This window comes from Pseudochaenichthys georgianus, chromosome 18 (genome assembly GCF_902827115.2).
Source record: "Pseudochaenichthys georgianus chromosome 18, fPseGeo1.2, whole genome shotgun sequence".
Classification (NCBI taxonomy): domain Eukaryota; kingdom Metazoa; phylum Chordata; class Actinopteri; order Perciformes; family Channichthyidae; genus Pseudochaenichthys; species Pseudochaenichthys georgianus.
Genome location: NC_047520.1, coordinates 14,895,329 through 14,956,276, shown reverse-complemented (window position 1 = coordinate 14,956,276; position 60,948 = coordinate 14,895,329). Strand labels below are relative to the sequence as shown.

The 60,948-nt window shown below is 40.6% G+C and overlaps 2 protein-coding genes across 17 annotated transcripts; both read right to left on the bottom strand.

The window, feature by feature from the left end:
* Positions 1 to 2,271: 2,271 nt before the first annotated feature.
* On the bottom strand, positions 2,272 to 47,504 carry mark2b (MAP/microtubule affinity-regulating kinase 2b). 16 transcript variants are annotated; one of them, XM_034106179.2, is made up of 21 exons: positions 46,231 to 47,504; positions 30,335 to 30,502; positions 28,601 to 28,654; positions 27,122 to 27,170; positions 26,867 to 26,932; positions 26,346 to 26,416; positions 25,711 to 25,767; positions 24,025 to 24,261; positions 22,941 to 23,060; positions 21,908 to 22,037; positions 21,675 to 21,787; positions 20,907 to 20,981; positions 20,493 to 20,550; positions 19,518 to 19,669; positions 17,702 to 17,796; positions 14,372 to 14,512; positions 10,272 to 10,538; positions 9,098 to 9,196; positions 5,551 to 5,586; positions 4,842 to 4,948; positions 2,272 to 4,126 (listed from the first exon to the last, which is right to left on the bottom strand). In XM_034106179.2, the coding sequence occupies exons 1-21, from the start codon at positions 46,279 to 46,281 to the stop codon at positions 3,777 to 3,779; spliced, it is 2,496 nt and encodes an 831-aa protein (XP_033962070.1). In that variant the 5' UTR covers positions 46,282 to 47,504; the 3' UTR covers positions 2,272 to 3,776. The 16 variants fall into 16 exon arrangements, with proteins under 16 accessions (XP_033962070.1, XP_033962075.1, XP_033962074.1 ...); XM_034106184.2 differs by lacking the exon at positions 9,098 to 9,196 and adding an exon at positions 8,291 to 8,317; XM_034106183.2 differs by having other exon boundaries at positions 20,943 to 20,981.
* Positions 47,505 to 50,585: 3,081 nt separating this feature from the next.
* Positions 50,586 to 56,204, bottom strand: krcp (kelch repeat-containing protein). The gene is made up of 13 exons (XM_034106234.2): positions 55,913 to 56,204; positions 55,471 to 55,632; positions 55,239 to 55,320; positions 54,961 to 55,017; positions 54,295 to 54,523; positions 53,887 to 53,979; positions 53,133 to 53,264; positions 52,837 to 53,024; positions 52,561 to 52,757; positions 52,376 to 52,470; positions 51,762 to 51,816; positions 51,504 to 51,601; positions 50,586 to 51,314 (listed from the first exon to the last, which is right to left on the bottom strand). Exons 1-13 carry the CDS (start codon positions 55,972 to 55,974, stop codon positions 51,085 to 51,087), a joined length of 1,680 nt encoding a protein of 559 aa, XP_033962125.1. The 5' UTR covers positions 55,975 to 56,204; the 3' UTR covers positions 50,586 to 51,084.
* Positions 56,205 to 60,948: the final 4,744 nt, after the last annotated feature.

The window sequence follows — 60,948 nt, the reverse complement described above, 5'->3', positions numbered from 1 at the left end:
TTCCAAGTATGCTGGAGATTGGAACAGTCCTTCGGCGGCACTCGATGACGTAGCATCCTTGAAATATTGGCTTGGAAGCCAGAATCCTCGAGATTGAGAAACGGCCCCGGTCTCAACGATGAACTGTTTACAATTTGGCGGTCAAAGGTTACTATGACCCATCAAAACAAGTGTTTGGCCATCATTTAGGAACTTCGTCTAATTCACAAATAAAATGTTAGTGATGGCGGTGTAGAAAGACATGATGTAAACTAACATGAAGGCAGAGGCTCACATATTCTTGGTGGACGATCTGATTATGTCTTATTGCGAGTAAAACTAAGTTTCTTAACGAGGAATAATTAATAAGCACCACTTTAAATCTTTGTTTTAAAAAAAAAAGAATTAATCATAAAAAATTGCCTTACGACTACAATTACCAATTAGTGGACTAAAAGGAGCAGCCTTCAATATTGATACTCCATGCAGGATGCCTTTTAATATAGCATCAGGACTCGATAGATCTCATTTCATTTGATATACTGTTGGGTGATATAACTTACTGTGATAGCATACTCAGGGTTTTAAATAATCATCTGTAAAGTATCCATATAAGTCATTAATGTGGTGCAGTAAGTACAATATTCACCTCGAGGAAAACAGGTGGAAGGGGGCATAAAATAGAATGGAAGTAACTTTAAATGTACTTAGTTACATTTGACCCAGTGCCAATGCAACAGTAGCGGTATGTTTAATTCCTCACACCTCATCTAGTTAAATACAACAACAAATAAAGATATATTGATTATGTAATTTCACACAGGAACTGCCAACTGTAACGTAACATTACAAGTTTGAAAAAATAAATATATACTTACGTGTATAAATATAACTGGTGCAATGTTTCTCTGAAGCTGAGGAACACCTCCTGCACAGCTGAAAGTGACCCAGTTCACACACACACTGATGTGGCGCATCTCACAGATACAAACAGGATCTAAACTAGCAGAACATATTCCTCTTGTTTATCAAGATGAAACTTAAATACAATTCATTTATTAAACGGGCTCCTGATATCAAATACTGTCTTAAATGCTACCCACCAAACAGTAACAAATAATAAGCAGCAAAGACTATTAATGGAATATTTCATCCCCAAAATGGCCCTTTTTACATGAATGACTCACCAGTTTGTTTTGTTGCACATATGGTCATTTTGTTGGTGAAGTATTCTTTTAAACAGCAATTCCAGGTTTTTCATATTGGTTTTGTCGGGTTAGAGCTGAATTACCTCAAAAAGGGAGTTTACATTTTAAACTAAACGGAATATATATTCATATCATGAGCCTGTGAAAAAAAACCTTGATTTGTTCGGACTCTTTTGCTCAAATGGGGAAACTTTAGGACACCTTTAGTCATGTGCTCAGAACAATTAAAATGTTACCAATCATTATGTAGCGAAACATAATCTGACATGACTGAAAGAAGAGGTTTTTTTGTCTGAAACAAATGTGTCTTGCTTTCGGCATAATGGATTCCAGAGGCAGACTATCATTATATCATTGTTTTTATTACTATCATTGTAATTTTTCATCATTTTGTCTTTGCACAACAAAAAAAAACAAAATAATACATTTTTCAGGAGTTGATCACCCCTCCCAACCCCAAACCCACCACTACAGTTACAGTTTGCTCAAAACACATTTAAAATCAATGTCAATTACAGCAATGTAAAACGAAATAATGTAAAATAAAATCAACCCTGAAAGAGATAATATAACAGCAACAGCCAGAATAATAATTAGAATCCAATACCCAGCACCTTAATACAATGATCAACTGTGAAAGAAAAAAAAATCTGACGTATTAAAAACTGAAAACTAAAATAATAAAACGACAGTGTGTCATTGTGAGAAAGAAAGAAATAAAGTTACCAGGAGACGAGACCAGGCATTGTCCCCCTCGCCCCCCCCTTCTCTATCCCCTCTTCTTGGGAGAAAGGAAGTGACGTCATCTGGTTTGAACGTGTGCTGTGATACGAGAACGTTTGGCGAACAAGTCTCTCTGCTTCCATAAGGCCTTAAAAATGAACAGATGAACGAAAAAAAAAAAAGGCCGAGCAGTAGTCGTCACCACCGCCATCTTTAAATACATCCATCTGCACTTGAGGGGGGGTTGTGTTTAATCCGATAAACTATGAGCTGTGTGTTAAAGGTGCATTACACAGAAAAAAAGGCAGCAATGATATGATCCGACGCGACCCTTCACACACCCCCCCCCCCCCACCCGAGAAATCCAAATCTGTACAAACCCCCCCCCGAAATTTCCAACGACACAAAAATATATTATCAAATCAAAAGTAGAAGAAGAAAATAATTCACCATTCGTCGTTGTCGATTCTTTTTTCTTTTTTTTGTCTTCCAGTGATCTTTTATAATACACACACACACACACACACACACACACACACACACACACACACACACACACACACACACACTGTTTGTTACATACTCCAAAAGGTGTGTGTTTGGGAGTAGCAGAAAGCGGATGTGGGGGGGTAGAAATGCGTCAGTTCAGGGTTGACATTCTGGATATGAAGGCATGATGCCAACCGAAGTGATACGAACAATTAAAAAAAAAAAAAAAAATACAAATAAATCATTCGAGCATGTATGTGCTGACAACAAGAACAAACCCTTACATTTCAATTCTACAAAGAAAGGCAACGTAAAATCAACAACCCCGTCCACGAACTCTCCGCCCCTCCCTCGTTCACCCGGATGCCCCTCTTTTCCAGTGCACAACTCTTTTTTAAAAGCCATAAAAGAAGAAGAAATTAACAAAACAAACTAAAGAAAGACTTGAAGAACAATCGATGAGAGAAATTAATGAGTGAGGAAGACAAAGGGAGTGAAGAGGCGAAAACATGGATGTGTTTGTGCCGAGTTTGAAATTAGAGGGTTGAAGAGTGTGTGTGTGTGTGTGTGTGTGTGTGTGTGTGCGTGTGTGAGGAGGATGGTTCAGTTGGATTTTTAAAGTTCATTTTTAAACAGGAGGGTGAAGAGGGTCCTTTAACCAACAACAGCATAGTCTTTCCATCCAAAGTCCATTTGTGTGTGCGTGTTTGTGTGCATGTGTGAGAGGGGGGGGGGTTTCAGCAACCAAAGTCCCGGCTCAGTTGGAGTCCATTCAGAGTCGGAGGAGAATCAGCAAAATAAGTCTCCACACTTTCCATCAATCCTCACTTGTTAGAGATTCAAAGAGAACGTTGGCTTTTTTTTATCAGCAATTCCTCCACTCACTTTGTCCTCCATCTTAACCCCCCCCTCCGATTTTTACCCGGTTGTCTTTCCTACACAAAGAGCTGGCAGCAGAACCGTGCAGAACTAACTGAATAAATAGCAGGAAGAAGTGACAGGAGTGGTCAAAGTGATCAAAGTGAGACGACTAAATAAACAGAGAGCAGAGCGGACATGCAGAAGAGTGGAACGTCTAAGTAGAACGTGACGAAAGAAAAGCCCAGCGGGGGAGAGAAGACCCTCGGTCTATAAGTACTTCACGACTCAGAGGACACGGACTCAGAGTTTCTAATGGCCTCGTGAACTTCTAGAAAACAACGCTTTTCTAGTCTCAGAGGAACCGATAGCCCTACTTCAGACCTTTGTCCACATAACAATCGGCTTTCTTTTTAAAGTGATCCCACCCTGTAGCTTACCTCCTGACCTCCACTTACAGCATCCTCCTCCCTACCTCCCCCCTTCACCCTCCCACCTCTGAACCTCTCTCCTCCACACTCACAGTTTGAGCTCGTTGGCAATCTTTGAGGCAATGTTCTTGAAGGCGATGGAGGTGCCGGAGATGCGTTTGAAGCGCACGCCGTTGAGGGAGAGCCGCGGCAGCTTGCACACCTCCATCTCCCATTGGACGAAGTCGTCTCGCGCGGGGTTTCCCGACACGCACAGCAGCATGTAGCGCTCGCGCAGCTCGTACTCGCAGCTGTTGGAGTCCAGCACCTTGCGGATCTCGCGCATCATCTCCGCCGGCTCCATGGACGACGTGGTCTTCATGGACCAGGTGAAGCGCAGCGAGCGAGGTTTCACCGACTCCTTCTGGAGGCCGATGGCCGGGGGGGTGCCGGTCCCACCTGAGGGGGCAGGAGAGGGGAGATGAGGTAAGAGTAATAATCAGACAAGAGGCAAAAACTACAGATTATGTTTTTCTTTATTTTCAGTTTTGTTCTTTTCAAATTAGTATCATTACATTTTATTATTGTATTTCACTTTTTTATGAAATGGGAATGTCATCTTCTTGTTGCTGTGTCTTTGTTTGTGTTTCCTGCTTGTTCTCATTAAGTAATAATAAATAAAGATTTAGATGATGAGAGATGGTTGCATGACAAGAAAGAAGGGATGATACAAATAATGGGTAAAAGAGGCAAAGTGAAAAGAGGAAAAAGAACTAAGAGGACGTGAAAAAAAAACAAGTGCAATGCTAAAATGTTAGCATAGCACTGATTGAACAGAACTCCATTCAGAAAACAAGCATTTTAAAAGTGTCATGCTTGTTCTCTTGCGGACTGACCTGACTAAGCATTAATGTAGACTTTCAACACATCTGCATTATAATGGAGTTATTTCGGCATAATATTTATACACTTTGCAAAATCTGTTTACCTTGGGTTTAAATGCTGCAGTAAACCACATTAATTCAGCCCAACGAAGCAATGTGATAAAAGGTCCTTTTAAGGTGTTATAATTGGAAAACTTTTGGACATAATCATTGAAAGAATGCTACCAAAATACCACTGTGTTGGTTCTACTATTGCCATCATTAGAGCAGAGTTCCTAAAGCAAACCTACCGGTGTTACCAGACCCTGGGGAGGAGTTGTTCTCATCGTTGTTGGAAGAGGAGAGGACCCCGCCGGACGTCTTCTCCGACTTGTCCACTGTGCTGCTCAGCATAGACCTGGGTGAGGGGTGGGAGAGAGGAAGAAGAAGAGAGGTGGAGGAAGACCAGAGGAGAAGAAGAGAAGGGAGGGTCAGGAAGAAAGGAGCAAAGAGAAAAAAAAAGTGAGAATCGAGAGAAATATTTAAAAAGTAGAGACAAAAATAGGTGGGGAGGAGGAGGAGGGAGAAATGATTGAGAGGAAGAGGGAGATGATGAGGTTGCGGAAATGAAAACAAAAACAACATGTCTTTGAGTTCCCCTGTGTGTGTTTGTGTGTGTGCGTCATCTCTAGAAATATGGATTAACACCTGAAATTTAAATCTGCTCGCACACAAACACACATGTGGGTCCTTTAAATGTGATTTCCCCGCACACACACATGCAGGTCCACACCAGCACACACTCTCAGGGATGCTACCATTCACCGCTAATCTCCCGCCCCCTGATTGGTCAAGCCATTATCACCACCACCAACCAATTTAATCCCAGTTTGCAACCCCCCCCCATTCACAACAAGCTCAGAGATCATCTACTGATAGGCTCCAGTCTACTGATTGGCAGGCGGGTTTGGTAGAGTCTGGGGGGTTTGTAGGGGGTTTTCGGGCTGCTCTGTTTCTCACCTGCTCCCCTCATCCCGACCCTCTCCCTCATACGGACTCCTCGAGAAAAATTAACAAAAGTTTAGTCTTTTTCAGGGCTAAGGGCAACATCTGGACTCTTACACAGATAGTCAGTCAGTCGCTGCTCGCCATGCCAGACTGAACGTTCCAACTCAAACACATCGAGCACCAAAATATCTAGTTTCCACTCCAACTGTTCAGATTTAATTCAACTGCACGGCACGCAGATCCCAGTGCCAGTCCACTCTGCCCTCAAGAGGAGGAGGGTGTCATGGGCTGGGTTGCACCAGCCATCAAACGTTTATGTGTTAAGTCTGTCCCAAGTTATTAAACATTTAAAAAGTGTAAATACTGCTGTGTATCATGCAGTGTTGTAATGTTGATGGACTTATATTCATTTTGAGTTGCATTATTGTTGTGTATTGTAGCGTGTGTTTTGTCCTATATGCCATTTGCAAATCTAATGAACAAAAGTTGTCTGAGTCTAAATATAACTGCCAATTGTTTGGGGAAATGTGGGCAAGGAAATGAGAAGAAGCTGGTGCAACCAGGTGGGTGACGGAATAGAATGGTGTGAATAGAAATTCAACTGAATGAAAAGTTTGAAAAAATGTCAACGTTTCTGCATGTTGGATCAGAGTGGAAAGACAGGGAATGGAATGGGTTCCAACAGAATACAATGTTTGGTGACAATGTAACATGGAGCCATTTGGTACGGAATGGAACAGTTCCAAAAAATTGAATGTTGGTAAAACAATCTAACATGGAACAATTTGACACGGAATGGAACCAGCAGAATGGAATGTTGGTAACACAATGTTATGGAGAAATTTGGAACAAAATGAAATGTGGGTATTACAATGTAACATGGAGCGATGTGGAACGGAATGGAATGGTTTGGAACAGAACAGTCGGCACGGTGAGGGCGAGTCGTTAGAACTAAAGGAGGTTAGGAGCATTGTTGATCCCAGCACTGCATTAAAACCTGTATTAGTAACATTTGACCTACACATAGGCTGTTTAAAAATCCTATATTATAACACATATGTAACACACACGCACAAGGTCTCTCTCATACCATCAGACTGAAAACACATGAGACAAACACAACAGAGAAAAGCAGACAACAACGAAAGACGGAAGACAGCTAAACACGTGCAGACAATGGGAGGAAAGTGACACGAACATGACAAATTCAACCGTTTTTGGTCTTAAATTCATTCTGGAGTGGGAAAAGACATCATTCCTCTTTTGCCCCATTAAAATAAAACATGTAAAATACCCGCTGCAACAGAAACATGGTTAAATCATATTAAACATGGGAAATCACAAGTGGGAGGAGTGGAGAAATGTTACACAAGGGTTTTTCTTAAATAATATAATTGGTGAATAATGTAAAAGTAGGTCATTTGTGCCATTTTGCATGCTCTGTATGATTTCGCTAGATATGATGGGATGCAAAACAGCTCACAGGGGAAGGCTGATAGCGTATCACTACTCTGATAATAATAACATAGTACAACTTCTAACCACCAGGTGGAGCAATGGTCCATATTAGAGGAACATTGACCAACCTGCTGGTAAAAAGCACTCAAAAGCAAGTGAGACAAATGTGGTTGTGAAATGTGTTCAGTATGTACATATATCAATGCGTCATGTTTTAGTGCAAGCATCTATATGAGCATTGAGGCAAAATGTGTGTTTATGTCTGTGTGTGCATCATGTGTCATCTGTGTGAGTTGACAGCATGAAAGGGTCCAGCCAGAGTAGGTTAAAGCCATCCAGTTCTGCTGCTGCTGCTAGAGAGCCAGTGCCAGAGTGAGAACAGAGCCATGGAAGAGAAAAGGAAGTGTGCAGCCTCCAGAAAAGAGTGCAGCCTGAGAAACACTGCGACCTCGTCCCTCCCGGGTCCTCTCCTCCTCTCTACCTCAGCCATTATATATCTTATCACATATGTCCTCCCCTGTGGGATCCTCACAAACGTACACCAATGACTAAAAAGTAGCTTTTAATGGAAAGTCTAGTGACCAACTGATGAAAGCAGAGGTGAGATGGGTGGTAGTTTGGTATGTGGCGTTAGCTTTGATGATGGTTAGCAACAATCCTAGGAAGACACAAGACTAAGATGACAAAACGCCACATAATATTTAGGATATTACATCATTACTTTTAGGATTTGGAAACAAAGATCTCCATTAAGCTCAAATTAGGACACTGTTACCTGCATCTGACGCTAAGAAATAGAGAATAAAAAAGGGAGTAGTGTGATCTATTACACCATTAAGACTTGACCTAAATCCGGGACGCTATAGGGGGAAACAAGCTCACACACTATCTAGTAAATACATGGGAAAAGAGGGGTATGAGGATGAGGAGGTGGATGGGAGGGACGAAGAGGAAGAGGGGTGAGGTGTTATTGTGCCGCGTGATGGAGTGAGTGAGTTAAGTATGGCTGAGTGAAGGGAAGTTAGTCAAAAAAAAAAGAATACATCAAAAAAATGGGCCAAAACACACAAAACCAGAAGGCTCAAAAAAAAAAAAAAAAAAAGGGGGCCAACCACAGAAAAAATAAGAAGGAGAAAAGATAAAAGCTCAAGGCAAAAAAGGAAGATTTCAACAAAAAGCTGCACGAAACACCAAAAGGGGAGGAAATATATATATATATGTAAAATATATATGAAGAAGAGAGTATACGGGTATATATCAAGGGGTTATATTTAACGTTGGGGGTGTTGCCTACCTTCTTGGAAACCTGAACGAGAGATTTCTACAAAAACAAAAGAGGGATAAAGAAAGAAAGAGAAACAAACGTATATATAAAAACGTTTAGAATTAGAGAGACAAGCTGCCCTTTTGAGTAGCAAACTGACCAACAGTCATTTGGGGTTGAAGCAACAAGCAACATTAAATAACGGAAAATAAAAACAAAAATGATTGTCCATGACGTCGACTTTCAATCCGTAAATATGGGACGTGTGGTGTGAACAGACATTATTAATCGCACACAAAAACACCTAAGAAGGATTTAATGAGCTCTGTGGGAACATTCCATTAAGACCCAGTTTGAACAGTCACCCCCCCTCCCTCATCCCAAAATGAAAATGAAGCACTCCTCCACATTTAGAGTCTTCCTGAAAAGAAAGTGTTTGTGTGAGGTGAAGAGTTAACACATGGTAACCACAGAGAGGAGGGGAGAGAAATCCACCTCCTAAACACACAGACACATTTCAAATGAAAAAGCACAAGTTAAGCAACAACTTAATCTTGAACACACATTGAGAAACTTAATCACACACACACACACACACACACACACACACACACACACACACACACGTTTGTGTGAAGGACTAACGATCCAAGCAGAAAGTGCAGTGATGAGGTTATACGATGTGTTAATCAAACACATAGCTTTAGTGTTATGTGTGTGTGTGTGTGGTCAAACTGCACAAATGCAACACAATCTCTCTGTCTCCACCACTTCGACTTCCTACCAGCATGCCAAGTTGCGTGTGTGTGTGTGTGGGTGTCAAGGTGTCCCCACTACCGGTATTTATAGTTGAGGGAAAAGTGATATCTCCGGTGTAACCATGGATACTGTCGCCACGGAGCTACAGTATCTCTGAGTGGGAGGCCTAGAGAGTGCCTGTCACACACACACACACACACACACACACACACACACACACACACACACACACACACACACACACACACACACACACACACACACACACACACACACACACACACACACACACACACACACACACACACACTCTGTTATTTTTAAGCTCATTGCGTACACTCTTCCTCCCTTCCTCACACACATTTCCACCTTTAAACCCTGACTTGCCGTCACTTCCTCTCCTCCACATGTTCAATTCCTTCTCTGATAATAATATGCCAGCTCATGGTCTCCTGTGCACTACTTTCCTCTCATTCTGACTGGTGTACAGACTTCATCATGCTCTATAAGGATTTAGACGACCTTTTTTTCCTATAGAAACTAGTAGAATCCAATGTACAGACAAGGAGAAACATCAGGCCAGTTGTCTCAAGCCATTTCAGTCAAAGAGTTAGTAGATACTTGTTGGGTTTTTCCTTCCCTTCCACTTTTGTCACCACAATGCCGTCTTCACCTCTCTGTATTTACACAGCAGAGTCAGATCAAAGGGACAAAGCCAGAGAGAAATTCAAAAACATCTACATAAAACTAGTTTAGCTCTGATTACAACGAGATACCCACGAGAGCAGTTTTAGGGCTGCAACCTTGCAGTGGAGGCCTGAGAGGAAAACTGGGCCAGACGTGGAACCGAAACCAAAATTACTCCTCAGTCACCGCCGCTGCAGACAAAATTATAGAGGAGCCACAGCTGTTCCCTTCCTCTCCCTTTCTACTCTCAGCAGAGCTACAGATCAGCACAAGTTTAGTGATAGGGGAGAGACCAGCCCCTAAAGAAATGCTCCAGTGATGATATAGTTGTACGGTGGAGGAAACGAGCACATGAAATGACTTGTAACGTAAACCTAGTAATTTTCTCCTTTAAAGCTGAAACCTCACTGCTCAGAGAAAGCTTCAATCTGTAAAAGTACTGCATGATAATATACAAATGTTCTTTTGCCACATAGTTCCCCCAGTTTTCCTTTCTCCGAGTATAAAGTATAATTTCCCCACTTTATATTTCCCCATGCTCCTCCCTCTCTTTTCCGCCGCTCACCTGCGTACGAACTTGGATGTGAACTTGCTGAAGATCCCCGTGGCTCCGTGTGTCCTCCGGGCCTGGCTGTTGCCATGTGACAGTGACGGGGACGCCGGGCCCCCGGGGTAGGCGGAGCCCTGCTGGTCCCGGGCCCCCCGCTGCTGTCCTGCGTGGAATGTGCTGCGGATGCCCACCCCTCGGGAGAAGTTGGCACGGTCCGACACGGCAGCGCTGCTGATGTTGTGGGCAGAGGGGGAGGCACCGGGAGGCCGCTGAGTCGTGGCACTGTAGAGGAAGAGTGGGAAGACAGAGGTGGGGAAGGGGGGTAGAGAAAGAGAGTGGTGGAGAAGACGAGGCGAGAAAAGATTGGAGAGGAGAAGAGTTTGGAAGGTGTGATGAGAGAAGCAGCAGAGGAGAGGAGGTGCAAATGAAGAAGAAGAAAGCAAGGTGGTGTGGGAGGAAGTAGATGGAGAGGGGATGGGAGTGAAGATGAACAAACAGTTAGATAAACATCTCGTTCCGTCTGGAGTGCTACTTACCCGAGTGTAAGGTCATACAAGTATCAACGTCTGCTCGCCATGATGTTTCATTTAATCCCTTAAGTCAGCCAAGTCAATATTTAGGGCCACGTTTAGGTCACAGAGACACAGTTTAATCCTCTTTGCTTTGACCGTGGGCAATGCATCAAACTCCAAGCGCTCTCTCTCTCTCACTCACACAGGAAAATAAACAACACATACACTTGAGCTTAAAGCTTGCATTTGCTTGGTGGACTTGTGTGTGAGCATCTTCCAGCTGTACACCTGCAGCAGATGGCAAACACAACAGACAGAAATTGCAAAAAAGCACCCACGCTAAAAACAGTGACAGAGTGGAATGAAGTAGAAGTTAAAATGAGTGGACCGTCTGCATTCGAGGGCTGCAATGGGACTACCATAACACATAGCACGCGTTTCATTTGCAGGACAAGGTTACTCCAATGAGAAACGAATTACAGCAGTCCCATGCAGACCTCGACAACGCTACAGAGAAAAGGAAAGAGGCCAGTTTACACACCAACACTGTAATGAACAGCTTCAACAAGTCCTTCAATTTGATGTGGATATGTTAAAGTTGTGCGCGGACACACAGGTCCTCTATGGATAGGATGAAAAGGCTGGATCAAGAGGTTAGTGGAGATCAGTTTCACATATTATTATGAAGATGGCTGTTGAATGCAAGGAGAAAAAAAGCTTTACCATTTTGTTTTAAATATAAAAGCACTGCATTGTCACTTTAGGAGAAGAGTAGTGTCATCCTGTAATTATCAGCAGAAGGTGTGTGTCATCAGGATGATGTTCATGCTAGTAAGCATACTTCATTTGCATATAGTCCAGAGCACCTTATTATACAAACGAAGCACTGCCTTTGTACAGCCTTGCTGCCACATTACAGTACATCATGAGTACTCTTGCAGTAAAACAGGTTGTTAAAAATGATGTTAATTCATGAGTGGTGTTTTTTAGAAGGGTAATTGGGGATAGCTGGATAAAAGAGGAGTGGGTGGGACATCAGGTCACAGACTATGTTCTGAGAAAAGGGTCCTAACCCTCACTGAGGGTACAGTCTATGTTTTGGAGTGGTACCTTCTCTCCAGCGTTCCCAACCAGGTTCTGAACATCCCAAGCTCACTGCTGATCGACGCATGCAACAGAACAAGACGTCAACATGGAGCAGACAAAAAGCACAAACAGCCAGTCTGACATTTGTGGTGGGTTTCCACAATACAACCGTCTCAAGAAAGGTTGGGTTCCCTGATTCTGAACTAATATACCACTTGTTATAATATTTAAGTAAAGGATTGTTTTGCTACTCCTAGTTTGCAGGGACGTGTATTAAACTGATGCTGTAACCAGTAAAAAAAGTGGCCAAATTAACTCAAAGTTCAATCTTATTTCCACTTTAAAGTAGCTAAGGAACATTTTCAAAGTCCATTAAAATGTTATGTATAATGTCCACGGTTTAAAGTGACTCAAGGGTCAGAAAAAGTGGTATAAAATATATCTGTATCAAAGCAGCCTTTGAAACAGACACTATCAAGCAGGCAACTTAAACAACACACCAAAAGACAAGTATAAAGACGGCCGACACACACAGATGATCAACCAGACAGCCAGGTGATTACTGCTTCATTCATTCAACGAGACACACGCCACGTTACATTAATGAAGACGGGTTTTCCCAGGCAACTTCAAAACTAAAAGGGGGGTTTACAAAGCAGATTGAGTGTGAATGAGAACAACAGAGGCTGTGGGGAAATGTATTGCTACTATTACTTCTTTACACAGGATTGAGCTTGATTTGTACACCCTGGGAAAATCCTTCTGTCCACAAACACAACATGTCAGAAAACCAGATGTATATTATGCATATTACATCATATTATACATTTATACATGCAACAGTAAGTCAGATACCATTTCAGAAAAAAACATGCATCGTCACAATTATTAGATCTGTATTTTTTGTTGACCACAGAACACTTTAGTTTCTTTTAGCTGGCAGGCCATCCATTGGGATCAGAATGCAGAGAAGTGAGGCTCAGAGAAGCACTCTATGAAACTGCGTTTACCAGATATTAGGAATATATTGTCCATTAAAATCTCAAAAATATTAATATTTGACTGCACAGATACACACCTTCACTCTTCATCAGACCACCATTAGACTTTCTCTGGTCCACATACATTCTGAACTCTTATTTGCCTAGGAGATTGTTGTTCAGCATCCAAACAATTGACAGACTCTCACTAATGCACTTCTGTGGGCAAGATCACCGGTTAGCAGGTCAGCTGTAAAGGTCTGAACAGCTTAGAAATGTTCCTGCAAATGTCCACTTCGTTTTAGATGCTGAATAATGTTTTTCTTACAACAACAGAGTCAATTAATCAGGGGTAGGTTGAGGTTATACTTTGGACTTTTCCACACTTTACTTCTGTAATGTCAACATAAGCTTTCTAGGAAATGTTATCTCATTCAACTGTCTTTACATATTTGGTTTCTTAGACTAAGTTTCCAGATGGACAGCACATTTCTCTATTAAGCCAGCATATAACCAATGTTACATAAGGGGCTGGCCTGCACACAGTTCACCAGCTGTGTGTGGAATCCTGATTCCTGCTTCATACATGTCTTTTCTCTGAATAGGTATGTTTTTATCTTAAGGCAGGAAACCTTATAAAATAACAAAACAAAAACGTCTCCCGCCTGTCAGAGGTCGCTGCAGTGAAAAACCTGCTCATCTAGTTCTCAGGCTGACTGCTCGGTTATGGGTGGTGTGAAGTATGCGTGTGGCTGATTGGCCAGTGTTGCGGAGTTTAGCTTGTACTGGCTGTTGCTAAGTAACTGTTAAGTCTACGGGAGCTGGACGTCTCACTATGGTGATGCTGTAGTGGTACATATATAAATGTGGAAACTCAGAACAACCCTTGATATCACCAGCAACTCCACAACGGTTTCATGTTAAGTATTTAACGCCGTCTATTTGCTGCTACACTACAATTATAGATAGGAAGTTTGCCAGATTGAATTGCATACTTTTCCAAAACTGCACTCAAGTGACTCATCATTTTCGATCACCAATTTACCCTTTTGGAAAGGCTTGATCTCTTTTCGTGATATCAACACCCAGTGATGCAGGAGGCAGGTTCAGGTTGATAAAAAGACCATTCCAAAACAAAAAGCTATAAAACATTTGAGAATAAATGAGATGCATGTGAATGTGAGGTGTCTGTTGGCAAGTGGGGCTCTTTGTTTTAGGTAAAACACCTACTCTTTGATACATTTCCCTGCTTTGTGAAAGGCTTTTTCTATGTCTTAAAAGCACTATGACGTCATCAAAGAGTTGTTTTAATGCAGCAGTGATGGAAGGTTTCAGAGCCCACATTTGATCCCTTCTTCTTCTCTCCCCTTTCCTTTTAGTACATCCAGTTCTTGCGGGAAGGCTGATGATCTGTGCCGAGTTAATGAGCTGGAAGGGGCTGAGGCAGGGAGAGTGTGTGTTTGAGTGTGTGTGTGTGTGTGTGTGTGTGTGTGTGTGTGTGTGAGTGAGTGAGTTAGAGAGAGAGAGAGAGACTTGCCTGGGCCGTGGTGCGTGGAGGTCAGAGGGGCATGGATGATTGGAAGAGGAGAGGGACTTTTGATGACGGGGACGCGAGGAGGAGGAGGAGAGGACGGCAGCAGCCGAGGCAGTGGAGGCGCGGGAGCCCGGAGTGTTTAGGCTGAGAGGAGGGGGGAGGGATTGGAGGAATACCCCGCCCAACACACACACAACGACCGACAGAACGTGACACGGGACAAACACACCAAAAAGGTGACAAACAAGCATACACACATTCACACAAACACAATGGGCGGGGTTTGTGTGTGGATGGGCGGGGAGGTGAGGTGGAGCATGGTTAGAAGCAGCACTTATCAAACACAGTAAGGGGGAGGGGGGGGAGAGAACACAGGAAGTAGAGACAAAAAGAGACAGAAAGCACACAGCGGAAAGGACTGGAACAAAGAAGAAAAGTTGGTCTTTTTTTGTTGTTAACATTGCTTCATGGTGTTTTCACATAAAAACCAATCAGAGGGCCCCATCAAAGGCTGACTGTTCCTCTTCTGTTTTCATGTGAAGTCTACCCGGAACAAAAAGGCAGCACACAGAAGACAAGCACACAACACAATCACTCAAGACAAATAATGCGGACAAAGTCAGGTTACAAATATTACAGAAATGTGCAAAGCATTGCTACGCAGGATTAACTACATTTGTCCAACAGATCCCTTTCAGCGTGTAAACATCTTTGTTTATCTATCTTAAGGTACAGAGAGCTTATTTGAAGATATCTGCAGTATACATTTTTTGTAAAGAACTGTGCCATACAAATATTTGTTTTGTTATATGCAAACATCCAATTTTGATAAGTTAAGTCTTTGTATTTTTCCTCACTGGGAATATTTGCTTGTTTTGGGAGTTTATTATGATGTGAATACATTTAGTGATGGTTGGACAAAAAAGGCAGTTTGTGGATGTCACTTTGGGCTCAGCAAAGTATACATTTCTACATATTTTACAGACCGAATGTTAAATAAATGAATCGGGAAAATTGACTTATGATTAAAGAATCATTAATAGGAAAAAATTCAATCAAGTTTGCTACATTGCTGAGATAAATATTTAAAATCTATATTAAAACCAACATTTCTGGTGCTCCCTTTGAGGTTAGGCTTCTGACTTTCTGTATGAGACGAGTAAAATAAAGCTCCTCTCATTGTGCTGTTTAAGAATTATCACTCAGCAAAAACAGCACTGGCTGTTTCCTGAACTTTCTCGTAATTAGCTACAAAGCTCCACACATAACAGACAGCTCTGACCACACACACACACACACAGCACACACACACACACACACACACACCACACACACACACACACACACACACCACACACACACACACACACACACACACACACACACACCACACACACACACACACACACACACACACACACACACACACACACACACACACACACACACACACACACACACACACACACACACACACACTACACACACACACACACACACACACACACACACACACACACACACACACACACACACACGATAGAGACTAAGAGAGTGCATAGTAATGAGCAACGAGAGAGACACTTTTATAGAGGTCAACCAACAGCTGCTAATTACACAGAAAATAAACACCGAGACAAACGCACACTTTCTTTCCGACGGAGATTAGTGCGGCTAGTGATGGAAAAATAACGGCATTCACTGATAGCCCAGCGTGTGGCAAGCGATTGAGCATGGGTGACATGTATATTTAAGCCTGTGTGTGTTAATGAGTTTGTGTAGATATTTCTGTGTATATGTAAGCCTATTAGGAGGCAGTACAGGGACCATATAATGCCACTAAGAGTTAATATTCCATCACAGGTCTGCCTAATCTCCTCAGAGAGAGAGGGGAGAATAAGAAAGATTTATATAAAAACAAGGAGGAAAATATGAAGCTGGACACAAAGGAAAAGTAAGAGGCGCCGAGAAAATGTGACAGAGCTCAGACGAAAGAACACCAAACGAAGACAATTAGAAAGAGAGAATTGGGAGGGTTGGGGGGTGTAACATGTTTAAAAGCCCAAACTTCAAAGCATTAATGATGATCAAATTATGTTACTTTAAAATCAAAGCAGATGACAACAACTAAGTTAGCAGAGTCTAACACAGCTATTAGACTCACAGTGCTAAAAAACAACTAGAAAATGCTGTCTCAAATGACCTCATCATCACTGCATAGTGCTTAGACTAGGAATAAAAAACACATTTATCAGGATTCAATAAAACATTTTAAATGATGTTATAGGTTAGGCACTATTCCAGGGACAAAGAGCTCATTTGAGAATCATGAACAGGCAATAAGCAGTAATGGCAATGAACACTGCATCACAGTAGGGATTATGGTTTGGCTTAATGTTTAATGTTCATGAGAAAGCACACAGAGCATATGGCTGGTTAAGCATGAGTGATGGTGGTATGTGTGGACGCGTATTCGGCACGGTACGATCCCGGGTCTACTCAAAGTACCGCAAAAAAGCGTTTTTTTATAATAAAATAAAGATTAACCCACAATCGAGCAACTCCGAAATGTTGTATTTTTATTTTGGAATTGTTTGAAGTGGTAAAAAAAAAGGAGATCTGGAAGCATGAAATGAGCGGGGGGGAAAGGGAGGAAATATTACACAAGAAGGAGGGCGGGGCTTGATTTATGGCTAAACCCAATGGCTGAAAGGAAGCTTGCTTTTGACTCTTTATTACTTTAAGATTATTGTCATTTGTTGAGGTTCATACCTACTGAAACCTTCTTTCCCTGATTGGACTTTGGGCAAAAACTTTGATTTGATTAAACTGGGGGAAGTTCATTGGAACAGCACATTTTGTTAAAAGGAGAAGGATTAGACTTCAATGTCAAAAGAGGTCTGTGTGTTAGCATATGTCAACCTGCGGGTGTGTTTACCGAGTGGGTGTGTGTCCATCGAACCCTGCCTGTGCTCTGAATGGCACTCCACCACCAGGGGTAATCTGTAATCTACTGAAGGGTTGGCCTAAATCCCCAAGGGAGCCAGAGTTCCTCTTCCAGGAGGGCTCACCCCACCCCGGGGGGGAGAGAGCTGAGGGCCTCCCTGAGCCAGCTGGCAGAGCATTGGAGAGAGACCGGCCAAGGTCTGGAGCTCAGACACCAAGACAGCTGCGGGCCGGCTTCATTCACAAACCAGAGTGTGTGTGTGTTTATGTGTAAGTGCAGTGCATCCTCACTAACACCGAGACTCCTTGAAATAGAGTGTGTGAGACACCAGTGCTGCGTCTCTTTTTACCTCGTGTGTGCATGTGTCTTTGTGTGTGTGTGGGTACCTGTCCTTGCCGTTCTGGATGCCCTGGCCCAGCGTGGATCTCTCAGTCAGAGGAGAGTTCCGACTACGACCGGTACCGGTGGACAGGATGCTATTCTGAAGGGAGAGAGGAGGAAAAGAACAGCAATGTTAGAAATATAGAAATGTTTAGGATCAAGACATTGAAAGATAAGTGATTTAAGTCGGATGATAAAAAGTGATATATTATCGCAGGAAAAAGCATCCCGCAAGCTTCGCGATTGGCACGGATTAGTGAAATTAATTACATGACAATAGGGCCTTAAGAGTATTTCATGTAGCAAATAAAATTTCCTGCAGCTTGTCATGGTACTGCACAATCATACAAATTCTAAATCTAATTGGGCAACTTATTATTCACAGAAAAGGCGTGAAGTATAATCCAATATATTATATTTGATTGCATTCATAATGTTTTGGATAGCTAACAGTTCGTTCCTTTTATGGTCCTATATACAGGTCAAATATATATTAAAAAATTAGAATCTTTTAATCGTTGCTGTTCTTATTTATGGATCGTCATTTAGAGAACCCTCTCTCCCTCACGGGGTTTTTCCACTACACGACACCATCTTCTCGGGTTGAGGTGAGGTGGAGCTATACATGGAATTGCACAATGTCAAGGAAGTCAACACGCTAATAAAAATCATAAAGTGGTCCCTCCTTAAATTAACAGGAGGGCGACACAGATATTAAGAACAGGTCTTATCAGGCAACTGACAGCATCGCAGGTGAACCACGGTGAGTAGGGACGTCACATTTCATTACTGCATTCTACAAACAATCTATAAAAGCCCTTCAGTGGAGAGTCACTAAATACCCTCAATATTCATATCAAACTTTTAGTAGAGTTTATTCTCTAACATTTGTTTGAAGGTGTCGTATTGAAAGTGTCATCTGTTTTTAAATTACTCTGCTGGCCAGAACTGGAGAGGAAGTTATAGAGGTTCCTACAAGTGTTGATTTCATAATCTATTTCTTAGTCCCGTGTTAAATGTCCTTGCTTGTTTCAGCACATTATAAAGAAAGATTATGATTACGTTTTTTGTATTTTTTTTTTAAACTAGAATTTAGTCTAATCTTTTTTGTCAATTGTCATCATTGTTTTATTCATTAAAGAAAGGTCTCTGACAAACAGGGTTAGTCAGTGTTCTGTTGTTGAGTTGGTTGATACCCGGAAAATCTAAAAGGCAATTTCACAAAAGAAATTTTGACATGTCACACTAGGAAAAGCACAGGCTGCATCAGTTTCAGGGTCCTTGGTACCGTAGATGCCGGTCACACTGTCATCATGGCTGACTGGAACACTTGTGCCTGTAACACCTGTGCCTCCCTTACTACGACACGTCATAGTGTGTGCTGGGAAAAAGGTCCACAGTTTCTCTTTAACACCAAGAAAATAACAAAGTATTGTGGGTGTGTAAAACTAGGAATTGGCATCACATAACTGGTGGTTATGAGACAAGAACAATGTCTCATTAAAGATGACTGAAATAACAGATCAGATTGACGTGACGCACACTTAAAGGTTGTTTACATTATATAGCCGTTTATTCAAGATAGTTTAACTAGTATCTAGCATTGGATTTGATCTTTGGACCTAAGATAATATGTAGCTGAAGTTTTACTTTCATTAAGGAGCAACTCTTACTTTACGAATCAAAAGTAGCTTTCGTTTTCTCTTTCATTAAAATTGCTACAATTACAGTATGTCTTTTTGTTGAGAATCTGAACGTCTGTACATTTGAATGTTTGTGTGTTGTGAATGTGAAGTAAGCAGTGTGTGTGTTGGGTCTCACGGTGGAGGGCGTGGCACTCTTCTTGCGGTCAGTGGGGACCAGAGGGCTGGCCGGCACCTTGGTGGTGGAGCTGCCTGATGAACCTTTCCTCCCAGCATCCTCTCCTGCAGTCCGGTTGTCTGTTTGACCCCCCCTCTTAGAGTAGGAAGAGCCTTGAAAATGAAAGAGAGGGAGGGCATGAGAAAGGCCATCACTGGATGTGCTCTAATCAGAGACCTTTATTCCCATCTCAACCACTTTCGGCTCTGCAGCTCATTTATGACTTCCTGTCTTCTTTCAGCTCCAATAGAAATCAGTCGGACCTTCTTTTCAATCGGCTCCTGTGGCTCCATTGTTAAATCAATCCTATCTTCCCTCTACCTCATAATTCTACTGCACATCCAGCCCATCTCTCTTACTTTAACCTTTACTCCAACATATATCAAGCCCATGTCCTCATTTTTGCCCTTTTCCTGTTTTACCTCTTATGATAAATATTTATATCTATATCTTTTTGCGGTTACTTGTGTGATTTTCTCTTTTATTATACCATTTTTAATGAGCAATATGTTGGAGGAAGCCTGATACCTAAGGTTTTTATTTTCACTGTCCAAAACTCCAACACTGTTATTGTGCTTATGATAGTTAATACATTGTAACCTGTCACCTCTAAATTCTTATTAAACTCTACATTTTTCAATTAAATCAAACTTTCTCCCATCTTTTACAACATGAGTCTTCAAAACACAATGTATTGCTTATTTTAAAAACTATTTTGAAACGTTTTACCTTATCGCTACCTTTAGAAGCATTACATCTTCTATTTAACGATACAGGACTGGAGATAATTAGCAGCATACAGCATCATTCATACCATAAGATTCCATTTAAACATGTTAAAGGAACTGACTGTTTTATCTCTGAATTTCAATACGATACCCCATCTCCTAACCCTCTCTTACATCCCCCCTCCTCTCCGACACACACCCGTCTCACCCTGGTCGTTGGTTCTGCGGTTTTGAGGCTTCTGGTTGGACGACACACTGCGCTGTACCTTAGAGGGGCAAGATGGACATACAGGTCAGTTTGATATTGTTTATTTAAGAGTTGAACTCACTGGGACGTGAGTAGAAGCTGCATACACAGCTGCTGCTGTTGCTGTTATGTGTCTATAAAGCCATTCACATGTGAAACCCACAACACTTTCAAATAAAAGAAGGGGAAGGCACTGCTTCACACGTACCTGTATGTAGGTAACAGATGTAAACTCTTAATGAGAGCTGTTTGAGATTAAATTCCCAAAGTATATTTGTCAGAAAATGAAGAGGTCAAGTGATTGCACTCGTCATCTGCTGGAGTCAGGAGACCTCAGTATGTGTAAGCAGGAGACGTTATGTGTTCTCATTGTACCTTGTGAGGCGGGGAGGGGGCATTAATGTTGCTTACATCACTTCCTGGCCGGGGTTTGATGCCACTTTCTTCCAGCTGCGGGACAAAGAGAAACAAACAGGTTTAAAATGATGTGTATCATAGAGACTGTTAGGTGGGTTCAACAACTCAACTTTATTTATATATCACCTTTATAGTTTCGATTCATCCGTTTTTGTCTATTATATGCCAGAAAAAGAGTGAGACATTTCAGTTTCTAAGAGTCAAAGGTGATCTATCAACGTCTTGTGAAAATACTGAAAATCTCTCACACAAAAAGCTCCATATCCTAAAGGCTGCACAAAGTGCTTCCCAGAGCAAGGTTAAAACATCATAAACAAAAATGTAAAAACTAAAATAGATATTTTTAACAGACAACATGCTGAAGTTCATTAGAATTGAGAAAATGTGGAGGTACCTGCAGTGCAGACGTTGATTCACATGCGCAGAGGTAGGGGAGCAGATTGAGTGCAACTTGTTTCTTAGTTTTTTTATTTACAAACCTCACTCAAAAATATTAATACTTTTTTGACATTTAAGATTTTCTTCCAGTGAGATATTCTGTTTGGAATTTAATATTTTTGAATAATATATCAGTGAATAGATGATGATTAGAGTATTAATAATAATAATAATAATAATAATAACAGCTCACAAAACCAGTAGGATAACTGCAGCTTCGACAGATCTGACAAACCAATTACAGCGTGTTAAATAAAGGTGTGTAGGTTTGATTAAGGCAGAGCGTACCTCATTGTTCCTAAAGTCCAGTAGCAAGTATGCGGCCATCACATCATTGTACTTCTGGTTCACCAGCGAGTCTTGAATCTCTTCCGCAGAAAATCCCATCGTCAGCATGATGTCTGCATGCACAAAACGTGTTGAAAATTAGAACGGTGGAACTCTGTAGGTACATAATTCATCTTGAGAAATTTAAAATATGTGTTGAGTGTGTGCTTGGGTGAGGAAGGAAATACATTTACCATTTTTGAGTTTGTTTCCGTTCCTACCTGTCCGCCTGGGGTCCTTATAATCTGGCATGGGTTCGATATAGGGTTTGAGTTCTTCGTCCTCATGACCTACATTCATCCACCGGTCCCTCATTATTTGCTGCTGAGAGAAAACCACACAGACAGATACAGGGAGGATAAGATGTCAAAGACATTAGAAGGGGTAAAGAGCAGGGGAGGGAGGAAAGGTTAAAGAATAAAAGAGGAGACAAGAGAAAGAGGGGGGAAGGTTAGTACAAAAGAGTCTCACAAAGATAAATTACTAATACAATGGAAATGATGCAGGAGCCAGCGATGCATGATGAATTCATTCTGCGTTTTTCATCGGTTTACTTCACCACTATGGACTGTCTTGCTAAAGGAAAATAGCCGGGTGTATTTTATCTTTGAAATGTAGATTACTCTTCCTTTAAAAAGTGAACAGGGGACCTTTTATAATGAACTCCAGATGGAAGACGGGGCTAAACTCCTAAAGACTGCATGTGAACTGAACTATACCAATTGTAGACCATCTTTGAGGTAGGTGTAAATGGGACAGTCACAGGACTCAATTCTAGCACTAACATTAGAGTCTTATCTCCTTTTGTTTTTTTACAGAGTAGCCATTACAATAATACAATATGTCTTAATCCAAAATCAATACTAGTAAAGTGAAAGTGACGCCCTTTACTCAGCAGCAACTAGTTGTTTGCCTTCAACTTCCATTCAAAACTAGGTAATGTCCAACTATCTTCAGTGCTCCCACATTTAGTAACTCATACCTCTCAGACTAACAAGAATTTACTATGCCTTTAAAAAGCACTTTACACTTCAGCAACAAACTCGCATATAGCTGGTGAAGCAAGTCCAGCTGAGCAGTATAGCACTGTATGCGCTTCACCCACCATTAGTCTGTGAGTTTGATAAGTCTGACCAAAGTGATTTATTAGTTATTATCTTGTGTTTGTATTCGTGTGTGTGTGTGTGTGTGTGTGTGTGTGTGTGTGTGTGTGTCAGAGTAGCGTACCTCGAGGCTGCCTCTTTTAGAGGGGTTCAGAATGAGAAACTTTTTGAGCAGGTTCTCACAGTCGGTGGACATGTAGAAGGGAATCCTGTATTTACCACGCAGCACTCGCTCCCTCAGTTCCTGGAGATGGAAAAGAGCATTTAAAGTCAGCAGTGGACTCTTAAAAAGAAAAGAAGAAAAAAAAGCATAAAAACAATCCTTTTTCTCTCACGTTCTCAGATGCTGTCCGAGAGCAACAGAATATCCAACTGTTTCCAGCGATTTACAGAAAACGAGAGTCTATGAAACAGTGCCTAATGATAAAGTGCTTGACTCTGAATCTCATCAGTAATCTAAAGTGGCCTGAACAAGTAGTGCATTTACCCAAGCACAAGCTGGTAGGCATTTTAAAAGGCTAACGAAGTGTAGTTTGGAGCCGACTTTACCAAAATATATTATTAGAAATACATTTTAATTCCCTCTTTAAAATACATTTGACTTTAATAGATCAGAACAATTATTATTGAAAACTGTGCTTTACCTAATGTCCATGTTTTTTTGTTCATATTCATCTGTGGAAGGAAAATTAAGACCACTTCTACTATAGGGATACATCTGAAAACAGTCAGGCTCCTATCTGTTGAATGAATAGGAGGAACAGTAATGTAGATTTTAAACAAAACTTCACCCAAGCAGGAGGTAATGGTAAGGAATCTGAATAAACCTGGATGCAGGGCCTTTCATATCATTATAATCGCATTCAATGTCATATCGCACTTCCACAGTGACTCATCTGTGTAAAGACAGAATGTTTATTTGATAGTGACAAATGACAATGTGTGATGGGCGGTATGAATAATTAAGAATAACAACTTATCTCAGCGCCTGTTTGGGTGCTGAAAACCACCAACACCATTAGAAGTGCTTGGGTCGGCTTTTATTCACTATACACATTCACTCTCATTCAATTTAGTTTCTGCATTTTAGACGGCAGAAGGAACAGAAACCAGCATGACAAATACTACAACCACCCACAGAATACAGACATCCTCTTATGTAACCCACATCACACACACGCACAAACAACCTGGCTCCTCTTCCTGACCTTGAGGTTCTGTCCATCGAAGGGCAGCGAGCCGCTGACCAGCGTGTACAGGATCACCCCCAGACTCCACACGTCCACCTCGGGCCCGTCGTACTTCTTCCCCTGGAAGAGCTCCGGGGCTGCGTAGGGCGGGGAGCCGCAGAACGTGTCCAGCTTGTTCCCCAGAGTGAACTCATTACTGAAGCCAAAGTCCGCTATCTTGATGTTCATGTCTGCGTCCAGGAGCAGGTTCTCTGCCTGAAGACCGATGGAGTGTGGGAGAGAGAGGAAGGAAAACATTAACGTGATGCAAAGAGCAGGGACATAGAGGAAAATATAAACATTTAAACATGACGGGGTTACTTGGTTCTGAATACATGTGCCAGAAAATGAAACAAATGTTTGAGTGTTATGTAATTTCTCCACATATCAAATCACTTTTCGAATCCACACGAAGGTCAGTGCTTCATAAGTAAATGTGGAAGACAAAGTATTACAAATAGGCTGCTCGTTTATGTGTCAGTTGAGCAAAAACGTTCTCTGACATGCAAATGAGTTTGAAGATAATTATTCCACAGACAGTTCTCTTTGACACCTTTCTCCGGAAAGAGTAATGGCCCGGGGCCTACAAGAATCACACAATGGGCAAAGCGAGTTCATTTTGTGTGTGTGTGTGTGTGTGTGTGTGTGTGTGTGTGTGTGGCCTTCACTGCCTAAAGTGAGGCAGTGAACATGAGGCTGGGGTTGCCTAGCAACAGGTGCGCTATTCTTTTCACTAGCTCTGAATACACTGCCGTGTTTGAGTGTGTGTGCACATTAAATACAACACTGACTCTCTAGACTTTGAACTCAGAAATAAATGAACAGTGGTCACTCTTCTTTTCTACTAACAAGTTTAATCATCTATAGCTAGTTATCATGCAAAGTAACACAAAACTAGTAGACAGAGCTGTAATAGCAGCATGAAGAACATGAATGCAGTCGTGCTGGGTTTTTCCTCTTGTCGTTGCGCTAGAATTAAGCCTGTGCTGGATTTCACAATAGAATGCACAGATCAAGTGTGATTAGGATAAAGTGCAGGACAGTACACATTACAATAATTGGAACTGTCTGTCCTCATGAAGTCTTGTCTCTCATTCTCTCTTTTTTTGTGCATCATTGCCTGGTAAAGAGTGAACAATGTTTCGTGACCTTGCTGAAAGCACTGAAAATGTTTATAAATAGCTAAACGATAATCATGATTGGGGACACAACTTTGAGATGAGAGGGTTCTGTATGGTTACAGTAATCATGATAATGTTCTGTCTACAGGTCTGCCTGCTGGCACAATAAGAGGATTAACAACACAATGGGCGGGAAGCATTAGGTCTGTGTTTTAATTTCTGGCACCAACTGAAGTGCTTTAAAGACAGAAGGGAGAATATATGGAGAGACAGAGGGAGAGGATTATCCAATAGTGAACACAAGAGGAGAATTACGTAAGAAATAAATGTGCGTATGTATGGGCATGCTTGTTTAAGCCCTAGCACTCGAAGAGGGACATTATATAATCTTTGTGATTAACCCACGAGTCACCTGTTCATGGAGGCAGAATTTCTAATCTCAAAAAGTCAGATCCTATGATGTTAAAAAGTGGACAGAGAGCGAGAGAGCATGCCAGTTTGCACTTTGACACCCAATGTAATTCAATCATGTGTGTGTTCTCACCTTGAGGTCTCTGTGTACTATACACTTCTGATGGCAATACTGCACCGCTGACACAATCTGGGGAGTGAGAAGTGAGTGAGAGAGGAAGAGACGGAGTGAGAAAGGATGACAAGATGAACAAGTTTTAGAGATTTACTATAAGACCCTGACCTCCCCATTGGGGTACTTCAGAAAGCGATAATAAAGTACAAAGGGAGCTCAATTTATGCAAAACTGCTTATTAATATCAATCATAAAAATATTAAATAAATGCACTTATTAAAATAAAAAGAGATTCCTGCTTCTGCACTTCAGATCTATCATGCCTTAAAACAACAGCAGCGTACACAAACATACATATAAAATCACATAACCAGACATGTGCTGCACGATATGAATATATAATGTGATGACGTTGTATAATATGTTCTGCTTCTTTCAGTTTACTGCTGAAAATACAATAAAATGCTTGTTAAATATTTAAAAATAATTTCATTTAAAAAAGAAAAAAAGTACCATCTGTGATCTGTGCACAAAAGCCAACGACAAAGAAAATATGAGTGAGGTTTCCTACTGATAACATATTAGTTAACATATTAGCATTGTTAGGCAGCCCTAACAAAAATGCATTTTCTCCAAAATAAACAAAAACAAACCTGTCTGAATTTGGCTCGGGCTTCCTTCTCCTTCATCCTGCCATGGGCCACCAAGTAATCAAAGACCTCTCCTGGGAGACGAGAGAAATGAGGAGAGCAGAGTTATTGTTGGAACATAATACTTGTCTCTTTAAGGCCTGAGTATTAGGTGAAAAGAAAAAAAGTATAGGCACTTTAACTAAAGTACAAATACTTAAAAACAGGCTTCTTTCTCTTGTAATAAAGTACGTTATATATGCGTAATCAAATTAAACACGGCTTCTATGTTAGAAATAAAGAAAAAACAACAATTCACAGTTCAGCAAATATATATAATAAAATAGACCTTTTTTTGTACATTTCTTTAAAATAAAATAATATTGAATACAAATGTGAAATCCTGGAATCATGTGCGTCTACATTGAGACGACTCTCCCAGAAAAAAAACTAAACCTGTGCACTTTGAGGGGGGGCAGCATTTGATGGTAACATACAGAGTGCCCAGCCTCAGGGGGAATTATTTCACAGTGACACGCACTCACCTCCACTGGCGTACTCCATTACCAGGTACAAAGTCTTCTCTGTCTCTATCACCTCAAACAGCTTGACTGGAGGTAGAGAGAGAAAAGGAGGGGGAGGGGAAAGTAAAGTGAAGGGAGAAGGGACAGGAAAGAAGAAAGCAAAAACAAAGAGATAAGACAAAAGCAGAAGTATTAATATGAGACAGGTTGAATGCATGACCTTGAAAGACAAAATACATCGCTGCGGGACGACAGAGTGATCTCACTGTGACTCACCTATGTTGGGGTGATTCAACATCTTCATGATCCTCACCTCCCGGAAGAGCTGCGAGAGAGGAGACCAGATTTATTTTGGTGTTGCTTGTCAGTGTGCCGTTACATTTATATTCTACACATTTAAGTGCAAAATACTTTCAATAGATTTGTTATCAATTTGTTTATGAAGTATACTGTATTTTATTTGTGTCATTGCATAGACTCTTAATCAATATTTGCAGTGGGTAAAGTGACATTGAAAACATAAATATGCACTTCCTGTATGAGCATGTGTGTCAATTTACTAAAAAGGGAAACAAATATTAGTTTAAATCCCGGCACAAGTTAGGATTTCAGAGCTAACAAATGTTGCCTTCAGCTGCTTGTAAACTCTGATAGGATACATTCAAGCATAACAAGTATTAATTCCAGTCTGTGCCACGCAGTCTCTTTCTGTGGTTTAGGCGAGAAGAGGCACTTTTCACTCATTATATATTTATTTGACTCAGCAGATAACTAGGCTTACTGTAGACAGACAGTTAGAAGCCAGAGTATAACTGTTAAGGTTGCAAACAACCCAAAATGAAACACATTAAAAAGGTAATGTGTGTAATATATATCAAACACAATGTTTTGTTTCATTTCACTTGCTGTCTTATTAATGTAATGTAATACCATTTTCCAAAATGGCTTTAAAACCAGTAACACATTCAGTTGTGTTTTGTTATTATTAAATTCCTAGATATTAAGAAAACAACTTGACATTTAAGGCTTACACAATGTCCCTTGATCACTATAGCATTTCTGAATGTTCAGGTGTTATTTTTGTGTAAAAATAAAACAGTGAGTGTTTGTCTTTTCATGGGTCTTTTAAAGCCAGCACATTATTTGCTTCAGTTGCAGCATGCAGAAATGCGGCAAGACGCATTTTCAAGAACCATGCAAAAAGAACAGACAAAGTCCCCTTTGTTGGCAAAAAAAAAATCTGTTGAAATAAAGACTTTAAGAACTGATAGGGAATAATATCAGGAGTTCCAAATTGGTCCCTAATGCATTTGATGTGAGCGTGTGTGAGCATTTATCACTGGATTGATGTGCTGTGAGTCTCTTTGTGACGTCTTAAAATGTTCCTGTCATGTGTCCACATTTGCGCACATTAAAGATGCACGAGCGTGTGGGAGTGTGTGTGTGTGTTGAATGTGCACATACATGGTAAGGGAGTGTGCGTGTAAGTGGACAGACCCCACCCTGCCACGATCAAAAGAAGTAATTGCAGCTTGTTTCCTGTAATTAAAACTCTCTCTGAAAAAACTAGACCACTTCAGAAAGACAGAGAGAGAGACGGAAGGAAAAAGCAAGAGAGAAGGACATGTGGGGCAGGAAGAAAGAGTGACTTGAAAATGACTTCTGAGAAAAGGGATAAGAAGGACTGAGGTTTGGATGTTGTGCCCATATGTGTGTGTCCATGTGTGTGGGTGTGAGGGAGAGAAAGAGACCCACCTTCTGCAAACTGGAGGAGTTGAGCTGTGTCTTATCAATGATCTTTACAGCCACCTAGAAGCAAAAACCACATGTGTTATTACTCTTTTATTCATTGACAACAGTAGCATTCCAGCTATCTTTTTGGACACATCACACACACAGAAGAATGATAAAATCTCACACAAACACATATTCACAGCGGGCTACAGTTGCATAATAGGGCAGTATACAGGCACACACACAAAGCTAAAGCATGGTTTTTAGCCATGCTATAATGAGGTCTATAGTTCATAATCCAACAGATGATGCCAACAACAGAGAGAGAGACAGAGAGAGTTAAACACAAAAAAAGGAAAGAAAAATAGAGATATGGACAGATGGGTGATATTCGAAGTGAGGGATGTAGAATGAGCAGATAAAACAGAAGAGAAAGGAGGACGTGAAGATAAAGCGAGGAAAACAAATAAGTATATGTCTTAACAAGGACACCGAAAAGGGAGGTTTTCTCCCACATCCGTCTTTCACTGTCAACCAACTCCTTTCTTCCACTCCTCTTTCTGGTTGTGCTTGTCTGTCTGTCTGTCTTTCATGCCCTCTGACTCTCCCTTGTTTTCTGTGTGTTAGCGCGCGAGTCTCTCTCTCTCTCTCTCAGACCCCAGCATGGGCTCGCTGCAGACACAGCGTTTCCCTTAAAGGTACAGACCACCGCGTTACATCACATCTGGAATTCACAGTAAGCCAGAGACATTTGGGCTTCTCTATTCAAGCTGACAATGGCCACCTAATCTCCCGCAGCAGATGTACCGTCTCCAAAGCCATGCGAGGCCAGGATCAGACCGGGCCCCACTGTGCATCCCAGCATGAACCCTCCCGTATCCTCAGCAACCAGGAAGGAAGATTAACAAATAGTCCAAACATTTAACTGTTTGTCTACTTTTAACATCTTCTATTCTAAGCAGAAGTGTTTTTTGGTGATAACATAGTTGCTGGTTAAAGGACTGGCAGTCCATTTTTTAGTTATACTACGGGGTCAGGTTCCATAGCCTGCTTAAATTGTCTAATTGCAATTCCCTTATACGTTTATATATACATTAAGCACCAGATTAAAGTCTAAATGAGATTAAAAAGTAATTCATTTCATGAGTGTCCGGGCCAAAAGGGCAATATAAACATTGTTACAACAATAAACACAATAATACAACTTTTCAGTGAAGATTTAAAGATAAATAATATCTAAATAATATGAGATGTACATACTAATCTACACAAAATGCAGTTTGAGATGTACATACTAATCTACACAAAATGCACTTTGAGAGACAATCCACAGGCTAATAGTTTATATATGTCTTCATCTTAAATGTCAATCACATTTTATTAATATAGCCTAATATCAAAAATGCCACATTTGTCTCAGGGGGCTTCACAGTGTGTACAACATATGACATCCTTTGACTTTATGAACTCGCATCGTACAAGGGAAAAAAGGGTAACGATAATTAAATAATATAAATAAATAATCAAAAAGAAAAAAGATGGATCAAGGTGGATTTGATGATGCCAAAAAAAATGACTGTAGTTGTCAGAATTGTTGGTGTTTGTAATTAAAGAAGCCAGTTTCCAGGTAAATAAAGTCACAATAGTAACGTTTCTCTCAAACATGTGGCTTAAAAGAAAACACTGAGTCTAGGTGACTATCAGTGGAACCAAAGGACAGATTGTCTAACGTGTGCACTGTGCATGTATGCCTACCTCTTTTCCGGTGAGGACGTGTCGGGCCAGTTTGACCTTGGCGAAGTTGCCTTTGCCGATGGTTTTTAGCAACCGATAGTTTCCGATGTGCGGCTGGTCGTCTGTTGTGGTCGTGGCGACGGAGTTCCGACATCGCGGCATGCTGGAGCGGCTGGAGGACTTGGTCTCCTGAGAAGAGATAAAACAACATGTAATCATCATGATGACTCAGAACACTAATAGAAAGTGACAGTGAAAGAGTAAATTAAGGAAAAGCCTTTGATTTCCTTTTCCACCAGTCTAAAGCTGTTAATGGAACCCTTTCCAGTACCATCATATACATTCATAATTGAGTATGAGCACATGTTACTATGAACCACTGCTACGTGCTGCAACCATGTCTAATAACACCAGGATCAAGGTAAAGCTGCTGGGACACTGAGTTTAGTCTCGATGTAACTGTTTTACTTTGGTTAATGTTACACTGCCTCTAGTCCAAACAATATTCACCATTTAGGAACATATTGATATTGTGATGATAAATGTATACGCTGTGTGAATAATAAAACATTTATGATCTGATTCCGACTGCATGTGTGACTTTCTTTTGAACCTACAAGGGCCAGTAGTGTATACAGTTATTTAAAAAGTTATTATACAAGCTAAAAATGCTTCAGTTCATCCTACAGCAGACAGAAGGTCTTTCGAGTCATACACACACCCACAAAAAGGAAAACAAAACCTTGCTGTGCTGGCAAGTTTTACATGGTTGGCTACTGCGATTGGGTTTCAACTCCAGGAAAGGGTCAGAGCAAGTAAGTGTGTGTGTGTGTGTGCGCGCGCGCACGCGTGTGTGTGTGATCTAAGCGGACAGGTGACGGGGATCAGGGTCAGAGGAGAGGACGACTGGCTCCAGGGTGACGAGACGCAAACACACACATGGGGCTGCGGCACAAACGCCAGCGAACAGACACCCACTCGGTGTGGGATCACAGACATGCACTCAGCGGCATAAATCACACACACCTCTGAGGTTCGACACCAATGAGTGAGACGGGCAAGTGAAATTCACACTGTTGGTGCGGAGTGAGGAGGTTTCGCACAAACCATCTCGTCCTCTTTATTCACCTAATTATCTCTCTCAGGCTCGAACAAATTAGAGGCTCGCCCTACGTCCCAAATTACCCACAAACTACTTTTTTATCAACATCTTCCTCCGCACGTTACCGTATCTTCAGCCATGGGAAACTTGGATAACCATGATTACTTCATTGTGCGTTTATTGTTCCAGATGGTATGATCTAATGTCTGCGTCCCATCCACAAACCCCCCCCCCCCCCCCCACACATCCTCATGCTGACAGTGCAGACATATACAAAGTGTAATAGGCCAGATTAAGCTTTAACACAAGCAGGGGGACTTGGATTAAAAACAAATGACAGTTACATTAAACCGAGAAGACAGGAAGGACCTTATGTGGGCTTGCGTGAGGGAGAAGCAAATGATTTTATTTTTGGATCATGTAAGAGGGGGGGGGGGGACCGACAATGCCACATGCGGACACTATCCAAGACAATGAAACTTAATCTGACCATAGAAAGACGATTTATAGCTTTGAATCGTTTCCCAAGGCTTCTAGAAACTGAGAAGGCATACTATTTTTATTAGATTTTTGATACTCGGACGAGCCATTAATTAGGAAAATGCCTGGGCTTACAAGGCCGATTCACTTAAATAAAAAGTTTATTTTTGTTTTAATGCAAATATGCAAAATTCCAATCCCTGTGAGAAACCCAAGATGCTACTATCTGATGAAAAAATGCTGTTAAATGCATTAAAACTCTATTGTTTGTCTTGGCAAAGTTTTTTTTTTTTTATTACTTGTAGAAAATGATTTAGTTGAAGTGCACTGCTGGAAGATTCGTAAACAGTTCCACTACCTCAACTACAGTGGTAAATACTTTTCATCCATCGCAGCCATTTTTGTATATGTATAAAAACGTTGGTATTTAATCACACGCATAAAAAAGGGAACAAATGATATCGATATTATATATTTGTCATCGGTCTAATGCTTGTAAACAGCTGTAGGAAACGGGACGAGTGTAAATATGAAAGTCCACAATGTCCTTTTGACTCAATGCATTATATGCACTTAGGTAACCAGGATTCTGCCTAACCCGATTTCTGCTTGTGAAAGTTGATTCCTTGGCCATATAAAGCTCACCAGGTTTGCATTGACTTTTTACATGTACATGTATGCATGACGGCCAGAGCCTGAAAGAAAGAGCAGAGCTTGTGGATAAAAGTAAAAGTCCTTACATTAAGCGATGAATACTCATTTCAGTGTTGACACAAAGTCGTCTTTAGAAGTCTGATTCCAGTGCTGGACAAAGGATTGGTATAATTTGTAAACATTCATTCAGTCAAACACTTCGTCGGGTTTCCTGCATAACTGGTTTCTTGTTTGCTGTCTGACAGGAAAAGCTGTCAATGGCAATGCAGACTAAGACAACATTAATGTATGCCTTTAAAATCTAAAGCACTCTGTGATTTCATGTGTTGATATTGGCCAGGAAATATCAGCCTGAAGCCCTAAGAGACAAAACTTGAGTATAAATTGCTTTGAATCAACCTAAAAAAAGTACAAGGACTTCTCTAGCCACCTATCACTAACAACAACTCTTTCCAACATTTTGAATTGAATTAGTGCATCAAGGTTCCTCAACAAATGAAAGAGACACTTTCCATAAAAGACTAACAGCTCACACTTTGAAAGGAGATTTAAGTAGCATAACTAAAAGAACAAGAGAGGTACAGCTTTATGACTGCACTCTGACTGGTTATTATAAGACAAGGGAACTTTGGAATATGCTCTACAAGTTATCTCCCCTTAAGAAAAAGTGAAACTTAACCAGCTTCCAAAGGCTGTGTAACATGTACAACTATGGTGTACTACAACTGATAGAAAGGTCAGAACACGGAGACAGACTTCGAGCCTCTGGTTATCTAGTGCTTAAATGGATCCTCCATCCACCCACTTGGTGGCAGGATAAACTTTTAATGGTTCAAATTAATTAAATTCGAGTTCAAACATGTTTCCTCCGAGTTCTTTGCCTCGTCCACAGTCTGTAACTCTTTAGTCTTCCTCCTCTCCTCTTTCATGTCCGACTATTTTTGTCTTCTGATTCTTCCTTCATTTTTGGGCAGCTGACACACACACACACACACACACACACACACACACACACACACACACACACACACACACACACACACACACACACACACACACACACACACACACACACACACACACACACACACACACACACACACACACACACACACACACACACACACACACACACACACACACACACACACACACACACACACACACACACACACACACACACACACACACACACACACACACACACACACACACACACACACACACACACACACACCACACACACACACACACACACACACACACACACACACACACACACACACACACACACACACAGGTTGTGTTTTAACTCAAGCCTCATTATGATTGACCTTTACTAATCTGTAGTTCTGACAGGAAGCCAGTCAGATACAACCAGACTGACATTTTTATACAGTAGAGTCCAGAAAGAGTGGCACATGAAGTGTGTCTAGCACGCTATCAAGAGACGGCCAACTCAAACGCAAGATAGGCAAACACAGGCAAAACCACCACCAACAGTACGGAGGCAAAGTAGGGGTGATGCAAGTAGATGGGGGCTTAAAAACTTGCACACTTTGGAAAATGAACATGACAAACTAGGCTAAGCTGAATCACCATTGTAGAAAACAACATGCTCCCTTCAGCCCTACTTACTGAGACGCCAGATCAAGTTGATGAATTATCAGCTATAATCTGATCAGCCTGCCAGACTGTTCTCCCCATTTTCACATCACATTACTCTGAAGTGACCAGTCATATTTGCCTCATTGTTTAGGTTGTTGGACTTAAAGTTAGGAAAGGCACTGGATTATAGTGGGGAAAAGGGGGAACAATTCTTTTTTTTTTTTTTTTTTAAATAAATCTAAATTGTGTTTATGTCAAATTGTTTTTGTATGTGCTTTTGATTGACTAAATATGGGGTATTAGTATACAGACCTATCATTACTCCAATTATACACGATTACAATATGACAATTTTCCAGACAATGAGCAAAAAACCAACAGGTCTCATTAGTAGCTATTATTTTGATAATTGATGCACACCTTGTTTTTTCTAAATACCTTAACATGCTGTTAACAAATTATATGTAATCACACCATTCCCTCTTATTTCAAATAACTACAGATGTACAGCTCTCCCCTTCCTTATTGAGCATTACTTCAGTTTACCGATGTAGGATGGCTGAAGTCTGAAATGACCACCTTCGGGGGGAAACCATATCCAACTTAATTACATTTAAGAGCAACGAGCTGCAAACCAATGTATGAGGTTATACCAAAGGTCTTCATGCTGTCACACTGCCAGAGCCCATGTTCACCAATTTGATAGTTATAGGCAATGTCTCACCATGATGTGATTAACTAAACTAATGGTGTAAATAGCATTAATTACAGCCCCAGTAACCTTATTTACATTTGATTGGTGTTCCGATCATTTAGATCCCCTTCAGGTGACGCCATGTTTTAAGGAGGTGGTTGAATTTGATGAGATCTCTGTACACTCTGTGGAAGATAATCGTCCCCCCTTTATACTGACAGGAAGTGCTAATTCAAAAAAGAAAAAGCCAATGCTGGAGTTCATTAAAAGAGCTGGTGTAATGCCAGCCACATGCAAGCTTACCGTCAGGCCTGTAGGCTGCTTTCATGCTACTCATTTGTCATCTGCTAGTACATGTGTCATAATGTGCCACCTGCTGTCATTTACCAGAACAATGTGTGCAGTTAATGACAGTCATGACATGCATTTCTTTCCATGCATTTGCTTTCTAATATATCCAGTCCAAATGGGTCTAACTTTACTGAAGGGGTGTTAAAAAATAAAAATAAAAGAACACAAGTGGTATCTTCTGCACACATTTCTTGATGCATGTTGATCTCAAATATAAGATACATTATTGTTCTTTCTAAATGCATGGTGTTTCCAAAGTCTATGATGTGATGATTAATATTAGGCATAGTCGAGCAGACCTTTTAGATCCATTTAAAAATGTCTACTATTCTATACTCTTTCCAACAGTTAAAGAATATTTGTGTTTCTCTTTCACTTTGATACAAACCAATGCTATATGTGAAACAAACAAGCTCAGAACAAACAGGGTCTTTATTGGATACATAACACAACCAGATACGAAAGCTGCTGCATTATACTCAAATTTGTAGGTGGGAGGACACACACACACACACACACACACACACACACACACAATCTTCCCAACTCTAGGTCGTGATGGCTGTGTTGCCATGGAGACTTGTCGCTTGCTGAATCCTACCCTCTATCTCGGTGTTGGTTTGTTTCACTTTCATCGTTCCTTCCTTTTCTCTTGCTCCCTTCCTCCCTGCCGTTCTTTCTTTTCCCTACCCTGCTATTCATATGTTTCTGTTTCTATTTATACTCCTCTTTAATGGCATGATGGTTTTCAAGAAAAACAAATGAGAGACAGCTTAATAGTGTCCTTAAATGAGAGCATGTTTGTTGCACCATCCTAATATTATCACGGTTTGATTCAAAATAGATTCCAGATTTAGTGTATGGGGATGTTTGAATTTCATTTTACTCTTGTAGACCGTTTGCAAATAAAGCAGTTTGGAAAATGAAGACATGATAGCAAAAAGTGGGTATAAGATGGAGGCATTACATCTGAAAAAGCTAACCCATTGCAAAAATGCAAACAAATGAAAGCAAAGACAAAATGTATCATGTATTAAAGCTAAACTACACCAAACACTTTCAATAAACAAATCGTTTGTGTTGTTCAATTCAGTGGTCATAGATTTCAAACTAACACAAGCTACTTTTGAATTGTTCTCTTTTAGTCACCATATGTTGCTTGCTTTATAGTATCTCTCAAATATAAACACGAATTATGGATGCAGCTACAGCTACTCACTGGAACTAGCCAATTACGCAGGAAACCCCAGCAGGGAATAACTTTGGGAAGACTCATGTGAAACGACCACTCTAATGAGGGAAATGAAAAGGACACAAGTTAAAAAGCTGCCAAATGCCTGAGAGAAATGTTACTGCACCTGTTTAATAGTTCTTCTGATTCATCTTAGCTTTTCGCTAGGATGAAGTCACAGAGGAGGCAGTTACAAACGGCCATGGGGACAAGTCTTTGTATGCAGTAAATCATTTTATGCACTTTTTCATCCTGTGCGTGTTAATGTTGACTAGATGACCACAATTTCCTACCTTTCCATCCAATATTTGTGGCAGACTGCTCGGTCAACAACTAAAATGAGTATGGTTGAAGGTAGGGATGCTCCGATCGATCCGATACTCACTCTCTACCGATCGATCGGTGCTCTCTAAACATGCCGATCGCGAGAGCCGATCGCATGACGTAAAATACATGACACTTTTCTCTGTGAGCGGCAAAACAAGCTCGCCAAAATGGCTTCACCGGTCTGGCATTATTTTAAGGTGTCCGAAAAAGACAGTAAAATAGCGGTACACAACGTGTGTGAAGCAGAAATCCTGCAGCTCCGCCCGCCGGACCGGTAAGCGGAGCGAAACACACAAGAGTTAGACCTAAAAACACACACGAGTTAGACCTAAAAACACACACTTAGCTATTTTATCTACCTCTGGAACAAGCTAAACTAGTTATTATAAATATATTTATTCTTCACTGTTGGGTCACTCATTACTGGATCAGTGAGCTGCATGAGATACTGACAGGCTGTCAGGAGAGGGAGAGAGGGGGAGAGAGAGGGAGAGAGGAAAAGAGAGCGCTTCCGCTCATTTCTCCCGTGTTATTATCCAAAGTGAATGTAAACTTGAATAATGTACATCATTTGAATGTAATAATTAAGTTGATTGTTGTTTGTGGAAGCTCCAGTGAATGAGCCCCATTAATCGAGTTTTAAACATCACTTTAAATGGAAGATTTAAAGTTTAAATCTTCCATTTAGGCCACGCCCACTCGATCGGTTCGGCGATCGGTATCGGCCGATACTGATTGGCGATCGGAGCATCCCTAGTTGAAGGTCTAATTGTTGAATCAGTCCGTTTCCATTATTACGCCGCATCTTGATTGCTATCAGTAACTAAAGACTCAAATCTGAAGAACTTTTGAAGTGCTGATAGGGGCTACTGGCTCACAGCACTGCACGTCTGAAAAATCATTAAGTGAACGGCACACAGTTTTTGTTAAAATAATTAGTAATTTTTTGATAGCATGGTCCTTTGTCGCCTCTTATGAAACTCTGTAGGGGAACATATAATAAACAGTATAGCTTATATAGCATAATAGCAATACAAACTGTCCGCATAAGGCTAAGGACATTTGTGAGAGGGCCTTTACTTTAGCAAGGTGGTGTCACGCTGAGTCTCAGTTTGCTGTGAATGTAGTGTCGCGTGTGTCTGCTCTTGAACTGGATTACCCCAAACCTCTTAGGTAAGTGTATATTTGTGTGTGTGTGTCCATGCGAGTGTGTGTGTCAAATCAATTCAGAGACCCCATTTGCTCTGTTGCTGTCACAGTTGGGACATGCTGCACAGCACTTTCTTGCGTGCCCTCGTTCTGCCGCTATGCAACTGTGTGTGTGTGTGTGTGTGTGTGTGTGTGTGTGTGTGTGTGTGTGTGTGTGTGTGTGTGTGTGTGTGTGTGTGTGTGTGTGTGTGTGTGTGTGTGTGTGTGTGTGGGCCGTGCCTGTGAGCCACCAGAGTAAACAGGTCTGTTTAGCTCAGCTTTCACAGGGTGGCAGAGTTAAAAGAAAAACTGATGCAAATATAGATATGTGTAGATAGAAAGGGGAAAGGGATTCCCCACCGTGTTTTATAGGAGATTTGGGCCACCTCGCCTGAAACAAAGACTGCTGACACTACTCTATATTAAATAATAGAACTCCAAGGAAAAAAGAAATCCCTCGCAGGAAGAGTGCCATCATTATATACGCAAAGACAAATTATGATTACAAGTCCCAATAGGTCTTCAAGTAAAGATTTAATAAAGTAACTGGGTTACAAAACTTGAAAATCATTACCTTGATCATGTGGCATGCTTATTACTGGTTCTCACTCAAATATATATCTTTCTGTATTTAGGAATCGGTGTGACTCAGCAGAGATCAGGATATTTCATGTAATGGACAAAGCTAATCCTGCAGGATAATAATGGTGGAAAAGGGACTGAGATTTAAACTACAGATGCAAAGTGTTCATAGTTTGGGCTACAAATTGAAGGTTAATACTAGTTTTGCTTTAAAGACCAGGGTTTCCCACATAGACTTTACTTGGGCGGGCCGCCCAGGTATATTAACTTCCGCCAAAGTATATTTCGCGACCCATTTAGGGTTTTTTTTGCGCTCCGCTGTAACCTCGCTGCGAGGCTCCGGCGAACAGTTGACAAGCGTGCTCCACTACCGCACCCACCCACCAAAAGTATATTTCAGATCTGTGGGAAACACTGAAGTAGATGAATACAACTGTAGTAGTCTCATAACACATCAAACAGAACACAGACCGTGTTAGACATGGGAAATGTATTTTTGGATAGAAAGCTAATTACTAGTGTTTGGTTGTAGCATTAAAGCTTGAAAGATTGCCATCAACATAAAAGCAATTATTGAAAATCTGTTCTTTACATGATAAAAAAAAAGCCACAATCTAAATGAATTAAGGATGCACGATATTGGTTTTTTGAAACCGATACCGATAACTTCCTGGCCGCACAGCATTTACGTCACAGCCAGGCATGAGTTAGGGAGCGCTGGATTTGTGAAAAACTCCCCTCTTCCTAAACCACTAATACCACAGTACTGGCAAAACGGGAGAAGCCGAGTGAAAAACAAGCGCCCCTCATCCCAATCCACCCACACCGCAGGATTTGTTTTCTTTTTTACCCAAAAAATAAATTGTATATTATCGGGGCTATTAATACTTTTATCGGGTTTATCGGGATGACGTCATAATTCCTAATATCGGACCGATAATTATCGGGCCGATAATTATCGTGCACCACTAAAATGAATGCTTTATTTATAAAGTCTATTGCTGCCTGGATGAGCTGGTTTGTTTCTGTTATTGTGTGACATTAGGTAATCCAAATGAACCCTTTAGAGGCAACAAGATCAAACACTAACACATAAATACTAATCAAGGCAAAGGTAGACTTGCAACTTCCTTGTTAGTTTTTTGTCAATGGAGTCTGGTGGCTTTGAAGAGAGCATAGATAACATTAATTTCCTTGTTGGAAATGGCTAACTAATAGCAAGTTAAAGCCTGGACAATATTCTAAATACATGCAAACACTGACTAGGGATGAATACAACTCTCCTTCAAATAATCCAAACTATTCCTTTAACTTTTCCTATAAATCAAAACAAACATTTTGACACCGGGAGGATTCCATGTATTCATGGGTGACTAACACCAGATGACTTCACAGAAAAAGGGAAAATACATTGGCGCCCTGAGAAAGAAATCCACACGCCTACACCTGAATGACGTCAAGCCCTTCAAATGGCAGGTCGACAGTTAGCTGCCACACCTTCCACTCAGCTCGACTGGAAAGGCCTGTTTTACCCTTACAATCCGACACACAAACAAAGCACTGAACTTCACTGCATTGTTTTTTTCCAACACCTAGGTGGCTGCTCGTCCGATATTTATGTTTCCACCGGAAATCCAGGTTTAAATGGACAACTGCCCATGAATCAATGTAATTTAATGGAATCAATGTAATTCCAATCCTATTAACAGCCAACTGTCTATGTGCAGGGGGGAAATGAGGAAACTGCTAGTGTGTGTGTGTATGTGTGTGTGTGTGTGTGTGTGTGTGTGTGTGTGTGTGTGTGTGTGTGTGTGTCGACAAGAACATTTGTGAATGTGATGGAGTGTCTGGTCTACTGTGTGTGTCTGAGTGTGTGTTTGCGGCAGGTTCTCTGTTGCTAGGGCCCTGGCTAGCTCTGTCTTTCTGTTCATCTGCCTAGTGACTGGTCTGGTAAAGAGAGAGGCATAATTTATGGTTTCCTGGGCGTAACAGCAACGTGTGTGAGAAAGTGCATGTGTGTTATAGATTGCTTACAAGATGAGTCATTCAAGGGGAGAAGGAATAAGGACAGGCAAAGAGGTGAACACTAGAATATCAAAACACATCTTCACCAGCATGCCTGTGTCGGTATCCTCACACATTCAGTGTTTCTCTCTCATTTATATTGAATTTCCAGCTCGCTCGCAGGGAGATTCTCTCCCAAGCTCTCACACTCCCAAGGTGTCAGATGAAATACATCAAACTGTGCTCAGCTACACTCATATTTCCAATACTGTGTTTGCTTTGTCTTTCGTTGCTGTGGAGCTTGTAGGCATTTTGAACCTGCAACCGTCAACTCTTCAGTCATGGTGCGGGTTACAAAGGTCAAACTGGAATAGATTGGAAACTAGGGCGAGGGATAACCAGATTTTTACTTAAACAATTCAGTCCTAAATGGGGAAAAATGCTATTGCTAAAACTATGACAGACATTGATATCGTTCAGTCTCACTCTCAATACTCAACAGCCACTGTCACACAAACCCTTTCATCACAATTCTTCACAACTCCTTCTCTTCATTTAATGTATTGCTTTCCTATCCTGTGGCTCTTTTTTTACCAATTCTGTATTGACCCGAGCCTCAACCTTCTGTAGCATGAGTAGCGCTTTGCAGTTAAGTTTTGAGTGGGTTCCTCTTTGGTTTGCAACATTCTCACACACAATAGCACACATGTATCGCAGATAGCAAATCCCACAGCACCTTACTGTATAATATAACAGAGTGAAAACGTAACTTTTGCTTGTTTGAAAGGTATTTTTACAGGGTACCTCTAGGTTTCTGGGTTTTAATGAGTGTTTAAATGAGAATGTTGAAGTCTTCACATTGATCTTCAGACAGCTGCACATAAGATTGACTATCAGATGATTATCTTTATTCCCATCCTGTCACCAAACTCTACAATACAACTTCAAAGTCATTTTGTCCCACGGGAATCCCACTGATTCCATCCCATTGTTCCTGCTCGATAAAAGTCAATACAAGAAGAATAACATGACAGCCGTTGTTAACTTGGGTCAGAAAATAAAACTGCAGACACAGGTATACTGGAAACAGTACTGTCTTCCATAAAAAGTGTTTAGCTTTATACTGTATTCATGTCAAGATTTTGTGGGAGCTTGTCCATGCCTTAATTCAACAAAACAGGTTTGGAATAATTCAGACCTTAAATGACTTCATATTAGGGATGCCAGCGATTATTCGATTATTCGCTACAGTCTCCATAATCGAATATTATTTTTAAAAATCGGTCGAATAATCGATTATTATTCGCCAGGGCTGCCGAATAATCGATTTTGATCATGGTCAGTTTCTGGCAACCCTACTTCATATCATCTTGTAAATGTGTTGTTTATTTCCTTCTTCCTTGTTTTATTTCCTTTAGAGATGGACGGTCTTGTATAAATAAACCTTGAGTAAACCCAATGAAAATATTACAATCAAGCCCTAAATGCACTTTAGTTCATTTAGACGTATAGGAAATATCATTCGGACAAATAAATGTTTCAAATCCATTACACTTCAAGTTCAATGTGGGGAGGATCCAGCTTGCTTGGCTAGTGTGCAACTACCTAAACAATGAAATGGAGGATGAAGTAACAATTGAAGAGGCAGACCAGTATTTCTGGCTGCTTTACTCTGTCTTTTCAGAAGATGTGACTCAATGAATAGAGAGGGAACATTGTAAAACAGGAAATCAGACAATCAACTGATCATGTCTGGGGAAGTAGACACAGAGTGAGAACCTACAGCAAACACAAGCTATGCAATTCCCCCTTTTGGACTAATAAGCCACCATTCTTAGATCACATAGATACTGAAACAAAACCTTCAGGCTTTTTAATTTATTATATCAGTTTTATCACCATATTGCGCAAAACAAATCCAGGTACTCAAGGTTAAACTATTGTCACACCGAAGAGTGTCATACCTAACAGCCAGGACAAAACCTTGTGAGGCAACAGGTCAGATCAGAGCCCCTCAACATATCTGCTATTTCACACCGTCAGAAAGATGTCACAAGTCACTTCACTACATTTGACAGCTCTCTTATGATACGTGCCCAGCGACTGTTTATAGTGACAGGATGGAGGTTGGCTTGGTCAGCTACTTCTACAACACTACCCAAAGATATTTTTATAACCTTGAACAGCCGAGTTCAACGAATGTGTGCAAAAATGGCTTCCAAACGTTTGATTATTATCAAGGAAATCACCATTATCATAATTGTATGTAAAAATAAACTTTTAAAGCTTTGTCTGTTAATTTTAGTCAGGTTAAAGGCCCTTACACACCAAAGAACACGTCCCGACGGAACGTCGCCTGCGTCTTATGTTTCGCACTGGAACACACCGCAAAGACTTCCAAGACTGGCCAACGGCCAAGTTGCACGTACAAACTGCGCATGCGTGAGTGGCAATAACTCTCCTTACCAGCAGGCGGCGATAGTGTGTATTCGTCATTCAAAAGAGGCAACAACCGGAAGACAGACTGCGTGATACACCGAGAGAAGAAGAACAGACTGCATGATATAAACAAACAACAAATAGCGTGTGCGTTCCATTTTCACTCTACAGCGAGAAGCTCATGGGGCTTTCCCGAACCTGTGTCGAGAGCTGGAGTTAAATTAAATCTCAGATTTGCCTTCTTAATAGTTTGTTTGGGTCCCTTACTTCCGTTTAGCTTCTCATGCACTGATTCGCTAAGCTGAACAGCCAATCAGAGTGATTTCTTTGGCCGACGGCCTTTAGCCGACAGCCTCCCGATTCAACATGTCGAATCGGCGGCGGAAGGTGTAGGCACAGCCGAAAAGACACGACGGTGCGGGACACACCAAGACACACCAATCTGAGTAGGGCGACACGACGCTCATCGACGGAACGACATCTATTTTGGCTTGGTGTGTAAGGGACTTAAGATGAAAAGATGAATCAGTGAATTAGTATTTTACAACTTCATTGATAAATTGATAACATTTGTTGTTTTTTTAGTCAAATTAAATGAATCCACCTTCTTAAATATGAATATTTCTGGTTTCTTTACTCGTGTTGTGGACAAACCACAATATTTGAAGACATCATCTTAGGTTGTGAGGAGCACTGATCTACATTGCTCACCATTTTATAGACCAAACAAGTCAACAATCATCTGCAACACTGGTTACAGCCCTGTACTCAAACAGTCTTTTTTGCAGAGACAAGGTGAGGATATTTTGAGATAATTGGTTATTTACCTGGCGACACATTGACTATTCAGATCAAAATATACATCTATGACAGGGACAGTCATGTCAACACTCAACCCGTCTTCATGTCCGGTGCCATTTTGTCCTGTATCTTGAGACCCGACACCAAAGGCTTTCTATACATGGCCTTTTAAAACAGACTGTGTTTGTGTGGGAGTATCCATCTGCGACCTTTTGCCTACAAACACAGTTGCGGACTAGCCATGACCCCAAACTTTTTTCCTAAAACCCCTAAATCCCCACTAGTTGCTGCAGGAAGAGTAAACCGTGCATTCTGACCAACATTAGCACTACAACAAATCTACACAAAGGAGGTTGTATTGCTTCAGGTACTTCACTAAAGGGTACATAAACAGGGCAAACCAGGAAGTCAAGAGTGAGCGTTATTTATCACCAAGCTACTGCACTTTGGTTTTGTACTCTGTGTGTGTTTAAAGCTTCTACAGTGAAAGAGTTATGTAATGAACTGTATTGTTTCTGACCTCTGTTCCAGGTAAGGGTGTAGCCCTGTGGGAATATGTATGTGTGTACTTATTTGCCTACACCTACCAGTTTAGCTATCTGCTTGGATTGTAATGGAAGCTGGGATCCATTATACACTCGCAGCTAGATCATGGTATCAACAGACGATTGCAAGAAGCGAACACAGCCCTACATGTTTTAACCATTGAGTTTCCAACACCAAGAGGTTTCCATATTGGCTGGTAGGATCATATCTGCAGTCTGGAAGGCAGTGCAGCTGATTTTACACACCTGTGATTGGCTTTCATCATTTCAGGTAGAAAACAGTTTGACAGAGGGCAGCTCTTGCAACAGATTCAATTAAAGTACAATATAATAATGCTCCTATTGTTTATGTTTTTCAAATAGCCAAGCCAAGGTTGTAAAAAACTGTTCAATAAAAAGGGTTTTAACCACATAGTTTTTCTTCTGTGTTCATCTGCTTTATTTATGTTGCTATACTTATCAAAGCTACTGACCAACTGCTAAAACAATCCATCACACTGAATTGTCACCGCAGCTACATTGACCTACCTATAGACACTTAAGCGTCACAAATATAGAACTTGGTTTAGCTCGCACTCGGGGTGACATCACCCACTGGCTAGTCTTTCAACATGTAGACGGACAATGTTTCCATCCATCACTCAAAAGAGATTTTTTTTCAATCCGTTGATGTTTGTCAACAGCTGCCCCAAGTAATGCATGTCATGCTCTGTATCGGAAACTCTAATGGTTTTCATGTGAGAATGTGCATCTTTGTCCCAATTACAATGAATCTCTAGATAAAACTGTCAACAAGATTAAGACCGATGCCGTCTTGGAAAAGGGCTGTTTTCCGGCCCTCTAATAATGTTTTTCAGAGCACAGTTTAGGGGTCTTTTTGTTTTTTTATCTTTACAGCACACTACCAGTGTGTTTGTCTATTCAAGTTAATAGAAATGTATACTTCTTGAATCTCCAGCTCTGAAAAGCCTTTGCATATTTGAAAGGTATTTATAGTGTTTTTTAGAATCCCTCTGGCCTCTGCTTAAGGGTCAGTAGATTTAGGTCAAAATCGGATATGGTTTGTGAGTAAGTTTGAGAATCTCCCCCTGTACCAGCACCTAGAAATGATATTTCCAATTTAAATTAATCAATTATTGATAGATGAGTCTTGTTTCTTACAAGTTTGCATCAAAAACGTTAAAACCCTTTTTACTTTTATCACACAGCCCCAAATGCTTCTTTTTTTCATTAAAGCTTTGTTGCATATTCAAGATTCCCAATATTGTCCTGCATAAATACAATTCCATTTTTAAATCTCCTTTGGGATTTTTTTAAGCCTTGCCTGCACAACAGAATTTTCAAATCAATATTTTCTGCAAAAAAACATACATACAAGGTATCAAGCCTTCAACAAAAGTCAACATTCTAAACACCACCCAAACACAAAACCTAGCAATATACAAAACGTATTGATGATGGCTTCAATACATTTTTACTGTGCATATAAACATAAAGCTGTGAGGCGCAAGTCACACAAGATTGCACTAAAAAATATATGTTACACATTATAGGGTTTCTGTACAATATAGCAATTATGTGGAACTGTCTGACTGCCTGTCTGCATTGCAACAGGTCAAAGTACTGAAAAGTCAAGTAGGAGGACATGCCCAACACACAGACTAAACATAAACCTAAATGTATTCTTCTATTCTGCAAAGAGTGGGAAATCCAGTGTGAGTGCGTAGGCAAGGCTGGTGAATCACTGCTGTGTGGCAAAGACAACAGAGAGAAAATGCAAAGAGACAACCAGAGACTGTGGAGAAGGCCAAACAGGGCCTCTATCCACAGCATATAGGAATATCATACTGAAGTAGAGTTAATGGTAAACAAATATCAACAGTAATATGGAGAATGATCTTAGAGTCTTACCTGCCCAGCTGTATTTTCAATTACTTGCACCAGTGGGGTCCTTGTTGACATTTTTTGAAGACTTGAAGTTGCCAAAAAGGGGGAAGGAAACAATGAAACAAAAACGATTCTTCAGTGTCTATTGTACATTTAAAATCTGTCTAGCTGAGGGCAGAGGAAAATTTCCAGCAGAAGTCCAGCGCTAGCCAGCTAGCAGCACGACAGATAGCCCGTGAATCAACAAGTTGAAACCCACATCAGTGGCTAGCCGAGTTAGCCAGCTAGCTGAACCCAACTAGCAGCAACCGCACGTCCCATGTTTGTCAACAAGCACAAAACAGGAAAAAGCTAAATGTCTTCTTCAGCTTCGGTCTTGTTGTGAATACATTCAGTTTCCAGTTAGCAGTGCCAATTGTGACCAGGGAGCTACCAACCTAATGACGTTTTGGCCGGCTAGCTACTTGTGCTAGCACGAAGAAAAGTTGGTTGTATTGGACGAGACAAGGTTCAATTAGGTGGCTAGCATGCTAACCTGTAAGGTTGCTAACTAACGTCCGAGGAAGCGTCAACTGTCGCCCAAATCTACAACAAACGTGTATCCAGAGTCGGGTTCATAACACAGTGTCGACGCTTTTGTGGCAGGGATGTTTCCTTTCAGGTTTGAAGCCAGGTCCTGGTTCTGCAAACTTTCAGGCCAAAGTTATTCCCGGCGAGGGCTCGACCTTCCTAACTCCCACAAAACTATTCAAAATGTTCCCAGTGAAATATCCAGGGTAAGGGTATCCAAAAAATAAAAGCACCACCATGTAAACTGGTCACATGGCAGGTGAAAAACACGAATTAATCTGTTGCGCTAGTTTACAGACTGGCCAAAATTAGCCCATGTAGCGAATTGAGTGTTTCTTTCGAAGTAAAGTTAGCTAGTTAGCTGCTCCTCCTGCGGCCGCGGCGGTGCTGACTGCCACAGAGCAGCCCACAAAACTCTAAATCCACGGAAATCACCGGCGCTCTTCCTTGTGTTGCGTGATTGGAATAAGGTCGCTCAACAGTGCTGCACTGCAGTGTGGCGATTTACCAGCTCGTCCTGTCGTTACACCGACTGCTGTTATTCCCAAGACCCGCCGACTCAAAAAGGGATCATCAGGTTGTAAAATCCATTATTGGTATACTGGGGTTTTCTCGTTAGGAGGTGCGTGTCACGGTCGACAGGGGGAGAGAGGCGAGGAGCTGCGCCCGATTGCAGTCTATGCGCACGATCCTGCCCTGATACCGGAACAAGCTCGCGGCAACATGGCTGCTTGCACCACGAAACGATTAGAGAGGGAGGGGGTTCGTACTGCACTCGGCTCCAATCGGCTTTTTCCGAGCCTTTACTGTTGACTTAGTTTATTAAATGGCAGGTGCAGCAGGATATTCTGTGTACAACTTAAGTTTGAAAAGCAAAATCAATTTGAGATTTTGATTTTGAGATATGACATTGTTATGGGGTCCCCAGATATCTGCTTTGAATGCTTCAGAAGCAATCACAGCTGAGGCAAAGATGCATTTCAACAGTTGTTTTTAGGTGCAAGATTTCCAATTGAACAGAATAAACCTCCATTAATGGCATCTTGTCTAAGATAGTTATAGAAATTACATTTTTATTTTTTGTATTGCCAATTGTATGTTATTTATTATGTGTTGTGTTTTTACTTAATCTTGAGTCTATAGGCCAATACAGTAATGATTGGTTGATAGAACCCCAGGGTCCTCAACAATAATCCACTATTTTGACAGTTGCTTCTGGTCATTTGTGAAAATGTGTACAAATTCAATTCAATCTAAGTCTCGCTTTATTAATTAATCCTGTTGCCCTAATTTGTAAAGGGGCTCTATGTCCAAATCTAGTTCAAAATGTTAACCCTGGTGCCCTCAAACAAATGAATGTGTCAATGTTCATTGAAAGAATAGACTGAGGTCACATTTTAAAGACCTCATATCTCTTATTGGTGCCCGTGGTGTCGAATATGTGTCTTCTTCGCACAGCTGTAGAAATGAAATTTGTAAAAATGTGTCCATAAATGTGAAGATGCTGAAAGCTGGCACAGACATTTTTCAAGTTACTTAGCAACAGCCATGGACTGACGAAGAAATATGGCTTCCGTTAGAAGTGGTGATGTCTGAACTCTGTCAATCAGGAGGTCCGCAGAGACTAGTCACCAGTGTTCACCATCTGCACAATGCAAGGATGTTATGGAGAAATACAAAAATAAATCAGGAAATCAAGGGGTATGAGAGGCTTGACTGGGAGAGCGTCCAACTGGCAGGATTTCCCAGTGAATCGAGGGAAAAATCACATCCCTGATGATGGAAGGAGTGCAAACGCAGGGGTACACGAACACTGTTATAGGAGACAAAAAACTCAGTTTTCAGTGCATTGAACAGTATTCATATAATAATTAATATCCTGTACCAGAGGGAATCACTGGGCCTTTCTTGTAACTTATCAATCATTAAACACTCACACACTAATCAAACTGACTTGGCAGAATATGTCCTTTTTTTCTTTTTCAGTGTTTTGGAGCATATCCAGTTTGACGGTCGATCACAAGAGACCGTATTTAATTTTTTAATATTTTTTTTTCAGGTTTTTCATGAGCTGTATGAGTCTAGTTTTAATTAGTAATACTAAACCAAACCGTCATACAAAGCTCACCGACCTAATATAAAATATAAACAAATAATCCACCTTTAAGCGATCAGATCAAACCCTACATTCATATATACTTTATTCCTTCCATCTTCTTTTTTCTGCCTTATATTTTATTTATTTACTACTAATGTCAATTTGTTATGGCTGCGATGTTTGCGATTTAACCTGGATTTAACATGCTGTCCCTTGTTGTTATCTGTATTCTTTTATGTTCTGTAAATCCATAGCATCTGTTGTTCCCTTTGTATTAGTTAATTTGTCTAAATGATCTGCCTGTGTTTGCAGGAATTGTTGAAAAAAAGGGTAAAAAAGAAAAAAGGCTCTCGGTTGTTGATTGTGAAAATGTGCGGAAGTGTCGCCACCTACAGGATGCCTGTATGTATTACAGAACACTATCTATTGAATTATATAAACATATCCCACAGCCTATCGTTGAGAGACTACTTCCTGCTGTGTGTCTCGTAAATATTTGGATGAAAATGCATTTTTTGGCTGCCATACTTCTTCTGTGGAGGAAAAATGCCGCACTGAGTGGGAGGTTAAACTGGAAACCGTTAATTGCATCTGATATGAGAGTATTTTTTAGTCTCATTGGACGAACATTAAAAGACATAGCATGCTTTTTATCTCCAGTCTCCTACCTCAGGCTGCCAACTGTATCCCGCCAGATTGAGGCTGAAATGTTATTTTTTATATGTGGCCAATCCTTCCCCTCTGCCATCCTGTACAGCAGACTGTTGATGCATCACTAGCAGGCTGTCTCTGCAGCCTTTTTGCATTTCAACATGAATCTAGTTCACTCTGTGTTAATAGTATTGCCTTACAGTGCAGCATTGACTTGACTATGGAAGAGGAGACAATCAAGAGAAGTACAAAAAGAGTACAAACACACATAAAATTAATGAGTGTGCAAACTTCTCCTGCTTTGTTCCATGGCCTAGATTGAAATCCTTTCTAAACCCAGCAAGTTAGCAGGTGCTGAGTCACAGCAGCGTGGGCTAAATTAGAGAACAAGACCAAAAATAGGCTGAATCTGTATAGACGGCTACAATCACCTTGAGAGCAAGAGTTAGTCATATCATAAAATAAATCCTTATAGAAATATATAAAATATATGAATCTAAGCACATTATCTTTGCTGCTGCAGTGAATATTGTGTATATGGGCATGCTGCAAATATGGCTACTTATTTTATTTGAACATTTTATGTATAAATGGTTTAGCAGTTTTTGTTGTTTGTCATTTCTTGTGTGAAAGCTGCTATACTAAAAGTGTATTAACCTTACCAGCCACATTCATGACAGCATTATCAGCCTTTCTGCAGAATTGAAGATAACCCTTCTTGAGCTCCCTTTATCTTTTATTCAAATGTCTCCCATTTAGCTGTGGCTCTTTGAAGAGAGCATCAGAGGGTGACATTAGCTCATGTTCGTGCTGGTTACCGGGCCAACAGGGATGTTATTAATGTGTCGTTCTGTTTTAAGTCTCAAACCTAGTGGGTCAATTATTCTGGAAATGGGAAAGCGTGTTCAAGCTGTGTTCACGTGTGGCCTACTATCTTCTCAGGGATGGAATTGAACAGAAATCAAATTAGATGCAACTCAAATTCAAAATGAAGATAGTGAATAAAATAGAGTTAAGAAAATGAAATGTTTATTAAGTATTTTACAGAATAATAGCTGCAACATGAGTAGAGATTTTGGAAATGACAATACTGTGATTTTGAGTTTAACAAATTGAAAATCCAAATATATAGTCCCTGTTATTCATTTGTAAAGAAAAAACAATAAAGTTGAATGTATCAGAAATACAAAATATACATTTTACTTGAGGAAAACAACTTTAAACTATGTACATACAAAAATAGAATCATCTGAAAAGTTTTAAACAGAGATTATTGTTGTTATTATTTTTTGAATCAACAGAGACTGAGATGTAACTTTTCTTTGATGTTTGTTAAAGTATTTTAAAACATGATTGCTACATCTGAATACTACAAATGTCCAAACTGTACCATTTTCAATCCCAACATTTTAAAAACCCTTTAAAAAGATAACGGGAAGAAGAGGGCTCACACAAAAAAAAGGAAACAAAGACACTCTGAAGGAATATAAATAATAAAGGATGTGTGGAGGTGTGCAAATAGCTGCAGTCAGGGAGTGATCACCTCTGACTCACGCTCTTCAAACAGCAGCGAGCAGATCCTCCACGGCGACCGTCGTCAGGTCGCAGTAGAAGTTTCTCTCGTTGTCTCCGCCTCCGAACACCAGCAGGTTTCTGCCGATGGAGCCCGTATCCATATCCACGTCTCCATCCTCCTTGAAGAGAGCGTCTGTCTCCATGGTGACGATGGAGTGTCCCGCCCTGGGGAGGGACAGCTGAGGGAGCGTCGCCTCCGTCCAGCTGTTGGTGTCTGACATAAATCAAACAAAGAGACAAATAAATACATGAAAAAAATCAAAACATACACATAAGCCCTGTTTCATTATTCATGAAGTTAACTTAATTATTTGCTTTTCAGTCCATGGGGCCACTTCCTTTTTAAATTAAGTGACTTCTTTTTTTCCTTTAAGAAGTTCTTTTTTTTTTAGCTGCCTCTCACCGATATCGAAGACGAAGGCGTCAGTGAGAGCGTTGTTCCCGTTGTAGCCTCCGTGGATCAGGAACTTTGTGTCCGAGAGCACTGCACTGCCATGCCAGCTGGAACACACACAGAGGTTACATTACATCGAAAATATATGAAAATAAGACTTAATATGGTTTAAAATGTCTAGAAACCAGTGCACAAATTCAAGACTTTTGTTGTTGACATCTGTGCTTCTGATACATCTTCCCCCCAACTGTGTGTGTTTTGCTGTACCTTCGTGGAGAGGGGGCTTTCCCAGATGTTTTCACAGCAGAGAACTCCATCAGACCTAAGCAAAACAAAAATATAATTGTTATTTTTACTATTAGGCATTTAGCGTATTTTCATCAGAAAAACCATAGACCTCAGAGATTTACAGGCTTGGGAAAACTTTTATTTTAAAGCTCAAAATACAATGTCTATTCTTGGGAAAACCTAGTAATTCCATCTGTCTATCAGTGGATTCAACTCTCTCAATGTCCTGCATTAGAGACATTAACCTTGGCTATCAGCGGAAGGTCTGATGCCTTATATAAAAATGGAAGAAAATACTTTTTGGAAAATGACTACTGTTAATTTGGATTTGTTTATGTTTTACTGGTATTATTATTGTATTTTACAGTTTTCTAAACAGTTCCTATGTTAAGTGTATTATTGCTCTTTTTATTTGATTTATTTTTTGGGTAGCTGAGTAAGATTAAGAAACCAGAGAGATGGAGTTGGGGGGGGATACATTTGATACATAATGTTTTTATACCTCTATCCAGATTATTGTGTCTTGTTTGTGCGTACAAATAAATGCAAGGCTTTTGCATACATTTCTAATAATACCCAGCTGTGCGGCTTACCGAGGTCCAGCATGTACATGTCATTGTAGCAGACGGGGGTGTCCCATCCTCCAAACACATAGATCTTCATCTGCTGCATCACACATGCAGAATGGCTGGAAGAAAAACAAGGAACGAGGATGAGACGGGGAGAAAGGGATGTTGGAAAAAAGCATCAGCAGCTGTAATGGATCGAACCATCTTACCCTGAGCGGGGGGAGGGCTTATTACCGGTCACAATAGGCTGGTACCAGATGGAGAGGTTGGGATCGAAGATGTAGAGCGAGTCGCTGCAACCGTCAGGCTCTGGGTTCGGACACGGGAAAACTCCGCCGAGCACAAACAGCTCGCCCCGAAACATGCTGCAGCTGTGGTAGGCCAGAGGAGGAACCTTCCCCTGAGCCTGAGGAGAGAGGAAGACTTCAAGAAACAGGACAGGCAGCGAAAAAAGGCCATATGGAGTTCAAACTAGCAACACACACCTCCACCATGGTCCACTTCCAGCTCCGTGTGTCCAGGATGTGGACGTCGTTGAACCATTTCTTGTTCTTGGAGCCTCCGAACACAAAGATCCGCCTGGAGTCCGGGTCGTAGACGGCGGTGTGGCCGATCCTGGCCTCGGGAGTGGGACCCTCTGCCAGAGTCTCCGCTGCCACCCAGGACATGTCCTCTGTTTGGCAGAGACAAGAACTCTTAGACATTGATCCACGGGAAATTAGACCCCTGCCAGATCTAAAACAGCTTCAAGGATATCTGTAGCTGTGAATGGTCCACAGACCTGTGCAGAGCTTCCACATGGGGTCCTTGCAGAACTGCTTCCTGGCTCCCTGTCCTCCAATCAGAATCGCTGTCTGAGCGTCGATGGGACACAGAGTCTGACCCCAGCGGCCTGACGGGCTGACCAATGGGGCTGTAGGAAAACAAAAGATCAGGAAAGATATAATATTTTAACACAGGACATCAAAGTTCTAACATTAAAAGGGACACGAGACCTCAGATGGAAAAGACCCCACCACATCTCTCTTTATCTATAAATTGTTATAGTTGTTTCCCCCCTTTTTTGTTGTATAATTGTGTGTCTCTTTGTTGAGGCTTTTCACACTTTGTCATTCTTGTTTTCCTTAAGGTTATTTTACACCTATTTTTGGTAGGGTATGTGTTTCTTTGGGATATTTTAAAAACAGGTGAAAGCTACTTGGGCCAGTTCGATAAACCCTCCATGAAGCTAACCACTCTCCATGTTTTCAGTCTTATGCTAAGCTAAGCGTTTCCTGGCACAAGTTCCATATATGATGAACAGGTATAAGAAAGGCATTGAGATGTCTTACTGTTGGAAAGAAGGAGAATATGTGTATTTTCCAACTGTAGCTGTAACGTTCAAATACCTAGATGCATCCCGGCCTGTCTAAGTTAAAGTTACAGAAAACCTTTGGTGGGTGGTGTGCACTAATGTACCAGGTATGGGACTGAAAGGTGAGTAAACACAAGATGAAACCCATCTGAAACGGTATGTAATGTGTATGCAGACTCACAGGTCTGTGTGGGAGTCTTGGCCTGCCTACTCTTCGTCCTGGATGCACTCTGCGTTCTACCCACAATCCCCTGCGCCTCTCCTGCTCCATTAGCTGTGGAAAATGAAAATACATTTTATTAGAGGACACAGAGAACTCCTCCACACCTCGTCTTTAGCAATTATCATTACCAATAACACAAAGGGATAAATAATGCTTTCTTTACAAGGACTAGAATATACAGAAACAGGCATTAAGACAACTTTTTAGTGCCATTCCTTCTGTAAAACTATTTAACTTCATGAAGAGATTAAGAATGATTTTTGACGGATTTGGTTCACAGCTACATGGGCAGTTTTGGATTTAACATCAGGACAATTAATGCAATATAATTACACTTCTCCTTGCACAACATGCGGTCTCTTTCACCTGTCCCCTTAATCTGTGTTGCATCTGCTCCACTGCTGAATAGCTTCTGGGCCCTTTTAGATTGACCTCTGGCCTTTCTCAAAGGAGTGGTCTTCTCCACGCCGCCATTGGGACAAATGTTCTCAAGCTCCCCTGTCGTGGTCGTCTTATTTTCATCACAGTCTTCCTCTGACTCTCGCTCTCTCTTCTTGCCCTTGATCTCCCGGGCTGCGAGGGGAGCCACGATGTCCTGAGAGGGTCAACACTTGGTATCATTTATCGTTTCAAATTCATACATTGTTTGAAATATGTGGGTTAGATTAAAAAACAAGAGGCTGATATTAGCATCAAAAGACCAGAATGCAATGCAACACAGACATGTTTAGCTTTGAAGGGGACATGATGATTTTTATGAAGTCCCAATCTGTACTGGTTTTAGCTCACAACAGAAACACCCACTGACTGTAAAAACTACTTGCTGAGAGGCATTCTGTTAAATGTAGAAAGAAACCTAAAGTTATTAAACATTAACAAATGTTATATTGACAAGTATTAAGAAACATTTATTATATGTTTTAAATGTGACAGCCGCATCTGAATATCAGATGTTACTGTCTGAATCCGTTAATTTCTGATGGTTGTATTGGTAAATATTGCATATAATAATAATGGTATATAATTCATTACCTTTGGTGTGTATTCCTTCACAGACATGATCTGTGGCTTGGACCAATCTGCTTTTACCTGAGGGGGGAACAAAGGATGCTTTAAGTAAAAGGTAGAGCATTACAGTATTCAATAAGTCAAGTAACAAACGAATAAATAATTTGTTCAGCATCCGAGAGACTCCTCTTTGCTTTGTGATGGACATGATAAAAGGCAGTTTTTGTCTGTATGCAATTTAGTCCTGAATCTTAGGGTTTATAAACTTTATACCACATTCTATATATGGTTAAAATACAGACCAGGTTTCCTCCTTCCAGAGTGACATCCAATGTAACGCTGTCCTTCCAGGTCTCCTCCTCCCACTGCTCCCATGACAGACACCTGCAAGATGTAAATCAATAAATCAGATCATTTAAATTCAGATTGGAAATCACTGGAGGACAGCAGATGCAAGGGACAACCAGACACATTTACCGTAAAAAGTTATTAGTCAGATTGTAATTAAAAGGGACATGGTCAGAGTCACCGTACTTGTTATACGGGGTCAGTTTCCCGATAGTGATGGGGAAGCGGTCAGCGTCGTTGAGCTCCGCGTTAACGCAGACACGCTGCCCCCACGGCCCGCTGCTGAACAGCACCACCTGGCGGACATTTGGTGGAACTGCAACACACACCCTGCACGACCCTTCAGGGCTATCACGGCGAAAAAGATATAAAGTCATTATTGGGTTATTTTTGCTTCAATATGGGGCGTTATTATCAGCATGAAGCTACCAGTATTATTCTCTTTTTACACAGTTGTACTCAAATGCAACATATAAAAAGGTGTATGACGTGTATACAACATTATTTAACAACTATAGAGGTGCTGTTCAAACCGTTCAAACACATTGAAGCTAACATACACAATGTTCTAAAGACAGCAACAAGCTAAAGATGTTAACACTAATGTTATTAAAAATCATTTCGTTACCTCAACAGCCTCTGAGGGGGACCGTTTACTCCGAAAACCGCATATATTCCGAAGTCTTCCATCTTTGTTCTGTCGTCCAGCAAAGACGTTTAATTGTCAGAGATCTTATTGCTATGCTTCTTTCTTTTTGCACAAGTTTAAGTAACAAAACAAGGATATGTCTGTACCTTCCTCTGTACGGCATCTCCCGCCACTGATGTGTGTTCAATATCTAAACTCCGCGCGAGTTCTCAGTAAACAATTGGGAGCGCTTGTTTTATTGCTGACTGTGTCTGTCGGGTGAAGTCTGCGTTGTTGAGCATTCAGCAGATCTAAAAACCCGCCTATGCGGTGCAGGCTGATACTACAATCGAGCATACTTTAGGTTGCAACGCAATGCAGGGCTTTCATTGGCTTGAGGCTATCAAGCCAATGAAAGCCCTGCATTCAGAACCGTGACGGACGTCACGAAATGCTGCGTTCAAGAGCACTTGTCCCTCAACAGTTTACGTTGCATGGGTTGCACTGCTTTTAATTATTCTTTCATCATATTTAATTCCGTTTCTCTTGTTGTTGTTTTGTAAAACTTAAACTTATTCAACAATGAATGGCAGTTTGTATGAATTGTTTTAAAATGTGGGTGTATTTATCTGAGTTGTCTTTTTGTTCAATCCTTTTCTTGCAGATGTGCAATATTGTTGGATGTTTCATTGAACAAACTTCACATTTCATTCTTTTCTGACAGTCTTTGCATAGATGTCCTTTCGTTAGACAGCCAAAGCATATTCCTTGTGCTTTTAAGCATGCAGTCAATCTTTTCATTGTGAGATTTTTTGTTCATTTTACATGTTTCAGAGGTGTGTTCTCCTGCACAAAATACACAGCGCTTCTGAACAGTAATGCCTTTATGGTCTGATTTTATGTTTTGGAAAGGTTTTTACTCTTCATTGACTCCTGGGCTTGTCACAGTAACAAAACGACTTCCCTTATAACCATGAGCAGGCTTATTGCTGGGTGATTTGTACACTTTAATATCCCTTTTTGGCATGACATCCTGTATGTCTCCAAACATGGGGTCTGATACAATGCGACGCGTGCATGCTTTTCAATGAAGTTGACCAATATTGGAAACTTTGCTCTTGTCTTATTGTGTTCATAATATGCATATGCAGTTGTTCTCCACTTTTCCCTAAGTTTAAATGGGAGTTTCATGATCACATTTCTCATGTTTGATGTGCTATTCATTTCATCAAAAAACTCAACATCTTCCATTGTGTTGCAACATCCACGAAGAAAGATAGCATAAGAATGCGGTGCCTTTCTATCTTCACTCTTTATAGCATTCCAGTTCAACATTTTGTCCAAACAAGCTGCTGCGATTAAGAGCTGTCTTTTGGGCAACTCTTTACCAAGTCTTTAGCTTGGCCTTCTGTATACTGCTCTAGAAAGAACAGCCTGTCTTTGTAATTGTCAGTTTTATCTTCTATTGTATGTTCGAACATTCTGATGAATGAAAGGTATGGATCTCCTTTAAAGATGGGTATTTCTCTGGATGGGAGTAATGTTAAGCGTTGCTCCTTCATTAGCATTTCAGTGATTTAGTTTTCGCTGCATTACTTGAATAAAGTCATTGCTTTCTGTCCGAGTGATGCTGCTGTGCTGATGCTGCTGTCCTTGTTGTGGGCCCTGGTTGTAATACTTGGATATGACCACTAGGGGCTGCATGACTTGAGTTCATTGAATTGAAGTATTATGAAACTCTTTTTATTATCCTTCTCCACAGGTTTTCCTTGGTTCTCTTCATCCTGGATATAATCATTTTCAGCTGGCTGACCAGTGTCATGCTGCTCCTCCCCCACACGAGGGTCAGGGTCAGAGTCATCATCCTCAGAAGCTTCCAATGTTTTAATTGTGGCTGTTGCAGCATCAATATCAGCTCAAGCTTTTCCATTTTAGCTCTGATATTGGCTTTTATTGCTTCCAGGTCAGCTTCTTGTTTTTCAAGTGAGTGTTTCTGTGATAAGGCAGCAGCGTGTGATATGAGTGCAGCTCTCTCTGCCTCTGCCTTTCTTCTTACTGATGAAGCTGTTGAAGATGTATTGCTGCCACTAGAACTTTTACCTTTTTTTCTTATCATGCCCACTGATATTGCTTTATGTGGACTTGACATAAGTGCAGTATGAGCTATGGTCAGAAGGAGGAGGCACATGCTTAAAGGATGCAGCTATAGCTATAGCTAACCATTTCTTCATCACATCTTGAAACTCATTAAAATATGCAATTTTTGGGAGATACCAGTCAACATGATCAGTTTCTTGTTCTTGCTCTGACAGCATTTCTTGCACTGAGTAATGTGAGTTTGAAAACTCTTTGGAGAGTATTTGAAAAACCCCACGACAACCTTGTATCTCAATGATATTCCCATAATCAATCATGAGTGAATCAATTTCTTGAGACTTGACCCAATTTCGTTTTCCTTTTTTTAAATTAGCTGCGCCAGTTTAGCTAATCTAAAGCCTTTTCTGTAGTTCTTTTTGGTCTGATGTCAGCATTTTCCACAGGCACTTCACGTTCATTCACGTTTGGGTCCGTTTTGGAGGTTCATTCGTTTCCACATTTTCCTTTTCAGCCATTGTTATGGTTTATTGTCATTAAACATCTACTTGTAAACAGCTGAACTTATTTTAATGTTGCTCTTTATTATTATGCCGCTTGGATCCGCGGCAGTAAGCCAAATAGACAAACTTATTAAAGAGCTTTTCAAGAAGCGCTCCTTGAGTTACGTTCCACACTTTATTCATAAGCGAATTTATTCCACTTCCAGCATTAGACATACTGTATTGCAACATCCACAACATGCGGCACAAGCCTTTCTCCACAGAAATCCACGTTGTCACAATCCAGAAAGTCAATGCGGTCCTTCCTTGTTCACTATGATGTCCGTGATTTGTAAACTCACAATTCACATCCGCTCGTATCCATTCATTTCCAAGAGTATTTCATTCTATAATATGGTGGCAACCATTTAATTCCACACGGATTTGTCCATCACGAGTGTTTAACAATGTCGTGGCTTCCTTCCTTGTCTTTCCATCAAGCCACTATACGCCTTACAGACAGTTCTTCTACTCGTTTCTTTCCTTTAAATTACTCACAAAGTTGGAACGATATTGGCAGATTCGGATTTCATGGATCAATAACTGATGAACAAAACGTTGTTCAGACACAAATTACGTCTCCTAAACAACTCCGAAAAAAGAAAAGAAAAGAATATTCAATCACTTCACTATTATACAGTATATTATACTAAACTCACCACACACATCAATAGTCTCCTGGTGGTCATACTACATCAGAGAGTTTGGAAGAATATGCTTTTGAATAATTTTGGTGAATATTTATAATGTAAAATCTTCAATAAATATGGCATCATCTTTAATAACTTTACTATTATACAGTACATTTCTACCAAACTCACTACACACATCAATAGTCTCCTGGTGGTCATACTACAGCAGAGAGTTTGGAAGAATATGGTTTTCAATAATCTTTGTGAATATCTATAATGGAAAATCTTCAAGAAATATGCTACCAAACTCACCTCAGACATTAATGGTCTCTAACTTGCTAGACTACGAAAGTGTATTTGAAAATATATTTTAATGATTGTTATGTTATTTTAAAAATAAAGTGTATTGGTAATATACGTTACTGTCAAACAGGAGACCCCTTAATTTTAACCAGAAGCTATTGAAATTTAACTCAAAAGAAGATCTCCTCTTTATTCATAAACCTTAACACTGTTTTATTGTTCTTTCATTAATTAACTTACAGACTGAATATATACATGGTATCACCTACATCAAAGCAAGATCCATCAAAAGTAGAACAGTCTTTTAATCTTCAAGACATCACACACATTGATATATTACATATATATGTTACTCATACAGTATGTTATATATAAATTAAGACATGAAACAACTTTTTCATTAGCTATGAAACAGTCAAATAAAGTTCAAATTGAAAAATAAAACATTTCAGGATTTTCATCTATCTTATTGTACAATGTTAATGAATACATCTACAATCTAATGTCTGACATGGAAAACATCATGAACATCTGTGACTAATCTGTAAGGGAAAATACATTTAACATCTTAATTAAGAATATAACAATTTAAAACTATGGACAGGTGATTATTAATCATTACTTCAGTTGCCCAAAATCTTTAGCAAAGCTTCTTTTTTTTAAAATAAATATTCACCAAAATTATTCAAAAGCACATTCTTCCAAACGTCTTGCTGTAGTATGACCACCAGGAGACTATTGATGTGTGTAGTGAGTTTGGTAGAAATAAGCTGTATAATAGTGATTGAATATTATTGTATTCTCTTTTTTCGGAGTTGCACTTTGCAGACGGTCCCTGAGCACTCGTTTCTTCTCCGGCTGCAGACCGTAATGTGTCCAGCTTGAAGGACGTCACGGCACGTATTGGCTTTTTTTGATGAAAATGTGATTGTAGTTCGTTGTCAACCGGTACTTAGGAGTGCTGGAGACGTAATTTGTGTCCGAACAACGTCTTGTTCATGAGTTATTGATCAGTGAAATCCGAATAATATCGTTCTAACTTTACTGAGCTCAGTTACTTGTGTTGCTTGGCCTCCGATGGTTAGTTGATGTTGCGATGTGTTTGCTCAAAATGAAAAAACAAACTTTTGCACATGCAACAAAGAATAGGCCTTTACAATATTCAAAAGAAATAAGCACAACTCAAATAAAATAACAAACAACTTAGGTATTCTTTCTTTCTTGATAATGATCATATAACTTCATAACTTAAATGGTACTTTGTATGTGTACGTGTACGGTTAAAAACTGTTCCTCGACGGCGTCTCTCAACCATGGATGTATAAGAAGAACTGGATACAGCGTGGGAGGCGGGGCCTCATTCATTCCTATGAGATTTGCTCATTAGCGCATGATGATAAAATCATGGATCAGTGGCGAGCCGTCAGGGCCCTCTAGGCCCTCTGTGAGGGCCTAAGATATTCTA

Excerpts from the sequence above, each read along its gene's own strand:
- mark2b (XM_034106179.2), bottom strand. The coding sequence starts at position 46,281 with ATGTCAACAAGGACCCCACTGGTGCAAGTAATTGAAAATACAGCTGGG. Across the intron at positions 30,503-46,230 it reads TTGAAAATACAGCTGGGCAG|GAGACCAAGTCCTCCAGCCG; the intron begins GTAAGACTCTAA and ends ATCTCTTCTCAG. Across the intron at positions 4,127-4,841 it reads CCCAGGGTCTGGTAACACCG|GTGGGACCGGCACCCCCCCG; the intron begins GTAGGTTTGCTT and ends CTGCCCCCTCAG.
- krcp (XM_034106234.2), bottom strand. The coding sequence starts at position 55,974 with ATGGAAGACTTCGGAATATATGCGGTTTTCGGAGTAAACGGTCCCCCT. Across the intron at positions 54,524-54,960 it reads TGAAGGAATACACACCAAAG|GACATCGTGGCTCCCCTCGC; the intron begins GTAATGAATTAT and ends TGACCCTCTCAG. Across the intron at positions 51,315-51,503 it reads CGCCTTCGTCTTCGATATCG|ACACCAACAGCTGGACGGAG; the intron begins GTGAGAGGCAGC and ends GATTTATGTCAG.